Source organism: Lampetra fluviatilis, chromosome 36 (genome assembly GCF_964198595.1).
Source record: "Lampetra fluviatilis chromosome 36, kcLamFluv1.1, whole genome shotgun sequence".
NCBI classification, from domain to species: domain Eukaryota; kingdom Metazoa; phylum Chordata; class Hyperoartia; order Petromyzontiformes; family Petromyzontidae; genus Lampetra; species Lampetra fluviatilis.
The window spans coordinates 8,961,592-9,019,091 of record NC_136310.1 but is presented as its reverse complement, the minus strand read 5'-3'; the positions used below and the strand labels follow the sequence as shown (position 1 = coordinate 9,019,091).

Genomic DNA, 57,500 nt, shown 5'->3' with positions numbered 1-57,500 from the left:
CATCCGGCGAGGTACCAACCCATCGATTAAAGGGAGCGTCCTTCTCCATGAACACACACGTCACGTTCGCCAGCATTGATTCAAGCTAAGCACTGACTGGGCTGCTGATGACACACTGAACGATGACACCGTGCCCAACGCTTTACTTGTGTTGAACCAATGCTGCTGAACGGGTGCGCTCCTCGGAGGAAAGCTGCGTGGCCAATTGGATGCGTGAAATAAAATAAAAATTGTGTACCTGCAGAGACAGATATTGCCCGATTATATATTAGTTGTTACACGCTCTGTGAACCTCCTTAAAATGTACAGCTTCATATCCCTACAAACCCTATGCAGCTTTACATCCGTACATATTAATTTCAGATTCACATCCCTATAGATTCAATATAGCTTCACGTCCCTACAGATTTCACTGCAGATTCACATCCCTACAGATTTCACTGCAGACTCACGTCCCTACAGATTTCACTGCAGATTCACATCCCTACGAATTTCACTGCAGATTCACGTACCTACAGATTTCACTGCAAATTCATGTCCCTACAGATTTCACTGCAGATTCACATCCCTACAGATTTCACTGCAGATTCACGTCCCTACGAATTTCCCTGCAGATTCACATCCCTACAGATTTCACTGCAGATTCACATACCTACGAATTTCACTGCAGATTCACGTACCTACAGATTTCACTGCAGATTCACGTCCCTACAGATTTCACTGCAGATTCACATCTCTACAGATGCAATACATTGACGTCACAATGGGAATCTGTAGAATCACTCCAATATCGGATAATGATCGCTCTGGATTCAATAGATTCGATCTCGAGTCTACGATATATGCACCGGGTGCAAGCGAAGAATCGATCGTTGATTCGAACCGGCCTCGTTCTAGGAGACAATTAATCGAATTGAGAGGGAGGGTGAATCTCGTGACGTGTCTGGATTAGGGGAGGGGGGGGCAGAAATACGATTATTCATTTGATACAAAAATTCCCGACGCGATTCGCTATCGATTATAATAAATAAATAATACATAAATATACACATTAGTGGATACTCTGTACCGATTCGGTGCCCATACAAATCGTGTAAATGTGCAAACAGCTTCGCTTTGCTGCACTGCCGCGTCTCCCGATATCAAAAAGCACGGCCCAGTGCCGCCCCCCCCCCCCGCTCGTCCCCTGCACCCCCCCCCCGCCACCGCACAGGGAATGGCTTCTGGGGTTGGGGGGGGGGGGGTGCGCGCGTCGACGAGCGGTGGCGCAGCGGTTAGCGCCGCTGCGCTACGAACCCCGGCGCCGATTCCCGCTCATGGCCAACACGATTTTCTTAACCGTTCCTCGGCCTCCCCTAGGTCGACTCGACCTCAAATGAGCACGCGGTGCGGTGTGTAAACATCGCCACTGGGGAGACAAAGGCGGCCGGGCGTGGTGCTGGCCACCCACCCCCTCGTGGCCCGTGCCGGCCTTTGTAGGTGCTCGCAAACAGCACTTGCCCCAAACATCTGTTAAGGCTATACGGGGGGATCTTTGTCTTTGTGTGTGTGTGCGAGTGTGTGTTTGAGAGTGTGTGTGTGCACACTCAAAGACGAGGTGCACGCACCTAGCCTGGCACAAACGCCGTGGTTACGTCACAACGGCTGTTGTGCGGGTGTGTCAAGATCGGCCTCTGTGGAGGAGGAGGCTCGTGAAGGACGCTGCTACTGGTCAGTTGGAGGCAGTCGCCCTCCAACAACAACGGAGGGCAGAGGAGCAACGCTCACAACAACGAGCGGAGCGTCGGGCGGATAAAATACAGCGAGTTGGCACAGTAGGGTGCACGGCTGGTGCATCTGTCAGTCATCTCAGTCAGCCAACCCATGGCACCTGCTGGGTCTTTCCCGTGACCTCCCCATGTCAGCGAGCCTTCGACACTTCACGTGGCCTCAAAGTGAACCTAGCCTGGCACAGGCACCGTGGTGACGCCACCGTCACTTAATGGCGAATGGCGGCTGTTGGTATTGGTGGTGGGGAGCGGTGGTGCAGTGGTTGGCGCAGTGAGGGGGTCAATGCGAGTGGCTACTGCCTCCTCGACACAGCAGCGATCCGTGATGTTTCAAACTATGAACAGGAGTCGGAGGGATGTACGGGAGGGGGTTTGGGAGGTGGAGGGGAGGGGATGGAGGGGAGGGGGTTGGGGGTGGAGGGGAGGGGATGGAGGGGAGGGGGTTGGGGGGTGGAGGGGTGGATGTGATCGATATGTTTTAATTATTTTAAGGAAGATATCAGGATCATGGTCTCGAGTGCTAAGAGAGAGAGAGAGAGTGCGTTGTGTGTGTGTGTGAGTCTATTTGTGTGTCTCTTGGCAGAGTTCGATTCCCGCTCACGGCCAATACCGGTGACGGTTATCTGAGCCGGTCCTGGGCCTCCCCTAGGCCCACTCAGCCTCAAATGAGTACCTGGTGTGGTGTGTAGTAAACATCGCCACTAGGGAGACAAAGGCGGCCGGGCGTGGGGTTGGCCACACATCCGATCGTGTGCCGTGGTGGCCTTCATCTGTGGTCTCTAACAGCCCTCGCCCCGACGCGTCTACGTGTGTCTGTGTGTGTGTCGATGCGTATGTGGGTGTGTCGATGTGTATATGTGTGTCTAAGTGTATGTGTGTGTGTATGTGTCTAAGTGTATATGTGTGTGTCTATGTGTCTAATTGTATGTGTGTGTCTATGTGTCTAAGTGTATGTGTGTGTGTCGATGTATCTATGCGCATGCGTACGTGTCTATGTGTATATGTGTGTCTATATGTATGTGTGTGTGTCTATGTGTCTAAGTGTATGTGTGTGTGTCTATGTGTCTAAGTGTATGTGTGTGTGTCTATGTGTCTAAGTGTATGTGTGTGTGTCTATGTGTATATGCGTGTCTAAGTGTATATGTGTGTGTCTATGTGTCTAAGTGTATGTGTGTGTGTCTATGTATCTATGCGTATGTGTGTGTGTCTATGTGTATATGTGTGTCTAAGTGTATATGTGTGTCTATGTGTCTAAGTGTATGTGTGTGTCTATGTGTCTATGTGTATATGTGTGTGTCTATGTGTCTAATTGTATGTGTGTGTCTATGTGTATATGTATGTCTAAGTGTATGTGTGTCTATGTGTCTAAGTGTATGTGTGTGTCTAAGTGTATGTGTGTCTATGTGTCTATGTGTCTAAGTGTATATGTGTGTCTAAGTGTATGTGTGTGTCTAAGTGTATGTGTGTCTATGTGTCTATGTGTCTATGTGTATATGTGTGTGTCTATGTGTCTAATTGTATGTGTGTGTCTATGTGTATATGTGTGTCTAAGTGTATGTGTGTCTATATGTCTAAGTGTATGTCGGTGTCTAAGTGTATGTGTGTGTCTATGTGTCTATGTGTATATGTGTGTGTCTATGTGTCTAATTGTATGTGTGTGTCTATGTGTATGTGTGTGTCTAAGTGTATGTGTGTCTATGTGTCTAAGAGTATGTCGGTGTCTATGTGTATGTGTGTCGTGGTGACGTCACCGCCACTTAGTGGCGAATGGCGGTTGTTGTTGTGTGTCTATGTGTCTAAGTGTATGTGTGTGTCTTTCTGCGTCTATGTGTCTGTTTTCATGTTTGTGTCTATGTGTCTAAGTGTATGTGTGTGTGTCTATGTGTATGTGTGTGTCTATGTGTGTGTGTGTCTATGTGTGTGTCTGTGTATGTGTGTGTGTCTATGTGTATGTGTGTGTCTGTGTGTCTATGTGTATGTGTTCATGTTTGTGTCTATGTGTCTAAGTGTATGTGTGTGTGTCTATGTGTATGTGTGTTTCTATGTGTGTGTGTGTCTAAGTGTATGTGTGTGTCTAAGTGTATGTGTGTCTATGTGTCTATGTGTCTATGTGTATATGTGTGTGTCTATGTGTCTAATTGTATGTGTGTGTCTATGTGTATATGTGTGTCTAAGTGTATGTGTGTCTATATGTCTAAGTGTATGTCGGTGTCTAAGTGTATGTGTGTGTCTATGTGTCTATGTGTATATGTGTGTGTCTATGTGTCTAATTGTATGTGTGTGTCTATGTGTATGTGTGTGTCTAAGTGTATGTGTGTCTATGTGTCTAAGAGTATGTCGGTGTCTATGTGTATGTGTGTCGTGGTGACGTCACCGCCACTTAGTGGCGAATGGCGGTTGTTGTTGTGTGTCTATGTGTCTAAGTGTATGTGTGTGTCTTTCTGCGTCTATGTGTCTGTTTTCATGTTTGTGTCTATGTGTCTAAGTGTATGTGTGTGTGTCTATGTGTATGTGTGTGTCTGTGTGTCTATGTGTATGTGTTCATGTTTGTGTCTATGTGTCTAAGTGTATGTGTGTGTGTCTATGTGTATGTGTGTTTCTATGTGTGTGTGTGTCTAAGTGTATGTGTGTGTCTGTGTATGTGTGTGTGTCTATGTGTATGTGTGTATGTGTGTGTCTATGTGTATGTGTCTATGTGTCTACGTGTATGTGTGTGTCTGTGTGTATATGTGTATATGTCCATGTCGTCCGGCAAAAACACACCCCACCTGGGCTGGAGTGATTGAAAGGCATGGACCAGATCAGTTCTATCACAATGGTAGGAAGCTGCTAGACTTCTGTGCGGCCCATGGGCTTGCAATGACCAACACGCTTTTCCATCATCGGCGAATCCACACAATATCATGGATGCACGCCATCGACAAGACCCGCCTGCCATTCTTCCACGGCGGTGGTGGTCGTGCGTCTAGGACCCCATTCAAACCCACAAATGGGTGAGGTTCATGACTGCAGCTCATGCAGTTGTAATGGCCGGATTTAGTACGCTGTCCAGATCTCCCCGGCGACCCTGGTTAATAGCGGGGGTGTTCTGGCTTCCGAAGAGAATGCAACAGGCCCACTCCCACCGTCTAAAACATCCCACGTCGGTGAATGAGGAAGCTTACCAGAGCCGTGTGGCGCTGCAAGGAAGAGTGGTTTTCACGGGTTGCTGAGGATATGGAAACTGCCTCAGTAGCTCGTGATCACATGTCTCTATTTCAGTGCGGTCCTGCACGTATGCCGTATTCTCTGTCTCTGCTCACAATCATTCAGGACCTTCATAATGGTGGGAAGTCCCGGGTAATGCTGCACGGGCCGGGAGTCAGAGCCATTTCCTGTTCAACTTTTGGGTGCGACAGGGTTATCCTCTGGCTCCGACATGATTTACAATATTTTTAGACCAAGAATTTCGAGAAGCACCTTCCTTAGTACAAGGGGGATATGGAGCTGAGTGGACCGACGACTGGTAACAGCGGTGTCAATATCGGCCTCTATGGAGGAGGCTCGTGAAGGACGTGACTGGACAGTTGCATGCAGTCGCCCTCCAATAACAGCGGATGGCAGAGGAGCGGATACAATATAGAACGTTGTTTGGGTAGGGGGCACAGCTGGTGCATCTACCAGTCATCTCATTCAGTCGACCCATAGCACCTGGGTATGTCCCGTGACCTCCTGTCAGCGAGCCTTCGACACTTCACGTGACCTCGGAGTGCACCTAGCCTGGCACCGCCTCGCGGTGACGTTTCCACCACTTAATGGCAAACTCCGGCTGTTGTTATTGTTGTACGTGTGTGTGTGTCGGTGTGTGTGTCGGTGTGTGTGTGTGTGGAGCGGTGGTGTAGCGGTTAGTGCGCTGCGCTACGAAAACTCGGCGGCCCGAGTTCGATTCCCACTCTAACACCAGTGACGATTATCTGAACCGGTCCTGGGCCTCCTCCCCTAGGTTGACTTAGCCTCAAACAATTACCTGGTGCAGTGTGTAAACATCGCCACTGGGGAGACAAAGGCGGCCGGGCGTGGTGCAGGCCATCCACCCCCTCGCGTGCCATGCGGCCTTCATAGATGCTCGCAAACAGCACTTGCCCCAACAGTCTGTAAAGGCTATACGGGGGATTTTTGTATGTCTGTATGTGTCTGTGTGTGTCTGTGTGTCTGTGTGTGTGTGTGTGTGTGTCTGTATGTGTGTGTTTGTCTGTGTGTGTGTCTGTGTGTGTGTGTCTGTGTGTGTGTGTATGTATGTGTGTGTCTGAGTGTATGTGTGTGTCTGAGTGTATGTGTGTGTCTGTGTGTGTGTGTCTGTATGTGTGTGTCTGTGTGTGTGTCTGTATGTGTATGTCTGTGTGTGTGTGTCTGAGTGTGTGTGTCTGAGTGTGTGTGTCTGTGTCTGTGTGTGTGTCTGAGTGTGTGTGTTTGTGTGTATGTGTGTCTGTGTGTGTGTATGTGTTGATGCGACAGTGGATCGCGCACTGCGCTCCGGCCGACTCTAGGTTCCCCGACCGCGATTCACGCAATTTTCTTTTTGTTAAGCGAGCAATGTGAACTACTTCCGGACCATCCGCCGGGTGTCGATCGAGCCATGAATTCGTTGTGCGTGTAAACATCATCGCTGGGGAGACAAAGGCGGCCGGGCGTGTTCGCTGCCTTCGTCCCCTTTAATTTCTTCCCGTGTCACGTCTCTGGCCCCAGCCGTCTGCGCGGCTGTACGGGCACATCTTGGCGACTCCACGTGCGTGCGCGTGCCACGTGTCCACGTGGGTAGACATCGCTCCAGATGGGGCCGTCGCGGGGTCCACGATTTCGCACGGCGGTCAGGAGACGGCATCTCAGCACCGTGGCCCCTGGCTGTGCGCGCCTCCTCGCCGACTCGTTCACAGTAGGGGCCGGGGGTGGGGAGGAGAGGTGGCTGGAAGGGGTGGTGATGATGACCGCCCTAGGCCACGCCTGCCTTGCGTGCCGTCACCACACTTCGCTATCGCTCCCTGCAAGATTTTCGCGGCTCGCTGCGTGAAGTTCTCCGGGTTGAAGTCGTCCCCCCACCACCACCCCGGGCCACGCGCTCCGCGTCTGCCGTGTCCCTCACAGCCTCCTGGCAGCCTCCTGGCAGCACAGTGGTAATGTGGCCCTCCCACCCCTCGCTGGATCCGTGTGGGTGTGGGGGGGGGGGGCACGTGGCCTCCTTCACGGGCCCTTCCCCACAGTCCCCACAGTCGTCACCACTCTATGGCTTGGGTCTCCTGCTTTGTTGCAACGTCCACGTGTCCTCCAAACAGGGGGGGGGGGGCGTGGGGGTCATGGACCGCAACCCCCCCACGGTGCGTCGCCCTCTGGGGTCACCGGTCCGCACCTCCTCGCCCCGATGTTGCCCAACATCGACTTTCCCTGTCACGTGCGCCGCTCCCCGACGCGCGAGTTCCTTTCGCCGATCCGCTCGACGGAAAGTTCCCAGAGAAGTCCTCTCCGCGAATTGTCCACGTGCACGTCTCGTCAAGTGTCCGGCTCTCGGCCCATTGCTGACGCACCTCCCCCCCCCCCTCCCGCCTCCGGAGTGGAATTTTCCAGCGAAACCACCGAACAACCCCCACCTCAACCCCCCCCCCCGCTGAGCCACTGCCCTTCGATGTCCTTTCCGCGACCACCCCCCCCCCCCCCAACACGTCGTGACCACTCGCCGCCTCGTCGCGGCCACCGACACGCAGCCGGCCACGCCGTCGCTCGCCGCCCTCAGCCCGCGACGCACCGACGAGGTGGCGGCCTCGGTGACTTGGCAGGGGTGGCACCCTGCACCTGGCACCCTGCACCCTGCACCTGGCACCTGGTACCCTGCACCTGGCACCCTGCACCCTGCACCTGGCACCCTGCACCTGGTACCTGGCACCCTGCACCTGACACCCTGCACCTGGCACCTGGGCACGAGGAGACCGGCACAGAGAACGCTCGCAGGGAGCCGCCCCAGCTCTGTCGTCAGGGGACAGCATCGGAAGGTGACGTCACAAAGAAAAACTTGTGACGTCACTACCTCCTCTCGTCTGCGCTGCTCTGCGTGGCAATGGGTTCGACTGCCGCCACCATCAACGCACGACACGAGAAGAGGACGAGGCGTTACCAGGGGCAGCGGCTGAAACGCGGATTCAAACCCAGACTCTCAGTGGTGCCGGCTCACGGTCTCCAACATGGCCACGGATGTCCCAGCACCCTGACACCAGCAGTAGTGGAGAGTGGACCCCCCCCCCCCACATCGCCTCCCCATCCACTCCGCCCCCCATATCCACACCCCCCTCCTGCCATCCTATCTACACCCCCCCACCCCCCAGCCCCAGCCTCCCCACCCCCCTACCACCTCTATCGACCACCACCAGCGTCATCGCCACGATTCCGCCTGCCCACCCAGGACAGCTTTACTGAGGCTCAAGACTCGCGTTGTTGTGTCAGGAGGGGTCCTGCCACGTTTTCGCAGGAGTAGGTGGGCGATGTTGCTGCTGCTGCTGCCACTGCTGCTGCTGCTGCTGCCACTGTCACTGCTGCTGCTGCCACTGCTGCTGCTGCCGCTGCCACTGCTGCTGCTACTGCCGCTGCCACTGTCACTGCTGCTGCTGCTGCTGCCACTGCTGCTGCTGCTGCCGCTGCCACTACTGCTGCTGCTGCCGCTGCCACTGTCACTGCTGCTGCTGCTGCCACTGCTGCTGCTGCTGCTGCCGCTGCCACTGCTGCTGCTGCTGCTGCTGCCGCTGCCACTACTGCTGCTGCTGCTGCCACTGTCACTGCTGCTGCTGCCACTGCTGCTGCTGCCGCTGCCACTGCTGCTGCTGCCGCTGCCACTGTCACTGCTGCTGCTGCTGCCACTGCTGCTGCTGCTGCCGCTGCCACTACTGCTGCTGCTGCCGCTGCCACTTTCACTGCTGCTGCTGCTGCTGCCACTGCTGCTGCTGCTGCCGCTGCCGCTCCCACTGCTGCTGCTGCTGCTGCCACTGCTGCTGCTGCTGCCACTGCTGCTGCTGCTGCCGCTGCCACTGCTGCTGCTGCTGCCACTGTTGCTGCTGCTGCTGTCACTGCTGCTGCTGATGGACACGCCGTGTAACCGGCGATAGTGTTGCGTTACCGATGACAGTACAATATCACTCCGGCGATCACCCAATTCGATCGATCTCAGAGCCTTGAGCCAGCGTGGGAAATTCCACATTCCCATGACGGGCCCCCACAAAGGGGGGTCCTCACAGGGGACTCTGGGAGCCCGTGCGTGGGGGCTCAAGGGGACGTGGGAGTCTCTGGGAGGAGTGCAGGAGCGCTTTGAGGGTTAAGGTCTCGGGGGGGGGGGGGGGGGGGGGGTCCGTGGATCTCGCTGGGGTCTAGGGGGGGGGGGGGTCCGTGGATCTCGCTGGGGTCTAGGGGGAGGTCCGTGTATCTCGCTGGGGTCTCGGGGGTCCGTGGATCTCGCTGGGGTCTAGGGGGGGGTCCCGTACCCCACCCCGTGGCCCCTCACACGGCCGTCATTCTGCAGAGGGAGGCAGAGCGCGTGCTGGGGGAGCAGCTGGCGGTCGAGTTCCACCTACGGGAGGGGGGGGGGATAGGGAAGAGGTGGGGTAGGGAAGAGGGGGGGGGGGGCGAGAGGGGAGATGGGGGGGGGAGAAGTTGGAGAGGGGAGGAAGGGAGGGGAGATGGGGGAGGGGGTAGGGGAGAGAGGAGATGGGGGAGGGGGTAGGTGTGCGAGAGGGGAGATGGGGGACGAGAAGTTGGAGAGGGGAGGAAGGGAGGGGAGATGAGGGAGGGGGTAGGGGAGAGAGGAGATGGGGGAGGTGGTAGGGGGAAGGGGAGATGGGGGGGGGAGAAATTGGAGGGGAGGAAGAGAGGGGAGAGGAATTGGGGTAGGGATGGACAAGCGAAGGGGAGGGAGAGGCCAGACACGGAGGGGAGACGGGGGCGAGGGAGACGTGAGAGGCCGTGGAGGGGGGTAGAGGGGGGAGGGGTGGACGAAGACGTAAGGGGAGGACGCCAGGAGACGGCGGGGAGAGGGATCAGCAGCGCGTCATTAATCAATCACTGATTAGACGCGGCGCGGTATCCACGGATGGAACACGTGGCCCGGCTGTGCAATTCAGATTTTGCAAATATGCGCATTGCATCGCGCAGAGAGCAATTACTGATGAATTAATACATTAATGAGCAGAGCGTTCGGGTAATAATGATTATTCCCTCATTAACCCATCACCCACCAACCAAACACACCACCCACCTCAGAAAGCACAACGACCACCATGCCAACCACCACACCACTCCATCCACCGCTCCAACCACCGCTCCAACCACCGCTCCAACCACCGCTCCAACCACCGCTCCAACCACCGCTCCAACCACCACTGCAACCACCACACCAAACCATTCACCGCACCACACCAACCACACACCACACCAACCACCACACCACACCATTCACTACACCAACCACCACCCCAAACCATTCACCACACCACCCCATTCACCACACCACACCAACCACCACACCACACCAACCACCACACCACACCATTCACCACACCACACCAACCACACACCACACCAACCACCACACCACACCATTCACCACACCAACCACCACCCCAAACCATTCACCACACCACCCCATTCACCACACCACACCAACCACCAAACTATCCACCACTCCAACCACCACATCAACCACCACACCAACTACCGCACTATCCGCCAAAGACAAAATACAAAGATCCTCCGTATTTGCTTAATTGAGTGTTGTGGTTGAGCAGCACCACGGCCGACCGCCTTTGTCTCCCCAGTGGCGATGTTTACTACACATCGCACCAGGTACTCACTTGAGGCTGAGTCGACATAGGGGAGGACCAGGACCGGTTCAGACAATCGTCACCGGTGTTGGCCGTGAGCGGGAATCGAACTCGGGTGGCCGGGTTCGTAGCGCAGCGTAGCGCTAACCGCTCCACCACCGCTCCACGCACTCCCAGCGCACCATCCACTAAGTGGTGGTGACATCACCACGGCGCCTGTGCCAGGCCAGGTGCACTTTGAGGCCAGGTAAAGTGTCGAAGGCTCCCTGGCAGGCGGTCACGGGACAGACCCAGGTGCCATGGGTTGACTGCCTGAGATGATTGGAAGGTTGCACCCACTGTGCTCCCAGTTTAGATTATTTAGATAATTTTTCTACGATGAATTTGCAAGCGATGGGCCACTTTGTTGACCTATCATTTGTGACCAGGTCGCTTGGGACAAATAACTTAATACCTCAGTGGGCTTTATCTGGTAAGATAAAAACAATTGTTTAATTTTCTATCGTGGTTTGTTTACCTTTCCTATACTTTGCACTCCCATCGTGTTTTTTGTCTTGTTTATTGTTGTCACGTTCTGACACCGTGGCCTCTACTGGACGCCTTGAGGAAGGATTCCCCCAAGCCAGCCGTTCTGAGGGGTACACGGGCCCCTGGGGGGTACGCATTGGCAATATCCCCAGGTGTCTACGTCGTGAAGGTGATTTATAAATATGATTTATAAAAGGTGTCACATTATATCATACACAAGAGTCATTGGTGAATAATCATGTTGTACAAATCTGCCAATATAACATGACTACGATAAAATGTAAATCCATATGGTAACTGAGAAAGATATAAACGACGTTTCTAAATCCATTGATCGTAAGCAATGTGAGTTTAAAAAAGAGTAACCAGCGATAAGCGAAGAAATTAAATCACGAATGCAGAGCGCCCCGTTGATTTTTAATGTATTCACTTGCAATGAACAATTGGTTAAAATATATACGTGGTCACTACGGTGGCGTAGTAACTACATTATCAGTGGCGTAGTAACTACAATATCAGTGGCGTAGTAACTAAATTATCAGTGGCATAGTAACTACATTATCAGTGGCGTAGTAACTGTGTAGTAACTACATTATAAGTGGCGTAGTAACTAGATTATCAGTGGTGTAGTAACTGTGTAGTAACTACATTATCAGTGGTGTAGTAACTACATTATCAGTGGTGTAGTAACTACATTATCAGTGGCATAGTAACTACATTATCAGTGGCGTAGTGACTACATTATCAGTGGTGTAGTAACTACATTATCAGTGGTGTAGTAACTACATTATCAGTGGTGTAGTAACTACATTATCAGTGGCGTAGTAACTACATTATCAGTGGTGTAGTAACTACATTATCAGTGGAGTAGTAACTACATTACCAGTGGTGTAGTAACTACATTATCAGTGGTGTAGTAACTACATTATCAGTGGTGTAGTAACTACATTATCAGTGGTGTAGTAACTACATTATCAGTGGTGTAGTAACTACATTATCAGTGGAGTAGTAACTACATTATCAGTGGCGTAGTAACTACATTACCAGTGGAGTAGTAACTACATTACCAGTGGTGTAGTAACTACATTATCAGTGGTTTAGTGACTACATTATCAGTGGTGTAGTAACTACATTATCAGTGGTGTAGTAACTACATTATCAGTGGTGTAGTAACTACATTATCAGTGGTGTAGTGACTACATTATCAGTGGTGTAGTAACTACATTATCAGTGGTGTAGTAACTACATTATCAGTGGCATAGTAACTACATTACCAGTGGTGTAGTAACTACATTATCAGTGGTGTAGTGACTACATTATCAGTGGCATAGTAACTACAGTATCAGTGGTGTAGTAACTACATTATCAGTGGCATAGTAACTACATTATCAGTAGTGTAGTAACTACATTATCAGTGGCGTAGTGACTACATTATCAGTGGCATAGTAACTACAGTATCAGTGGCGTAGTAACTACATTATCAGTGACGTAGTAACTACATTATCAGTGGCATAGTAACTACATTATCAGTGGTGTAGTAACTACATTATCAGTGGCGTAGTAACTACATTTTCAGTGGCGTAGTAACTACATTTTCAGTGGCGTAGTAACTACATTATCAGTGGCGTAGTAACTACATTATCAGTGGCGTAGTAACTACATTTTCAGTGGTGTAGTAACTACATTATCAGTGGCGTAGTAACTACATTTTCAGTGGCGTAGTAACTACATTTTCAGTGGCGTAGTAACTACATTATCAGTGGCGTAGTAACTACATTATCAGTGGCGTAGTAACTACATTTTCAGTGGTGTAGTAACTACATTATCAGTGGCGTAGTAACTACATTTTCAGTGGCGTAGTAACTACATTTTCAGTGGCGTAGTAACTACATTTTCAGTGGCGTAGTAACTACATTATCAGTGGCGTAGTAACTACATTATCAGTGGCGTAGTAACTACATTATCAGTGGCGTAGTAACTACATTATCAGTGGCGTAGTAACTACATTTTCAGTGGCGTAGTAACTACATTATCAGTGGTGTAGTAACTACATTTTCAGTGGCGTAGTAACTACATTATCAGTGGCGTAGTAACTACATTTTCAGTGGCATAGTAACTACATTTTCAGTGGCGTAGTAACTACATTTTCAGTGGCGTAGTAACTACATTTTCAGTGGCATAGTAACTACATTTTCAGTGGCGTAGTAACTACATTATCAGTGGGGTAGTAACTACATTATCAGTGGCGTAGTAACTACATTTTCAGTGGCGTAGTAACTACATTATCAGTGGTGTAGTAGCTCCATTATCAGTGGCGTAGTAACTACATTATCAGTGGCGTAGTGACTACATTATCAGTGGTGTAGTAACTACATTAGCAGTGGTGTAGTAGCTCCATTATCAGTGGCGTAGTAACTACATTATCAGTGGCATAGTGACTACATTATCAGTGGCGTAGTAACTACATTATCAGTGGTGTAGTAGCTCCATTATCAGTGGCGTAGTAACTACATTATCAGTGGCGTAGTGACTACATTGCCAGTGGTGTAGTAACTACATTATCAGTGGCGTAGTAACTACATTATCAGTGGTGTAGTAACTACATTACCAGTGGTGTAGTAACTACATTACCAGTGGTGTAGTAACTATATTATCAGTGGAATAGTAACTACATTATCAGTGGCATAGTGACTACATTACCAGTGGTGAAGTAACTATATTATCAGTGTAGTAACTACATTATCAGTGGCCTAGTAGCTACATTATCAGTGGAATAGTAACTACATAATCAGTGGCGTAGTAACGACATTATCAGTGTAGTAACTACATTATCAGTGGCATAGTAACTATGTTATGAGTAGCATAGTAACGAAATTATCAGTGGCATCATAACTCCATTATCAGTGGCATGGTAACATCATTAGTGGTTTAATAGCTACATTATCAGTTGCGTGATAACGACATTATCAGTGGCGTGGTAACATTATCAGTGGCGTGATAACGACATTATCAGTGGCGTGGTAACATCATTAGTGGTGTAATAGCTACATTATCAGTGGCGTGATAACGACATTATCAGTGGCATCATAGCTACAAATGATCAGTGGCGTGGTAACATTATTAGTGGTGTAATAGCTACATTATCAGTGGCGTGATAACGACATTTTCAGTGGCGTGGTAACATCATTAGTGGTGTAATAGCTACATTATCAGTGGCGTGATAACGACATTATCAGTGGCGCCATAGCTACAAATGATCAGTGGCGTGGTAACATTATTAGTGGTGTAATAGCTACATTATCAGTGGCGTGATAACGACATTATCCGTGGCGTGGTAACATCATTAGTGGTGTAATAGCTACATTATCAGTGGCGTGATAACGACATTATCAGTGGCGTGGTAACATCATTAGTGGTGTAATAGCTACATTATCAGTGGCGTGATAACGACATTATCAGCTCAGGAGGTGCGGCAATCAGGTAGGGCTTCAATATTGTGATTTGTCTCGCACGGTCGCACCGAGAGGCTGTTACATATTGTGGCCTCCTCTTGCCTCGTACAGTAATCGCATCATCGCTACGCTGACGGCCTTGGATATTTAACGCTGTTAGACGCCGTTAAATGTCCGATACGGCACGCTCCGTTTTAAACAACTGTTTTAAAAAAGAAACATGTCATGGTGGTTGTCGAGGGGGGCACCCGACTCGTAGCTTGTGCCACCTGGGGGGGGGGGGGGGGGCAAGGCGGTTGGGAACCACTGCAATCTTCTTGGTTCTTTCGGTAAAGTCACGTAGAATGGAAATAATAAAATAATAAAAACAAAACATAATACAATAATTCTCACGACGTTTCGGCCACAACGCAAGCAGCCGTCCTCAGGTGGAGAACAGGTCTGTCGAGAAGACAGAGTCTGAATGACTCTGTCTTCTCGACAGAGTCATTCGTGACATTACCGAAAGAACCAATAAAGATGAATCCCTGCAGTCACGAAAGCTTTAAATCGAAATTTAACCACTGCAGTGTAAGCGATGGCGGAGACATCTGTGTCGCACCCCCGCGACCACCCCCGGCCCCCTGCGTCGCACCCTGATCATCTCCGCCCGGCATTCTGTTCGCCGCAGATGGCGCCACGATCGTTCCGCTCGCGAGGCTAATTGCCCTCGAGGTTACGGACGTGGCGGTTTATCGGCGTCAAAAAGCGCGCGAACAAATCAATGCGGGCAGCCAGGCGGCGCGTGGGCAATTGAGCCACGCGGCGCAGACACGCGGTCCCACGTGGCACGGTCACGTGCCCACGTGGCGCGGTCACGTGGTCTCATGGCGCAGTCACATGCCCACGTGGCGCGGTCACGCGGTCTCACGACGCAGTCACGTGATGCTTCCCGGTTCGCTTTGCGAGCCGTGCATGGCGGGAGGTGAGTCCGCTGTGCCCCCCCCCCCTCCCGCTCCTACACGTGGTCCTTATGGGTGTCATCAAGTTGGGTTGATTGACACAAGGCGGTGATGGTGGTGATGGTAATGATGGTAATAATGGTGGTCATAGTGAGCATGGTGATTGATGATGATGGTGCTAATAGTGGCGGCAGTGAGGATGGTGATGATGATGATGGTGAGGATGGTGATCATCGGTAACGATATTGATGATGATGATGGTGAGGATGGTGGTGAGGATGGTGATGATTGATAATGATGGTAATACAAATGCTGCTGATCATGATGGCGATGATGATGATCATGATGTTGGCAATCTCCCCAGGATCTGTGACAGGAGACACGCGCGCGCACGCACGAGGTGCCGCTCTGTGATTGGGTGGTTCACAGTCCCAGGTTGGGGTGGGGGGTGGGGGGTCACGGACACGGAGTGGACGCTCCATCACTCGGCACTGACATCACGGCACGACCCCGAGGTCGCTTCGCTAGCGCATCAAGAGAATATTAGCACCCCAAAACAGTCGCCTAAATGTTCAGACCACATCCCTCCCGCCCCACTCCTCCCCACCCCCCCTCCCCACGCCACCCCTCTCCTCCCCCCTCCGCCAATACATTGACCCACTCACAAAAGGTCTCGAGCCATGCCGCTCAGTTGATAAGAACACCAAACACGACTACCCCCTCCGCCTATCTAGACCGTCTCCGTTCGCTACCGAGACCGGGCCACGACTGCAGCAGGATGCCCGGCTCCTCGCCACCTGCTAGTGCTCCGCTGGTCCCCTGCTGGTCCCCTGCTGGTCCCCTGCTGGTGCCCCTGTTGGTCCCCCGCTGGTCCCCTGCTGGTCCCCTGCTGGTGCCCCTGTTGGTCCCCCGCTGGTCCCCTGCTGGTCCCCTGCTGGTGCCCCTGTTGGTCCCCTGCTGGTCCCCTGCTGGTCCGCCTACTGCCGCCCTGATGGTCGTCTGCTGGTCCCCCTGCTAGTGCTCTGCTGACGCTGCGCCCGTGTCGTGCCCTGAGACTCCTGCTGCTGCTGCTGCGCGCAGTCCGGTGGTGGTGGTGCTGGTGGTGCGGAGGGCGATCCCGGCCCTCACCACGGCCACCCATCGCGATGTCTCTTTCTAGAGCGAGGGGTCGGCAAAAACCTGCGGAGCTGCGTGCAGTGGCGACCTCTGTAAGGAACCGCTTCGTGACCGTTATTTATGAGGGGACCGCCACCGTCTCGTATTCACCCACACGGTGCGCATTGGCGCGGCTCGTGAAATATCGTGGGGGTTTTATTTTTGTTGACCGAATTCAAGAAAAAAATGTCTCTCCTCGTTATTTTGATTGTCGATCACCCCCCCCCCCACCCCGGTCTAGAGCAGTGGTTCTCAACTGGGAGGTATGCGGGTCCCTGTGGGCTACGTAGGCCCCTGGGGGTACGTGGACCCCTGGAGGTACACAGGCCCCTGGGGGGCACGCGGACCCCTGGAGGTACGCATGGGCCATATCCCAGGGGGGTCTACCTGAGGTGATTTACAAATCTGTCAAATTATATCATGCTCCAGAGTCATTGGTGAATAATCATGTTGTATGAATCTGCCAATATAGTGTAACTGCGCTAAAATGTTAATCCATATGGCTAACCTAGAACGATATAAAAGACCTTTGTAAACTCATCGATCGTAAGCAATGTGGGTTAACGCCACGCGCGCGCAGAGCATCCCGATGACATTTGTAGTTTCATTCGCTCGCAGTTACCTAGCTGGAACCTCAGAAAATTGACAATTTGTTAAAATATCGACGTTCATTCATGCATTTTATTTAATCAGAACAAATGTTGGGTCAGGCAAGAGGGTTACTCGGTTGAAAGTAAATTCAAGAAAGGGGGGGAGTAGTGGTTCTTTACTGCAGCCTTGCACTCCTTTGGTGCTCAATCAATAACAAAATATGCAATTTCGATTTAAAGCTTTCGTGACTGCAGGGATTCATCTTCTTGGTTCTTTCGAAACGTCGTGAGAATTGTAATATTGTATTATGTTGTATTTTTATTATTTTATTATCTCCCTTCTACGTGACTTTACCGAAAGAACCGAGAAAAAAATGTGCAATGTTAATAGTTGGTGTACTTACGTGTCCGTGCTAAATTTGTCTTTTAGATGATTTACCTTCTGAAAAGAGAATCTGGCCACGTCTCACACCCCACCGGAAAGGGACATCTCGCATCTCCAGGGGCAGCATGCACCCCAGGTTAATAAGAAGAAGAGCCACTGTTCCAGAGCAGCGGCACCCAACCTTGTTGGCACCAGGGACTGGCTTCGTGGAAGACAATTTTTCACGGACCGGGGGGGGCGGGGGGGAGGGGGGTGGTCATCATTGGGTCTTTCCCTCCTTTTCAAAGAAGTTCTCCAGCGACGTTTGTCAGAACAAATGTTGGGTCAGGTAAGAGGGTTACTCGGTTGAAAGTCAATTCAACAAAGGGGGAGAGTAGTGGTTCTTTACTGCAGCTTTGCACTCCTTTGGTGCTCAATCGTTAACAAAATGTGCATCATTGGGTCTTTCCCCCTTTTCAAAGAAGTTCTCCAGCGACGTTTGTTTTTTACGCATTGTGGCTACTAGGGGTTAGCAGCTTGTGGGCTCACCAACACTGTGACTGAGACGAGTGCGCAGTGTGGGAACGAAGCGCGGACGGAAGTGGTGAATTATACAACAATGGGGGCGGGTTCCACGCACGGACTCACCGCCCTCACCTCCTGCTGCTGTGCGACCCGGTTCCTAACAGGCCACGGACCGGTACCGGTCCACGGCCCGGGGGTTGGTGACCCCTGTTCTGGAGGGTGGTGGTATGTTCAGCGAACACCTCCTGGCGATGCTTGGAATGTAAGCGACCGGCGGAGGCCTCGCACTACCGGCGAGATGTCTCGTCGGTAGTCTCGTTGATGAGACGTCTCGTCGGGGAGACGTCTCGTCGGCGAGACGTCGGAGAGAGGACTGGCGGAGACACGGCGCAGCCTGATGCATTCAAAGGCTGCGACGTCGCTCTTGAAACCATGCCGGTGGCGCCGCTGCAGCTCTCTTAACGAATATGGTGCATGCGCTTGCCCGACCACGGCTTTGCCAATTGGCCATATCGGGTGGGAGGAGGGGCTCACGACACACAGAATGCACGCGCGCACGCGATTTCGTGACGTCAATGGGAGTACATCACCAACTCTACCAACACCACCAAATCCATCAACACCACCAAATCCATCAACACCACTAAATCCATCAACACCACTAAATCCATCAACACCACCAACTCCATCAACACCACTAAATCCACCAACACCACCAACTCCATCAACACCACCAACTCATCCTAATCCACCAACACCACCAACTTCACGAACTCCACCAACACCACCAAATCCATCAACACAACCAACTTCACAAACTCCACCAACACCACCAACTCCACCAACACCACTAAATCCACCAACACCACCAACACCACCAAATCCATCAACACAACCAACTTCACGAACTACACCAACACCACTAAATCTACCAACACCACCAAATCCATCAACACAACCAACTTCACGAACTACACCATCACCACTAAATCCACCAACGCCACCAACACCACCAAATCCATCAACACAACCAACTTCACGAACTACACCATCACCACTAAATCTATCAACACCACCAAATCCATCAACACAACCAACTTCACGAACTACACCATCACCACTAAATCTATCAACACCACCAAATCCATCAACACAACCAACTTCACGAACTACACCAACACCACTAAATCTACCAACACCACCAAATCCATCAACACAACCAACTTCACAAACTCCCCCCCCCCCGCACCCCTCCCCCACTACCCCCCACCCCCACCCCTCCCCCCCGACCCACCTCTGCAGGCCACAGTCGCCGCCTCTGTAGGAGAAACGCGACGATGCGGAGCTGCAGGCGCGTGGGCTGGGCACGGGGGGCAGCGGAGTGGCCGGGCTGGGCCCCCGGCCCCCGGGTCCCCTCCCGGGCGACGTCTGCCGGCTCCTGCTCCTGCCCCGACGCAGAGCGGGGGGCCCCTGCGGTCCGGTGGGGGCCACCTGCTGCTGCTGCTGCTGCTGCGTTGGCTGTGGTTCAGGTGGGGGGCTCACGGCTGGACTGGAGCCCCCCGCTTGGGCGTCGGCCCCCCTATGCACCAACACCTCGCACTCGGTGAGGAAGCCCGCGGTGCGTGCAGGGGGTGCCGAGAGCACCCCGTTGCTGCCCATTCGGAGGGCAGGGACGTCTTTGGGCGAGTGGTGCTCCTGGTAGCGCTGCTGCTGCTGCTGATAATGATGCTGCTGCTGATACTGCTGCTGCTGCTGTTCAAGCAGTCGTTGCTGGTGAAGCTTCTGCTGCTGCTGCTGATGCTGCTGCTGGCGCTGACGATGATGATGCTGGTTGTGCTGTAAGTGTAACGCCTCCCTCGCGGGGGAGTTCCACTCGTGAGAGTGGAGTCCCCGCTCCGACGCCGGCGAGCAGGGGGTCACCTCGGGCGCTTGCGATCCCGAGGTGCGCGGCTCGGAGAAGCCCCTCGACAGAGGCCGAACCCGGCTCGCTTCCCCGGCCCTCAGCCTGCCGCCCCCCCGCCGCCGCGTACCACGACTTTGGGGGTGGCGGCGGTGGCGGCAGCGCCTGCGGGAAGGGCTGGGGTCCCGGCGGGGTGTAGAGCACCCCGAAGGGCTGGCTCGGGGAGCCGCGGGGTCTCGGCAGGTTCACGTAGTCGGAGGAAGAGGAGCGACGCGTGGACACGACCACGGGGGACGGGGAGGACGAGGAGGAGAGCAGAGCGATGCTGTGCTGATGCTGCTGCTGCTGATGCTGCTGTTGTTGTTGCTGCTGTTGTTGCTGCTGCTGAAGCTGCTGCTGTTGCTGCTGGAGTTGTTGAAGTTGCTGCTGCTGCTGAAGTTGCTGCTGCTGTTGAAGTTGCTGCTGCTGCTGCTGAAGTTGCTGCTGCTGCTGATGATGATGTTGCTGCATGTGGAGAGGTGGAGTGCCTAACCCAGGCGGGTGTAATCTCGCATCTGACACCGCCATGAATTCATTCATCGGCGAATGCCGCTGCTGCTGTTGCTGCTGTTGCTGCTGCTGCTGCATCATCATCATCAGTTGCTGCTGCTGATGCTGCTGCTGCATCTGCTGCTGCATGTGCTGCTGCTGCATGTGCTGCTGCTGCTGCTGCAACTGTTGAAACTGCTGCTGCTGCTGCACGGGGGAGCAGTGCAGGCACATCAGCTGATTGAGGTGCAGCGCCGCAGCGGTGCCAGGCGACGGACACTCGCCCGCGGCCAGCGCAGCGGCGCTCAGCAGCAGCGAGTGCGGAGAGTGGGGGGACAGCGAGGGCCCCCCACTCTGCATCCCCGCCGCGGAGCCCCCGCCGGAGCCCCCCAGCGGCGTTGGCACCGGGGTTGCGTTCGGGGTCAGGCCGTAGAGGGAGAAGCGTGGCGGGCCCGGCGGGGTCAGGTTCAGGTCGAGGGCCAGGGGTCGCCGCGGGGTCATGAGGGGCAGCGACAGGGAAGGGGGCAGGGGCAGCGAGAGCGGGGGCAGGGCGTGGGGGCAGAGGCCCCTGCCGCTGTCGCAGGACGGGGAGCCCGAGGAGACGCGGGGCGCGCACGGGTCGAGGAGGTCCAGGTCGAGGTCGGGGTCGAGGTCGAGGTCGTAGCCGCACGGGTGGGGGTGGGGGCGCCCCCCCGCGAAGCCCGGACCACGTGGGGCCAGCGTCCGGCGGCGCCGCCGGATTCGGACCCAGCTGGCACGGGGGGGGGGGGGGGGAGAAGACGGAGAATGGGGCCCCCCGCGAAGACAAAGCGGGACTGTCACGGGGGGTGGGGGGGGGGGCAGCGCCCTTGATTGCGAGCACCACGAGGGGGTGTTCCATTTAAAATGGAATCGCCCAAGGGGTGGGTTGAGATGTCAGGCACTGGTGTTGAGCCGTGGCCAGGAATCGAACTCCTCAACAAAGACAAAGATCCACCACCCCCCCCCCCCAGCCTGAACAAAATGTTGGGGCAAGTGCTGTTAGCGAACAGGACCTGTGACTCCACACCACCTGGTACACGATCATATACACCCATCCACCCACCTACCCACCCATCCACTCACCCACTCTCTTACCCATCCGCTCACCCACCCACTCACTCACCCACCCACCAACACACCCACTCACTCACCCACTCACTTGTTCATTCATCCACCCACCTACTCACCCACCAACTCCCCCAATCACCCACCCATTCACTCACTCACCCATCCACGCGGCCACTCACCCACCCACCCGACCACTCGCCACAATGCAGACCACCTCAATTCTCACTCGTCTCCTTTCCCTCGCACTGCCCCACTCTGGAATCCTCCCCACCCCCATCATCATCGCCTCTCCCCTCCCAACCGATCCCCCTCCCCAGGTCTCACACCAAGCAGCCTCGCTCAACTCTCTCCGATCCGTTGGATATTCGGCGGCGCTGTTTGTTGCTGGTCGCTTTGCGTGCTAGGCCTTATGCTTTGGCAGCTGCGTGCTAGGAGGGCACGGGGACGCGGGTTCGGAGCGCTGTAACAGGATCAAATGAATCCGCGGCAGAATGAGTGATGAATTTCGATTTAAAGCTTTCGTGACTGCAGGGATTCATCTTCTTGGTTCTTTCGGTAAAGTCACGTAGAAGGGAAGTAATAAAATAATAAAATAAAACATAATAAAATTCTCACGACGTTTCGGCCACAACGCAAGCAGCCGTCCTCAGGTGTCTCCCCGACAGACCTGGTCTTCACCTGAGGACGGCTGCTTGCGTTGTGGCCGAAACGTCGTGAGAATTATTTTATTATGTTTTATTTTTATTATTTTATTACTTCCCTTCTACGTGACTTTACCGAAAGAACCAAGAAAATGAGTGATGGATTATGTTAATGGTGAAGGAAGCCAATCAGCGTCAAGGAGAGGTCTAATATGGGCTTTTTTAGATCCACAAATCGTGTAATTAGATCGAGAAATCACGGTGCTATCCACAAATCGTTGGCTTCGATTCAAAAATTATGTGATAGGAATCACTTTAACGATTTGTAAATTTGTATTTAAAATATACTCATGCTCGATCCATGCTCGATCCATGCTCGAACACATTGGCATATGCATTCAAAATATAATTTATCGGTCGATTCCCGTGTAATTGAGCACTGAACTGTTCAAAACACGTCGATTCCCGTTCCAGTATTCCTTATAGGGGCAAAGCCGCGCCAAATGACTCCATATATGGGCCTAAATCATTCACATAATTTATCATTCATTCTGTCGTGGATTAATTTTATCCTGTTAAAGCGCGACTGCACGGGTGGTCAGCAGCCGGGGTCCTACAGGCGCGCCGCATGCACCGTGGATGTGATTAATAACGAATAACACATTATTATTTTTATAGCAACTGGACCTTTTTTTTCCAGTATCAAAGTATGAAAAATAAGACTAGCTTTTACCATTTCTGGCAATAAAACAGGGGGTGTTAAGACGGCCAAACACCAAAAATACACAGCTATTGCAAGGCAAGCCTGCAACACATTCCTGCGGAGGGAGCTGGTAGGAACGTTGGGTTGCTCGGTCAATGGCCAGGGTCAACGGCGGCGTGGTGTATTCCGCAAATATGGCCGACTGTGAGGGCGGGCACAAGCCGGCGTGAGTAGGTTAAACGTTGAGTTTTATAAGGGCATCACGGGGTGACCGGCCCCTCCCCACCCAGCCCCACCCCTCCTACCCCCCACCCAGCCCCACTCTCCCCACCCAGCCCCTCCCCACCCTCCCCACCCAGCCCCTCCCCACCCTCCCCACCCAGCCCCTCCCCACCCTCCCCACCCAGCCCCACCATCCCCACCCAACCCCTCCCCACCCGCCCATCCCCACCCAGCCCCACCCTCCCCACCCAGCCCCTCCCTGCACGACGGACGGACACAATAATCCCCTGTGGGCTGGTGTAACCAGGAGGTTCCTACCGGTATAAACCACACACGTGTCTTTGGCTAGACATGCAAACGAACACCCTCTGATCATAATAATGATGCGTGCGTTGAATGGCCTACAATTTTGAAAGTGGCACAAAGGTTCCGTAGATATTACATCTGAAGAACAAGAATAGGTTTCACCCTTTCTGGCAATAAAACAGGAGGCGTTCAGATGTTTCAAACACCAAATAGAAACCTTTTGCAAGGAATTGCGTAACAGCATTAACCACACGTGCTTTAAAAAATGCTATCTCTGCTGCAGGCAGTTCCAAAGGCAATGCATACATTAGTATCGGAGCATGTTTAGTTTGCATGTTTACCACAAGAAAGGGTAAAAACGCATTCTTATGTTTCATATGTAATCAACAATTATGGGCATATCTACGGGACTTTTTTTGCCAGTTTCAAAATTACGAGAGAAAAAAAAAATCTAAGAATATGCTTGACCCTTTTCGGCAATAAAAATGAAAGTATCGGACCATTTGGTGTTCATCTTTCGGCGTTGTGTCTCTGGTCTGACACTGGTGCAGAGGACTTGGCCATTAGATGAGTTTGCTGGCTCTGTGTTGTAGGCCAATCAATGCACGCATTATTATTACACTGGTCAAAAAACAAATTCTGGCCTGGACTTTTGCAAGCTGTTTTAGATTAATTTCAGGGTGCTGATTGCAAATCTGATCTCAGATTTGCTCTATCACATCTCATTTCATGCTATCGGCATACCCCATTTTACCCGAAATTAACTCTGTCACTTATGATTGCAAGTTTTTGCGAGTCAGTGACTGCTTTAGTGTTAATATATGGTGCTGTATTTTTAGGATAGTGTGTTTATAATATCATTTTATGTAGATATCCACATTAATTTTATATTTTTCTTCTGCATTTTTTTTTTGAAAATGCAATATTTGATATCTCAAAAACCTGATGTGATAGACAAAAACCAGATTTGGAATCAGCACCCCAAAATTACCTTAAAACCGTTGGAATAGCTTATGCCAGAAAAAGTGTGTTGACCAGTGTTATTATCAGAGCGTGTTCGTTTGCATGTACAGCCACAGACGCGTGCATGGTTAATGCAGGCTTGCCTTGCAATAGCTGTGTATTTTTGGTGTTTGGACGTCTTAACACCCCCTATTTTATTGCCAGAAACGGTAAAGCCTACTCTGATCTATATTTAATAATGATTAGAATGTTAATAATTTAATAATTCCCGTAACAACTTTACTTATTTATCCAGGAGATTCATGCCGAGTCGTCAGGACTCTTGATCAGAACTCCGCTGCTGCTGCTGCTGCCACATCGTGTGTTTAGTTATTAAAGATGTTTACAGCCGATGAATGACGAGTGGTCGTGTTTATTATTCACGTGGGAGGAGGGGGGGGGGGAGACCGGAGCACCCGGAGACAACCCACGCATTGCGAGAGGGGGCAACGCTCTATCCCCCCACCCCCCCCACTCGTACAGATGGAATGAAGAGATGTCGATTAGTCGACACGGCTCCTCCTCGACATCCACCCACCACGGGAAGGGAGTTCCAGGCCATCTGTGTGTGATCCATCAACCCCCACCCCCCACTACTGCCCACACACAGCGCTGGGTTCCTACAACGGGCAGTCACGTGCAGCGTGGCCACCACCACAACCACCACCACAACGATCATCACCACAACCACCACCACAACCACCACCACAACCACCACCACAACAACCACCACCATAATCACCACCACAATCACCACCACCACAACAACCACCACCACAACCACCACCATCACAACCACCACCACAACCACCACCATCACCACCACAACCACCACCACAACCACCACAATCACCACCACAGCAGCAGCACCTACGAAGGCCGGCACTGTGGCACGTGACGGGGGTGGGCGTGGCCAGCACCACGCCGGGCCGCCTTTGTCTCCCCGAGTAGCGGTGCTTTACAACTCGCACCCAGGGCACTCGTTTGTGCCTGGGTCGACCTGCGGGGCCGTGAGCCGTGCGTTCGCCTGGGAGTGACGAGATGACAGCGGGTGGGTGGGTGGGACAGCCGATTGCCTGGGGGCGACACGGCCCACACACGGGCCTCTAAGCCGTGCGATCCAACCACCCCCCCCCCCCAGCCACCACCACCACCACGGGGGAGCTGCACATCAAAGGCGCAAGCTTCTGCGTGGCACCGCCACTTGGCACCACCGATGTTGGCGCGGTGAGACCCCCTCGTGGGGTGCCCCCCCCCCAGCCGCCCCCCCCCCCTCATCCCCGCACCCCATCCAAGCGGAGGCCGTGGCTGTCCCCCTGCCCAGACCGGCGACACGAGGAATTCAATTCCGTCACCGGCCCCCCGCTCCGTCCTCCGTCCAATGCTTTCACCCCCACCCTACCCCACCACGTGTCTCCGTAGCCCGGCGTCTGCGCCCCCCCCCCCCTGCCCGTGGAGCCCCCCGGGGCAGTTGCACCGCCTGCGCACTCGCCAGATTCCGCGTCCAATTCCTTCCCCCCCCCCCCACGACTCTCTCCTTCGCCGACCGCGCTCCTCGCTCGACGGATTGACCCCGAACTTCACCCCCGTCTCGACACCCGCCACGCTGACTACCCCTCCCCCCAACCCCTCCCCCCTACCCCTCCCCCCAACCCCTCCCCCCAACCCCTCCCCCCAACCCCTCCCCCTAACACCTCCCCCTAACCCCCCCCCCAACCCCTACCCCTCCCCCCAACCCCTCCCCCCAACCCCTCCCCCTAACACCTCCCCCTAACCCCTCCCCCCAACCCCTCCCCCCAACCCCTCCCCCCAACCCCTTCCCCCCAACACCTCCCCCCCAACCCCTCCCCCCAACACCTCCCCCCAACCCCTCCCCCCAACCCCTTCCCCCCAACACCTCCCCCCCAACCCCTCCCCCCAACCCCTCCCCCCAACCCCTCCCCCCAACTCCTCCCCCCAACTCCTCCCCCCAACCCCTCCCCCCAACACCTCCCCCCAACCCCTCCCCCCAACCCCTTCCCCCCAACACCTCCCCCCCAACCCCTCCCCCCAACCCCTCCCCCCAACCCCTCCCCCCAACCCCTCCCCCCAACACCTCCCCCCAACTCCTCCCCCCAACTCCTCCCCCCAACCCCTACCCCTCTCCCCAACCCCTCCCCCCAACCCCTCCCCCTAACACCTCCCCCTAACCCCTCCCCCCAACCCCTCCCCCCAACCCCTCCCCCCTACCCCCTCCCCCCAACCCCTCCCCCTAACACCTCCCCCTAACCCCTCCCCCCAACCCCTCCCCCCTACCCCTCCCCCCAACCCCTCCCCCCAACCCCTCCCCCTAACACCTCCCCCTAACCCCTCCCCCCAACCCCTCCCCCCAACCCCTCCCCCCAACCCCTCCCCTCAACCCCTCCCCCTAACACCTCCCCCTAACCCCTCCCCCCAACCCCTCCCCCCTACCCCTCCCCCCAACCCCTCCCCCCAACCCCTCCCCCTAACACCTCCCCCTAACCCCTCCCCCCAACCCCTTCCCCCCAACACCTCCCCCCCAACCCCTCACCCCCTCCCCCCAACCCCACCCCCTAAACACACTCCCCCTAACCCCACCCCCCAACCCCTTCCCCCCAACACCTCCCCCCCAACCCCACCCCCCAACCCCCCACCCCCACCCCACCCCCCAACCCCTCCCCCCCACCCCCCCACCCCCCAACCACCCCCCCACCCCACCCCCCACCCCCCCCCACCCCCCCCCCCACCACCCCCCCCCAACCCCCCCCCCACCCACCCCCCAACCCCTACCACTCCCCAACCCCACCCCCAACCCACCCCCTAACCCACCCACCCCCCCCCCACCCTCCCCCAACCCCACCCCCCTACCCCTCCCCCCAACCCCCCCCAACACCTCCCCCTACCCCCTCCCCCACACCCACCCCCTACCCCCCCCCAACCCCCCCCCCACCCCACCCCCCCCAACCCCACCCCCCACACCCCCCAACCCCCCCCCACCCCACCCCCAACCCCCCCCACCCCAACCCCACCCCCACACCCCCCCCACCCCCACCCCCCACCACCCCCACCCCAACCCCCCCCACCACCCCCACCCCCCCCCCCACCCCACCCCCCCACCCCCCCCCCAACCCCCCCCCACCACCCCACCCCCCCAACCCCCCCCCCAACCCCCCCCCCACCCCCACCCCCCACCACCCCCACCCACCCCCCAACCCCCCCCACCCCCCCCCCCCACCCCCCCCCCCCACCCCCCACCCCACCCCCCAACCCCCCCCCCAACCCCACCCCCCAACACCCCCCCCACACCCCCCCCCACCCACCCCCCAACCCCCCCCCACCCCCCCAACCCCTCCCCCCCAACCCCCCCCCCCCCCAACCCCACCCCCACCCCCCACCCCCCCAACCCACCCCCCCAACCCCCCCCCCACCCCCCCCCACCCCCCCCCCAACCACCCCCCCAACCCACCCCCACCCACCCCAACCCCTCCCCCCAACCCCTCCCCCAACCACCTCCCCCAAACCCACCCCACCCCCCCCCAACCCACCCCCCAACCCCTCCCCCAACCCCTCCCCCAACACCTCCCCCACCCCCACCCCCAACCCTCCCCCCTACCCCTCCCCCCAACCCCTCCCCCCAACCCCTCCCCCTAACACCTCCCCCTAACCCCCTCCCCCCCAACCCCTTCCCCCCAACACCTCCCCCCCAACCCCTCCCCCCAACCCCTCCCCCCAACCCCTCCCCCCAACCCCTCCCCCCAACCCCTCCCCCCAACCCCTCCCCCCAACCCTCCCCCCAACCCCTCCCCCAACCCCACCCCCAACCCCTCCCCCAACACCTCCCCCCAACTCCTCCCCCCAACTCCTCCCCCCAACCCCTACCCCTCTCCCCAACCCCCTCCCCCCAACCCCTCCCCTAACACCACCCCCTAACCCCTCCCCCCAACCCCTCCCCCCAACCCCTCCCCCCTACCCCTCCCCCCAACCCCTCCCCCTAACACCTCCCCCTAACCCTCCCCCCAACCCCTCCCCCCCTACCCCTCCCCCCAACCCCTCCCCCCAACCCCTCCCCCTAACACCTCCCCCTAACCCCTCCCCCCAACCCCTCCCCCCAACCCCTCCCCCCAACCCCTCCCCTCAACCCCTCCCCCTAACACCTCCCCCTAACCCCTCCCCCCAACCCCTCCCCCCAACCCCTCCCCCCTACCCCTCCCCCCAACCCCTCCCCCCAACCCCTCCCCCTAACACCTCCCCCTAACCCCTCCCCCCAACCCCTCCCCCCTACCCCTCCCCCCAACCCCTCCCCCCAACCCCTCCCCCTAACACCTCCCCCTAACCCCTCCCCCCAACCCCTCCCCCCTACCCCTCCCCCCAACCCCTCCCCCCTACCCCTCCCCCCAACCCCTCCCCCCAACCCCTCCCCCTAACACCTCCCCCTAACCCCTCCCCCCAACCCCTCCCCCCAACCCCTCCCCCCAACCCCTCCCCTCAACCCCTCCCCCTAACACCTCCCCCTAACCCCTCCCCCCAACCCCTCCCCCCAACCCCTCCCCCCTACCCCTCCCCCCAACCCCTCCCCCCAACCCCTCCCCCTAACACCTCCCCCTAACCCCTCCCCCCAACCCCTCCCCCCTACCCCTCCCCCCAACCCCTCCCCCCCAACCCCCCCCCCCCGCCCCAGTTGCGGGTGACCGAAAATCCCACGATCTCCGACTCCACTACGGGTCTCGGCTTTCAAACGCACGCACGCACAGACCCGCGCGCGCTCAGCGAGTGAATAACAATCATCATCATCAGCAGCAGCAGCAACATCATTGGCATCATCATCAGCAGCAGCAGCAACAGTATCATCATCGTCGGCAACATCGCAGGCAGTGGCTAAAGTCTGGATTCGAACGGAGCCTCTCAGCGTCACCAGCTCAGGCGCGACCACTCCGTGTGAGGTGGAGGGAGGACGCGGGGCCTCCACCCCGTCCCCCCACTCGGCGTGCCGGGTGATTCGGGAGCGGTTGGCGAGCGGTTCGGGAGCGGGTTGGGAGCGGTTTGAGAGCGGTCAAGGAGCGGTTTGGGAGCGGTGGAGGGCGGTTTGGGAGCGGTTTGGGAGCGGTTCGGGAGCGGTTTGGGAGCGGTTTGGGAGCGGTTCGGGAGCGGTTTGGGAGCGGTTCGGGAGCGGTTTGGGAGCGGTGGAGGGCGGTTTGGGAGCGGGTTGAGATCGGGTTGGGAGCGCTCGAGGAGCGGTTTGTAATCTTTTTTGGAGCGGTTTGGGTGCGGAGGGAGTTGAGGGAGATGAGTCGCGGGTCAAGGAACCTTCGAGGAAGGGGGCTTGAGGGAGAACACGAGAGCTGGAGACGCGTGAAGAAATAAAGTCTCCCAACAAAGACCTCTAACGAATAAGGACTCCGAATTCTTGGTGTCACTACGCGTGCACACATACGGGACATACAGACGGAGGCAGGAGGCAGAATCGCAGCAGCTTCTGACGAGCCTCCGGGTGGCAGTGAGGAAAGAGCCCAGTTCGTGAGCGCCTCCGAGGTTCTGACGCGATGTTCGTGGACCCTCCTCCACCCGACGCAGACAATCGCTTGCACGAAGTCGTCTCGTCATTAGAGGCCGACCGAAATTCGGTTTCGGTTTCGGGGGCCGAAAGTTGGCAAATGGCTTCTTTCGGCATAGTTTTGGTTTCGGCCGAAAGTAAGAAAAAATACTTTTGGTTTCGGCCGAAAGTAAATTTTTAACTTTCGGTCTGGTTTCGTTTTCAGCGGAAACCAGAAATTCAGTTTCGATCGGCCTCTACTCGTCATGGACAAACGGTGGCCACATGCATTTGCCGCCTCCAGCAGCAGCAGGAGCAGCAGCAGCAGCAGCAGGGCACCAACTTAGTTGGTGATGTTGCAGAGAGCGATCTGACAGCGTCTTAGAAACGGGTAGTCCGACGTTTCGCTCTCACGGCCATCACCAGTGTTGCGCGTGCCCTCCTGGCACTCGAGCATCGGGTCGTCTGTTTCTGCGCCTCTACGGGGATTCCAGGTCGTCTCCTATTTACAGCCCTGTGTGGGAATTCCATGTTATTATGGCGGGGGCCGAGTCTGTCCTGAGCTGGGGAGGGAGAGGCAGGGTGGCTCACAGTGCCTGCACCCGAGGTTCGATTACAGCTCTCAGCAGCAGCAGCAACAACAACAAACATCAAAGTCGCATTATTTTTTGCCATGCCCAGTACCTGTGTTCAGCTCTGAGCTGGTAAAGTAAATTCCACATTCAAATTGCGGGGGCAAGAGCAGGCTGAGTCAACCAGCCCCAACCAGGATGTGAACTTGGGACCTGTGATTGCGAGCCGGTCGCTACACCGCAGAGCAGCCGCTTGCCCCTTGCCCCTCCCCCTTGGCCTTTGCCCCTTGCCCTCTTGCCCCTTGCCCCACCTCCTTGGCCTTTGCCCTTTGCCCCTTGCCCCTCCTCCTTTGCCCTCTTGCCTCTTGCCCCACCCTCTTGGCCCTTGCCCTTTGCCCCTTGCCCCCTTACCCCACCCCCTTGGCCTTTGCCCTTTGCCCTCTTGCCTCTTGCCTCTTGCCCCACTCTCTTGGCCCTTGCTCTTTGCCCCTTGCCCCTCCCTCTTGGCCCTTTGCCCCCTTGCCCCTTGCCCCACCCCCTTGGCCCTTGCCCTTTGCCCTCTTGCCACCTTGCCCCACCCACTTGGCCCTTGCCCCTTGCCCCATGCCCCACCCCCTTGGCCCTTGCCCCTTGCCCCCTTGCCCCACCCACTTAGCCCTTGCCCTGTGCCCCCTGCCCCGAGGTGGTTCTCTCTCTCACCGGATACGCAGAGCCAGGGAGGCGACGAGTGCGATGCTGAGAACGACAGCGACGAGGGCGATGCTCTGCCGCGATGTGAGGCCTGTGGATTACAACAACCATCATCATCATGATCATCACCAGTACCACCACCATCATCACCACCATCATTATCACCACCACCACCACCACCATCATCACCAGTAAAACCATCATCATCACCACCACCATCATCATCACCACCACTATCATAACCAACATCATCATCACCAGTACCACCATCATCACCACCATTATCATCACCACCACCATCATCATCACCAGTACCACCATCATCACAACCACCACTATCATCACCAACATCATCATCACCAGTACCACCATCATCACCACCACCACCACCACCACTATCATCACCAACATCATCACCACCATCATCACCAGCACCATCAATATCATCATCATCATCATCACCACCACCATCATCATCATTATCATCATCACCACCACCACCACCACCATCATCATCACCACCACCATCATCATCATCATCACCAGTACCACCATCATCATCGCCAGTACCACCATTATCATCACCACCACCACTAGCATCAACAACATTATCATCATCACCACCATTATCATCATCATCACCACCATCATCACCAGTACCACCATCATCATCACCACCATTATCACTACTACCACCATCACCATCATTATCATCATCACCACCATTATCATCATCACCACCACCACTATCATCACCAACATCACCAACATCATCACCACCACCATTATCATCATCATCACCACCATCATCACCAGTACCACCATCATCATCACCACCATTATCACTACTACCACCATCACCATCATTATCATCATCACCACCATTATCATCATCACCACCACCACTATCATCACCAACATCACCAACATCATCACCACCACCATTATCACCATCATCACCACCAACCACCATTATGATGTTGATGGTGGGTGATGGTGACGATGATGGTTGTGATGATGATGGTTGTGATGATGATGGTTGTGATGATGATGGTTGTGATGATGATGGTTGTGATGATGATCGCTGTGATGATGGTTGTGATGATGATGGTTGTGATGATGATGGTTGTGATGATGATGGTTGTGATGATGATGGTTGTGATGATGATGGTTGTGATGATGATGGTTGTGATGATGATGGTTGTGATGATGATGGCTGTGATGATGATGGTTGTGATGATGATGGTTGTGATGATGATGGTTGTGATGATGATGGTTGTGATGATGAAGGTTGTGATGATGATGGTTGTGATGATGATGGTTGTGATGATGATGGTTGTGATGATGATGGTTGTGATGATGATGGTTGTGATGATGATGGTTGTGATGATGATGGTTGTGATGATGATGGTTGTGATGATGATGGTTGTGATGATGATGGTTGTGATGATGATGGTTGTGATGATAATGGTTGTGATGATGATGGTTGTGATGATGATGGTTGTGATGATGATGGTTGTGATGATGATGGTTGTGATGATGATGGTTGTGATGATGATGATTAAACATCCACGCCACGGTGCTCACGACACACGGGGGCCTGCCCGATCCAGAACGCGAACTCGGGCTGCAGCTCATGGCACTGCCAAAACCTCGACCCCCTCCCCACATCCTTCGGATCTCAAACCCCTGCAACCCGAAGTTGCCTGCAAGGCTCTTCTCGTGCCATTTTACTTGGCGGTGGCAGCAAGCAGAAGGCAGCAGCAGCGACGGCGAGGGAGGACTTTTCATCCGGCTGATTGTAATCTCCAGGATGTGTTTTACAGGCACCGTCGATTTGCGGTTGGATTGCCTCAAGCTTTTGTGAGCTCCGAGAAACTGAGAGAGGACGGGGGAGGGGATTCGAGCTCGAAAACCGAACGCGCTCGCAAACGCCCCCCCCCCACCAACCCTACCCCCCACCTACCCACACCCCACCCAGCCACCCGACCAGCCACCGACCCCCTCACCGCTCTTAACGTGGCAGCGGAATTGCCGCCACTCGAATCAACGCCAAGAACAGCAGCATCGCCGGCATCGTCATCATCATCACCATAATCGGCAATACACCCTCCATATAATGCTGATAATGTACATGCATCATCAGCATTAGAATGTATTAGCATCATCACCCGTGCCTGTGAAGCCATCCACAATGTGTTCATCCACCAGATGACCTTCAAACCACGTGATGACCTTCCACCACGTGATGAACTTCAACCACGTGATGAACTTCAACCACGTGATGAACTTCAACCGCGTGATGAACTTCTACCACGTGATGAACTTCAACCACGTGATGAACTTCAACCACGTGATGAACTTCAACCACGTGATGAGCATCAACCACGTGATGAATTTCAACCACGTGATGAACTTCAACCACGTGATGAGCATCAACCACGTGATGAATTTCAACCACGTGATGAACTTCAACCACGTGATGAACTTCAACCGCGTGATGAACTTCAACCACGTGATGAACTTCAACCACGTGATGAACTTCAACCGCGTGATGAACTTCAACCACGTGATGAACTTCAACCACGTGATGAGCATCAACCACGTGATGAATTTCGACCACGTGATGAACTTCAACCACGTGATGAGCATCAACCACGTGATGAGCTTCAACCACGTGATGAACTTCAACCATGGGAGGAGCGTCGACCACGTGATGAACTTCAACCACGTGATGAGCATCAACCACGGGATGAACTTCAACCACGTGATGAACTTCCACCACGTGATGAGCTTCCACCACGTGATGAACTTCAACCACGTGATGAACTTCAACCACGTGATGAACTTCAACCACGTGATGAACTTCAACCACGTGATGAACTTCAACCACGTGATGAGCTTCAACCACGTGATGAACTTCAACCACGTGATGAACTTCAACCATGGGAGGAGCGTCGACCACGTGATGAACTTCAACCACGTGATGAGCATCAACCACGTGATGAACTTCAACCACGTGATGAGCATCAACCACGTGATGAGCTTCAACCACGTGATGAGCTTCAACCACGTGATGAACTTCAACCACGTGATGAACTTCAACCACGTGATGAACTTCAACCACGTGATGAACTTCAACCACGTGATGAACTTCAACCACGTGATGAACTTCAACCACGTGATGAGCTTCAACCACGTGATGAGCTTCAACCACGTGATGAACTTCAACCACGTGATGAACTTCAACCACGTGATGAACTTCAACCACGTGATGAACTTCAACCACGTGATGAACTTCAACCACGTGATGAACTTCAACCACGTGATGAACTTCCACCACGTGATGAACTTCAACCACGTGATGAACTTCAACCACGTGATGAACTTCAACCACGTGATGAACTTCAACCACGTGATGAACTTCAACCACGTGATGAACTTCCACCACGTGATGAACTTCAACCACGTGATGAACTTCAACCACGTGATGAACTTCAACCACGTGATGAACTTCAACCACGTGATGAACTTCCACCACGTGATGAACTTCCACCACGTGATGAACTTCCACCACGTGATGAACTTCAACCACGTGATGAACTTCAACCACGTCATGAGCATCAACCACGTGATGAACTTCCACCACGTGATGAACTTCAACCACGTGATGAACTTCAACCACGTGATGAACTTCAACCACGTGATGAACTTCCACCACGTGATGAACTTCAACCACGTGATGAACTTCAACCACGTGATGAACTTCAACCACGTGATGAGCTTCCACCACGTGATGAACTTCCACCACGTGATGAACTTCCACCACGTGATGAACTTCCACCACGTGATGAACTTCAACCACGTGATGAACTTCCACCACGTGATGAACTTCAACCACGTCATGAGCATCAACCACGTGATGAACTTCCACCACGTGATGAACTTCAACCACGTGATGAGCTTCAACCACGTGATGACCTTCAACCACGTGATGAACTTCAACCACGTGATGAGCTTCAACCACGTGATGACCTTCAACCACGTGATGAACTTCAACCACGTGATGAACTTCAACCACGTGATGAGCTTCAACCACGTGATGACCTTCAACCACGTGATGAACTTCAACCACGTGATGAGCTTCAACCACGTGATGAACTTCAACCACGTGATGAGCATCAACCACGTGATGAACTTCAACCACGTGATGAACTTCAACCACGTGATGAGCTTCAACCACGTGATGAACTTCAACCACGTGATGAACTTCAACCACGTGATGAACTTCAACCACGTGATGAACTTCCACCACGTGATGAGCTTCCACCACGTGATGAACTTCAACCACGTGATGAACTTCAACCACGTGATGAACTTCCACCACGTGATGAGCTTCCACCACGTGATGAACTTCAACCACGTGATGAACTTCAACCACGTGATGAACTTCAACCATGGGAGGAGCGTCGACCACGTGATGAACTTCAACCACGTGATGAGCATCAACCACGTGATGAGCTTCAACCACGTGATGAACTTCAACCATGGGAGGAGCGTCGACCACGTGATGAACTTCAACCACGTGATGAGCATCAACCACGGGATGAACTTCAACCACGTGATGAACTTCCACCACGTGATGAGCTTCCACCACGTGATGAACTTCAACCACGTGATGAACTTCAACCACGTGATGAACTTCAACCACGTGATGAACTTCAACCACGTGATGAACTTCCACCACGTGATGAACTTCAACCACGTGATGAACTTCAACCACGTGATGAACTTCAACCACGTGATGAGCTTCCACCACGTGATGAACTTCCACCACGTGATGAACTTCCACCACGTGATGAACTTCCACCACGTGATGAACTTCAACCACGTGATGAACTTCCACCACGTGATGAACTTCAACCACGTCATGAGCATCAACCACGTGATGAACTTCCACCACGTGATGAACTTCAACCACGTGATGAGCTTCAACCACGTGATGACCTTCAACCACGTGATGAACTTCAACCACGTGATGAGCTTCAACCACGTGATGACCTTCAACCACGTGATGAACTTCAACCACGTGATGAACTTCAACCACGTGATGAGCTTCAACCACGTGATGACCTTCAACCACGTGATGAACTTCAACCACGTGATGAGCTTCAACCACGTGATGAACTTCAACCACGTGATGAGCATCAACCACGTGATGAACTTCAACCACGTGATGAACTTCAACCACGTGATGAGCTTCAACCACGTGATGAACTTCAACCACGTGATGAACTTCAACCACGTGATGAACTTCAACCACGTGATGAACTTCCACCACGTGATGAGCTTCCACCACGTGATGAACTTCAACCACGTGATGAACTTCAACCACGTGATGAACTTCCACCACGTGATGAGCTTCCACCACGTGATGAACTTCAACCACGTGATGAACTTCAACCACGTGATGAACTTCAACCATGGGAGGAGCGTCGACCACGTGATGAACTTCAACCACGTGATGAGCATCAACCACGTGATGAGCTTCAACCACGTGATGAACTTCAACCATGGGAGGAGCGTCGACCACGTGATGAACTTCAACCACGTGATGAGCATCAACCACGGGATGAACTTCAACCACGTGATGAACTTCCACCACGTGATGAGCTTCCACCACGTGATGAACTTCAACCACGTGATGAACTTCAACCACGTGATGAACTTCAACCACGTGATGAACTTCAACCACGTGATGACCTTCAACCATGGGAGGAGCGTCGACCACGTGATGAACTTCAACCACGTGATGACCTTCAACCATGGGAGGAGCGTCGACCACGTGATGAACTTCAACCACGTGATGAGCATCAACCACGTGATGAGCTTCAACCACGTGATGAACTTCAACCATGGGAGGAGCGTCGACCACGTGATGAACTTCAACCACGTGATGAGCATCAACCACGGGATGAACTTCAACCACGTGATGAGCTTCCACCACGTGATGAACTTCAACCACGTGATGAACTTCAACCACGTGATGAACTTCAACCACGTGATGAACTTCAACCACGTGATGACCTTCAACCACGGGATGAACTTCAACCACGTGATGAACTTCCACCACGTGATGAGCTTCCACCACGTGATGAGCTTCCACCACGTGATGAACTTCAACCACGGGATGAACTTCAACCACGTAATGAACTTCCACCACGTGATGAGCTTCCACCACGTGATGAACTTCAACCACGTGATGAACTTCAACCACGTGATGAACTTCAACCACGTGATGAACTTCAACCATGGGAGGAGCGTCGACCACTTCCGTGTCGCTCTCGGGCGGAATGCTCACCACTGTAACGCTCGCCACCATGACGCTCGCCACCACTACGCCCGCCATGGCTACACTCTCTACCACGATGCTCTCTAATGCGATGCTCTCCAATGCTACACTCGCCAACACTCCGGTCACTACCAAGACACTCACTACTGCGACGTTCGCTACCATGACGCTCGCTGCCACGGCGCTCTCCAACGCGAAGCTTGCCACCGCAACGCTCTCTATCGCGATGCTTCACACCGTATTGCTCTCTACCGTGACTATCGCCACAACCACGCTCTCCATTGCGACGCTCTTTACTGCGACATTTGCCACGGCGACGTTTTCCACCACGACACTCGCCACCGCCACGCTCTCTACCGCGACACTGCTGCGCTCGCTATCACTGTGACGACGCTCTCCACTGTGACGCTGTCCCCTGCCACGCTCGCTACTGGGGTGCTCGCCGTCGCGATGCTCTCCATCGCCATGCTCTCCACTGTGATGCTCGCCACTACAACGCTCGCGACTGCGATGTTCACCACCGCAATGCTTTCTACCGCGACGCTCTCTACCGCGACGCATTCCACCACGACACTCTCCAATGCGACGCTTCCCACCATGATGCTCTGCAAAGCGATGCTCGCCACCGCAACACTCTCCACTGCAACACTTTCTACCGCGAAGCTTGCCACCGCATCGCCCTCAACGGTGACCATCGCCACAGCGACGCTCTCCATTGTGATGCTCTCCATCGCAACGCTCTCCACGACGATGCTCTCCATCGCAACGCTCTCCACCATGACTCTCACCACTGCGACGCTCACTACCGCAACACTCTCCACTGCGACACTCTCTACCGCGAAGCTTGCCACCGCACCACCCTCAACGGTGACCATCTCCACCATGACGCTCTCCATTGTGACGCTCTCTACTGTGACGTTTTGCCCAGGACGCTCTCTACGGCGACACTCATTGCCACAACGCTCGCCGCCATGATGCTCACTACCGCGACGCTCTCCACCACGACACTCGCCACCGCAACTCTCTCCGCCTCCACGCACGCTACCACGACGCTCACCAGCGCGACGTTCACCACCGCAATGCTCTTTACCACCACGATCTCCACCACGACGCTCACCACTGCGGCGCCCACTCCCGCAATGCTCGGCACTGCGGCACTCTCTACCGCAAAGTCTTCCACCACGAACGCTTGCCACCGCCAAGCTCTCTGCCATGATGCTCTCCTCGCCGATGCTCGCTTCCGTGACACTCGCCACGGCAACGCTCTCTACAGCGATGACGCTCTGCACTGTGACACTGTCCCCCACCATGCTAGCCACCGTGATGCTTGTCACCGTGACTCTCTCTAATGCGACGCTCTCCAACGCGACGCTCAACACTGCAATGCTCGCCACCACAGCGCTCGCCACGGCGACACTCACCGCGGCGATGCTCTCCACCACCACCACAATACTCGCCACCGCGACGCTGTCCTTCGCTATGCTCGCCACCGCAATGCTCTCTACAGCCACGCTGCCTACTGAGACGCTCACCACGGCGACGATCACCAACACGACGCTCTCTACCGCGACTCTCTCCAAACTGACGCTAGCTACATCGACGTTCGCTACGTAATGGTCAGAACTGCGACACTCTCTACCGCGACACTGGACACAGCAACGCTCTCCTCTACGACGCTCACCAACGCGATGCTTTCGACCGCGACACTCACCGCTATGATGCTCTCCACGCCGACGCTAGCTACCGTGACGCTCGCTACCAATACGCTCGCCACCGCAATGATTGCCAGTGCAACGCCCTCCACCATGGCGCTCTCCACCGTGACGCTGTCCCCCGCCATGCTCTCCACCGTGACGCTCTTCAATGCGAAACTTGCTACCGCGACACTCTCTACCACGACGCCCGCTACCGTAAGATTGTAAGTAACGTATAATGTACCCGTGTGTAGTGTACCCTGTGTCGTGTATAGTGTACTACTCGAGTTCTGCTCCCTCCGTGCTACGATCTGCTGTTGAAATGCAGACCTCTACCCACCCGTGTTCGTCACTTATTGCAATGCCTCGCACATGGTTGTGCTGCAGATCTGCTCCGTTCTTCTTCCGCCCTATCTCTACATGATCACAGAAGAGCGCCTTCATCGCCACACTGCTGCTGATGTCAATTATCGATCAAAACACTGCACCAGGGATCCTAAAATTTGCATTGATCAACACACTCTTCATAGACAACAAGAGGGCTCTGATCCATGATCTGATCAATGTTTGTGGACTCGACATATCGACCATTCCAGAAACTTGGCTCGCGACCCGTATGCTACGTGGCACGTTGTGAAAGGTCTGCTGCACTCCAGCCACCCATTAACTAATCAATTAAAATCTGTGCCCAGTACTTGTGACGTTCTTCATCAATAGAATAGTGACAATAAAGACGAAGGGTTTTCACCTGAAGGCAATGCATTCTCCCCGTCTGCCATCAGAGTTTGATCAACTGGCAGAGGTGTCGATGTTCATCGCACGGCTGCCAAATATGACAGTGGTGCACCACGACATCCACATGTCTCAAATCGTGCTCGGACGTTGCTTGCGCCGCTGATTGTCCACCTGGCAAATATTTAGTTGAGCGAGGGCTCTTTCCCAGATCGGTTAAAAATGGCGCGGGTAACACCGGTCCTGAAAAGAGTTGCCTTGATCCGTAGTGACTCCGTAAACTATCTACCCAATCTCAAACCCGTGTTTGATTTCAAAGGTCATCGAGCACCTTTTTCACATCGTTGCGATGAGCAGATTCAACCTTTTGGAGTCGGCGTCCTAAAGTCCCACAGCACTGAGACGGCTCTACGAAAGATCACTGCTGACCTCTACAAGATCACTGATGACCTCTACAAGATCACGGATGACCTCTACAAGATCACTGATGACCTCTACAAGATCACGGATGACCTCTACAAGATCACGGATGACCTCTACAAGATCACTGATGACCTCTACAAGATCACTGATGACCTCTACAAGACCACGGATGACCTCTACAAGATCACTGGTGACCTCTACAAGATCACGGATGACCTCTACAAGACCACTGATGACCTCTACAAGATCACGGATGACCTCTACAAGATCACGGATGACCTCTACAAGATCACGGATGACCTCTACAAGATCACTGATGACCTCTACAAGATCACGGATGACCTCTACCAGATCACTAATGACCTCTACAAGATCACTGGTGACCTCTACAAGATCACGGATGACCTCTACAAGATCACGGATGACCTCTACAAGATCACGGATGACCTCTACAAGATCACTGATGACCTCTACAAGATCACGGATGACCTCTACAAGATCATGGATGACCTCTACAAGATCACGGATGACCTCTACAAGATCACTGGTGACCTCTACAAGATCACAGATGACCTCTACAAGATCACAGATGACCTCTACAAGATCACGGATGACTTCTACAAGATCACGGATGACCTCTACAAGATCACGGATGACCTCTACAAGATCACGGATGACCTCTACAAGATCACGGATGACCTCTACAAGATCACAGATGACCTCTACAAGATCACAGATGACTTCTACAAGATCACGGATGACCTCTACAAGATCACTGATGACCTCTACAAGATCACGGATGACTTCTACAAGATCACGGATGACCTCTACAAGATCACAGATGACCTCTACAAGATCACGGATGACTTCTACAAGATCACGGATGACCTCTACAAGATCACAGATGACCTCTACAAGATCACGGATGACCTCTACAAGATCACGGATGACCTCTACAAGATCACAGATGACCTCTACAAGATCACAGATGACCTCTACAAGATCACAGATGACCTCTACAAGATCACAGATGACTTCTACAAGATCACGGATGACCTCTACAAGATCACTGATGACCTCTACAAGATCACGGATGACCTCTACAAGATCACGGATGACCTCTACACGATCACGGATGACCTCTACAAGATCACGGATGACTGGTGTGCCGCAATATTGGTAGTCCTCGATCTCTCAGCCGCCTTCGACACCATCGACCATGAGATACCCATCGGGTGGCTAAGGTAAAAGTTCGGTGTATCAGGTATGGCACTGGGGTCAATTGAGTCGTACCTACGTGGTCCATCACAGTTCGTCAAGCTGAGTGACGGACAGTCATTGTCTGTGCCGTGCCTAGTCAGCGTACCATAGGCGTCCATTCTCGGGCCCTTCCTATTTTCAACAAACGTCTCTCCGATGGCCGATGTCATCTCATCGCATGAATCAAGTTGCATTAATATGCTGATGATACACAATTGTACACCGCAGTGAAGTCAAAGTTAGATACGGAGAGCCTCATAACCTCGGAGATTGCACGCGAGTGGTGCACGTGTGGTTTGCACCAAACGAAACGCTGCTTAACCCAGAACAATTCTGAGGTTCTGCTGGTTGGCACTCGGGCTCAGGCGAGACAAACTGTTGGAGAATCGGGCGTAGCAGTCGCAGACTCCAGGATTCAGATGTCTACTCATCTATAGAGCCCTGGCACCATACTCCAACAGAATTTGTCATTTGATCACCACGTACAAAAGTCGCGCAATTTTCATGTCAGTGCTCTACGACACATTCGACCACCATTGAGTCGTGACATAGCCAACACGATGGCATGTAGGATAGTATCGATGAGTCTCGATGATTGCAACTCATTACTATACGGGACATTTGGCAAAAATGTTAGCAAGCTGCAGCCTGTCCAAAATTATCTGGCATGTGTCGTGACGGGTACTGCAAAATCCGACCGTGTCTGTCCAGTGCTCTCAGAGCTGCATTGGCTTGCAGTGGCCGAAAAAATCATTGTAAGGTCGCACTCACTACACACAAAGTGCTTGCCACAAATTAACCACAATTCCTTGCTGATCTCATTAAGGACCATAAACCATCACGCAAATTCCGGTTATCATCGCCGTGGTTTTTGGATAGTCATCCATGTCAATTGCCACTGATGTTGGCTGTGATCAATGCACTTCTGCGGCCGCTCTTCCTTCTGATATTAGCAAGGCACTGGATTTATGCACGTTGAAATCATATATATTGACGAACTAATTTCTCTAGAGCAGCTTTTAGTGCTCAGTTTGTTGTCCTTACCCCGCACACCTCCTATGATCACTGTGGGCTACGTACGGTGCGGAAGAAGTTCAACATACATACCGACTCACCCACCCACCCACCCGCTCGCTCGCTCGCTCGTACGACCACCGTCCCTGCCGCCACCCACCTCCCCCCTCCATGTACCCGGCGCCCGCCCGGCTCGGCTGCTCCACGCGCCTCGTTCCGGCCCCGGGCTCCTGGGTCCCCTTCACGGCGCCCGACGGGGTCGCGGACGACGACGACGACGACGACGACGATGCCGCGATCGTCCACGCAGGCGACAGTGTCGGCGACGAGGCGGACGACGAGGTGGACGACGAGGAGGTGGGCGAGTAAGGCGCCGTGGTGTAGAGAGAGCGGACCCTGTCCTCCGTCGCCCAGCCCGAAGTGGGACTCAGAGTCGGGACCATCGGCAGTCTCCGCCAGGTTTCCTGCGTCGGCTGGAGCCGCCACCGGGGCCCCGGGTACGGAGCGTGACGCGTCACCTCCTCATCGGGCAGCGTTGGCCCCCACACGATGGACCAGTTGAAGCCGCTAAAGTTCGCACCCCGATCCTCGGAATACGAGCCGGCGTCGGCGTCTGGGGGGTCGTGGGGAGCATAGGGGCCCGGTTGAGGGGGGCCTTCTTCCGCACCCCAGCGTTTGGGGGGCTGCCACGGCGCCAGGGTGCTGGACGGCCGAGCTGGAAGCCACGAGAAGGGGGCCTGACGCCTAGCGCGCCTCCCGCGGTGATTGTGGAGACCGTGGTGGTGACGGTGGTGGTGGTGGTGGTGGAGACGATGGTGGTGATGGTGGTGGCGATGATGGCGATGATGGCGATGATGGTGGTGGTGGGTTTGGTTGGGGTAGTTAGTCATTGAGTTGGAAGCATTTTGGTGGTGGTGGGGCTGATGATGATTCTGATGACGATGGTGGTGGTGGTGGTAATGATGATGATAAAGTGTTGCATTTTGGTATTTTGTATAAAAACTGTTATTTAGGTGGTAATGGTGGTGCTGAAATCTGCTTTGATTGCAATGCTGATAATGATTACAGTGATTATGATAATGTTGCTGATGGCGACGATGGTGATGATGATGATGATGACTACACCGACAACGATGACGATGTTGCTGCTGCTGACGATGGTGAAGAGGAGAAGGAGACCCAATTACTGATCCGGCCTTCTCTCCATCTCCCACGCCCGCTCCCACTGCGTCTGCGCGTATCTTCTCTCTCGATCCGCATTCAGAGCCACGTTCCATTGCAGCTGCGGGTTGGATCCCCGGTGCGGGTCGCTCCTCGCCTCCGGAGGAGCGGCACTCCGAGCGTGGGGCCCCCAGGGCACAGAGGAGGGCGAGGAGGAGGAGGAAGAGGAGGGACTGGGCCCAAGAATGAGCCCTCGACCGCCACCGGGTACCCATCTGTAAAGTACACGAATTATCAGATTTATCAACAATTGCATCATCATCATCATCATCCGGATTGCCTTCATAACTCACATCATCAACGTCGAGTGAAAACTCGGGTACGGGACCCTGGGGTAGCCGACCAGGCATCATTCAACACCTTCAAGTTTCATTTATTAGGTTTTGCCCTGTGAGCCATTCGGCTCTTGAATCGGGTGCAACCGCAACAAAAAAAAACTAAAACATGAACAAGAAAACATCTTAAAGTGACTAAGTGCAAACATAAAATCCAAGAAAAGACAGAAAAATATTGCAGAAAAAGCACCGTACACCAACACTGTGTGCAAAAATCCCAGTGGGATGCAAGTCAAACAACAACAACCACAAGACAACTTAGATTAAGGCCATCAGTCTAACTCTGTACTACAACAAACAAACATGGCCAAACCGAAAAACTTCTCAAAAATCACCAAAATAAAGCCATAAAAGCAATGAAACAGTGATCATAGGAACTGTGATCGAATTTTCACAATAAACGACGTCAACAACATGTCCTACCAAACTCTGCAGCCACAGCTGGCTGCATGAGTCACTCCACAACAGCAGGAGCATCAGTAGGAGTGTCAACATTTTTCAATGCACCTTTAAGATCAGCACACCTGACAGCAGATGCATTCAATGGAGTTGCATTCAACATGCAACCCATGCGATTGACCGCGCAGAAAGCCCACTGTGGTAGTCTCCGCTCCTTCAACAGAGGAGGAGGAACAGCGACACGACACGAACTCTCTCTCTCTCTGCTGATGCCCTCTCGTCGTGGCAGCAGCAGTGGCAGCAGCAGTGGCAGCACCTCCACGTGGATATTTAGCTCCTGAACGTACTGCTGCCATTCGCAATAATTGAGTACTCTGTGGGCAATGTTAGTCTATGGGCAATGTTAGTCTATGGGCAATGTTACTCTATGTTAGTCTATGGGCAATGTTAGTCTATGGGCAATGTTAGTCTATGGGCAATGTTACTCTATGTTAGTCTATGGGCAATGTTAGTCTATGTTAGTCTATGGGCAATGTTAGTCTATGTTAGTCTATGGGCAATGTTAGTCTATGTTAGTCTATGGGCAATGTTAGTCTATGTTAGTCTATGGGCAATGTTAGTTTATATTAGTCTATGGGCAATGTTAGTCTATGGGCAATGTTAGTCTATGTTAGTCTATGGGCAATGTTAGTCTATGTTAGTCTATGGGCAATGTTAGTCTATGGGCAATGTTAGTCTATGTTAGTCTATGGGCAATGTTGCTCTATGTTAGTCTATGGGCAATGTTACTCTATGTTAGTCTATGGGCAATGTTAGTCTATGGGCAATGTTAGCCTATGGGCAATGTTAGTCTATGCTAGCCTATGGGCAATGTTAGTCTATGGGCAATGTTAGTCTATGTTAGTCTATGGGCAATGTTAGTCTATGGCAGTCTATTGGCAATGTAAATCTAAGGGCAATGTTAAGTCTATGGCAGTCTTTTGGCAATGTAAATCTACGGGCAATGTTAGTCTATGGCAGTCTATGGGCAATGTTAGTCTATGGCAGTCTTTTGGCAATGTAAATCTAAGGGCAATGTTAAGTCTATGGCAGTCTATTGGCAATGTAAATCTACGGGCAATGTTAGTCTATGGCAGTCTATTGGCAATGTAAATCTAAGGGCAATGTTAAGTCTATGGCAGTCTATTGGCAATGTAAATCTACGGGCAATGTTAAGTCTATGGCAGTCTATTGGCAATGTAAATCTAAGGGCAATGTTAAGTCTATGGCAGTCTATTGGCAATGTAAATCTACGGGCAATGTTAGTCTATGGCAGTCTATTGGCAATGTAAATCTAAGGGCAATGTTAAGTCTATGGCAGTCTATTGGCAATGTAAATCTACGGGCAATGTTAGCCTATGGCAGTCTATTGGCAATGTAGATCTAAGGGCAATGTTAAGTCTATGGCAGTCTATTGGCAATGTAAATCTACGGGCAATGTTAGTCTATGGCAGTCTATTGGCAATGTAAATCTAAGGGCAATGTTAGTCTATGGCAGTCTATTGGCAATGTAAATCTAAGGGCAATGTTAAGTCTATGGCAGTCTATTGGCAATGTAAATCTAAGGGCAATGTTAGTCTATGGCAGTCTATTGGCAATGTAAATCTAAGGGCAATGTTAAGTCTATGGCAGTCTATTGGCAATGTAAATCTACGGGCAATGTTAGTCAATGTTAAGTCTATGGACCATATCGTAAACCCATTGTGGTCTGCGCTCCTTCAATGGAGGAGGAGGAGGGAGAGCGACACGACACGAACTCTGTCTGTGCTGCAGCCCTCTCGTCGTTGCCAGCAGCAGCAGCAGCATCAGACCTCGACATTGGCACCCAGCTCCTGCACGTATCGCCATCCGCAAGAAGATAGAGACCCACAGACATAGATGCAGATACGTAGTGACCCACAGAGACACATAGAGACCCATAGAGACTCAACGAGCACCATGGAGATTAGTTCAAGACAAGCCAGTGTCGTGCCATTGTGCAAATGCAACCCAAAGCTACGGGACCCGCACCGTAAACCCACTGTGCGTTTGCGCCTCTTCGACGGAGGAGGAGGAGGAAGAGTGACACGAACTCTCTCTCTCTCTCGTCGTCGAGAGTAAACCCCCAGCGTTGGCATCCGGCTCCTGAACCTCACCGCTGCTGCCATCGTGCGCGGGAGTGGAATGGTGAAACCACGTGACTCTGAGTGTAACATGTGATAGTAGCAGGAGGCTTTCTCGACCATTATTATACATAATACAGTTTTTTTGGGGGGGGGAGGTGGGTTAAATCGCATGATTGTAAATGTGTCGTAAAAACCCGCCACCACCCGACACAGCCAATCGGTAAAGTTTGTGACGGTAGCAAAACGAGCCACTTCGTTGCTAGTTCAGCACACACACACACACACAACGGATCACGACACAACATTTGCAGCCACCAGCAGCAGCAGCAGCGTCAGGCGACGGCCGGAGTTGTCTCTTCGTCCACACTCGATGATTCGGGCGAAGCTAAACGGAACGTTGTGTTTTACGTTTCTGATGATTGTTTTTTTACCCTTCTACCTGGCAACAAAACTGACACGTTTTTTTTACAAGGAGTCATGTTTGCATAGACCACAATACCTGGAGTCATAATGCAAACAAAAAACATAATTTTGATAATGTATGCACTGTCCTTGAAGTTGATTGGTCCACACCCGAGACAGCTTTCCTTAGAGCCGAGTCTCACATGGTGTTGGACCAGATGACGCCAAAAGGCGCACAACTCAAAGACAACGCACCATCAGAGTATGAGAGCTCGGGGTAAGCATCTACACCATTGGAACCTCCTTTGCCAGTCGAAACATATGATAATTGGTTTTTACCCTTTTATCTGGCAACTAAACTGACACCTTTTTTACGTTTCTGTTCCACACCACCAAGTTGACCTCCGAGTCTGTGCGGGGGTTTGACGGGGGGGGGGGGACGCTGGCAATGTGGCGACTTCCCCCTCGCCCACTCCCGTGTGACCTCGCAACCAATCAGCGGGCCTCTGGGCGCGATGACGTCACAATCAACTCCTTCTCCGCGTGTGATTGGTTGTGGCCACCCCCTCCGCCGTTAACCAGCAGCGCCGCCATATTTCCCGACCGCGTCTGGGTCTGACATCTCGGTTCCCGTGGTAACGTTATTGTTTTTTGTTATTGTTTATCTACGTTAACATTCCGCTTTTGTTTCACCGAGGAAAGCCTCAACTCAGTATCTCGAGACACTTTATTCGGGAGAGTCCGAGCCCTGTTGCTGTTGTTGGGGGCCGTCTATAAATGACGTCACGCGATTTTGGACGATTTTTGACCCCCCCCCGCCTCGTCACACGGCGTCACGAAAAGTCCGACCCCCCCCCCTCAAATATGACGTCACAAAGCTCTGCACCCCGCCCCCCTCCAAAAATAAAACATGCTTCAAATCGCTTTAAACTATTGTCATTGTAGTGCGTATTTAATGTGGCGCTGCACTCTGATGTTGTAGGAGAAAACATTTATTAAAAAGTCTATTTAATTAAGTAGAACGTGTTGTCTATATTTATTTAAAGTTGCGCATTTTGATGTGACGTCACATTTCTCAAACTCCCCCCCCCCTCAAGATTTGAAGCTTTCGTGACTGCAAGGATTCATACTCACGTAAGTAAAAAATTTATAATATAAAAAATAATTTATTTGATTCGATTTTTTTACCTACGTGACTTTACCGAAAAAACCAAAGAGTACCCCCCCCAACCTCGTCACACATCGTTACAAGTGTCTGACCCCCCCCCCCCAGGTGCGTGACGTCATTTATGGTGTGGGTGTGGTTTTGGCCGATGCAGTTCCACTGTGAGTGGGGTTCGCTACGACGGAGCGGTGGTGTAGCGGTCAGCGCGCCGTGCTTTGAACCCGGCGACCCGAGTTCGATTCCCGCTCACGGCCAACACCCAGTGACGACTATCTGAACCGGTCATGGGCCTCCCCCAGGTCGACTCAGCCTCAAATGAGTACCTGGTGTGGTGTGTAAACATTGCCACTGGGGAGACAAAGGTGGTGTGTGTTTGTCCACCCATCCCGTCGTGCTCGCTAACAGCACTTGCCCCAACAGTCCTTCAAGGCTATACGGGGGATCTCTGTTTAAATATATCCGTCCCGAGTCACCAGGCCGAGGAGCGGTGGCGCAGCGGTTGTCGTCCATCACTCACAGCGCATCGACACCCGGCCGCGCTCAGGTTTGAGTCTCGGTCACGGTCAACATCAGTGGCGAGTGACGTACGAATCGCTGTCCCCCCCCCCCCCCGTAGCTGCTCCCACCCCCTGTCGCCTGTCTTATTAAAGGGGTGGGGGGGTGGAGGAGGGGAGGGGGAGGGGTTGGGGGAGGGGTGGGGGAGGGGTTGGGGGAGGGGTGGGGGAGGGGTGGGGGAGGGGTGGCGGAGGGGAGGGGGGTGCAATGAGCCGCGGCGCTCCCCCTCCGCTCGTTCCTCGCTTTGCGGGGTAATCCGGGCGCCGCGGGCGGAGACAAAACGTGAGCCGGGTCGGGTGGGGGGGGGAGGAGGGGGAGGATGAGCAGGAGAATAGGGAGAAAGACGAGGAGGAGGAGGAGGAAGGGGGGGGGGGAGAGGACGATGAGGAGGAGGAGGAGGAGGAAGGGGGGGGGGAGAGGACGATGAGGAGGAGGAGGAGGAGGAAGGGAGGAAGACGAGGGGTAGGAGGGGAGGAGGAGGCGGGAGGTAAAATGATATCATGGGGAAATTAGGGGAGGAGGAGAAGGGATTTGGGGAGGTGTGTGCTGTGTGGAAGCAGAGGGCAGCAGAGGTGGGTGGGGTGAGAGGGGAATATGATTATGGACCCTGTGGGTGTGACGGTGAGGGATATTGTCGATGACGAGTCGGCCTGCGGCTCTCTCGGCGCTCTTGGGAGGTGTGGGACCGCGTGCCAAAGATGGCCACTGCAGCTGCATGGGCCACAATCCTGGACATCAGCCCTTACCCCTCGGCGAGGAGGGAGGGAGGGGGGGACGATGCCAGTGATGATTAAATTCCCGCTTGCAACTTTCATCAGCGAGCTGAGACCAGGCCACTGTGGATTCGAATGGGGGTCCTGGATGAACGCCCACCACCGGAGTGGAAGAACGGCGGGCGCATTGAACAGATGACAAGCACTAATAGGGTTTTTCCGCTTTTTTCTGGCAACAAAAACTGACACATTTTGCAAGGAATCATGCTTACATTAACCACAATACTTGCAGTCAAATGCAAACAAAAAACAATACTCTGATAATGTATGCTTAGGTTTTTTTTCGGTAAAGTCACACGTAGGTAAAAAACTAAAATTAATAAAAGTAAAATACAAATAAAATAAAAATCACGACGTTTCGGAGGCAACACAAGCTTCCGTCTTCAGGTGGAACCGTCACAGCACGATTGCTGTATCAAGTAAATTATACGCTTGCTGTATCAAGTAAATTATACGCTTGCTGTATCAAGTAAATGATACAGCAATCGTGCTGTGACGGTTCCACCTGAAGACGGAAGCTTGTGTTGCCTCCGAAGCGTCGTGATTTTTATTTAATTTTACTTTTATTAATTTAATTTTTTTACCTACGTGACTTCACCGAAAAAAACCTAAGAATACAGCGACACATTCTTTGTTTCTTTCGATAATGTTACGTCGATAGAAAAGTTAAATAAAATTTCAAATAAAATTGAAAATAAAAGCAAAAACCCCACGACGTCCCGATCGCCACACAAGCGGTCTCCATCAGGCGGGGAGAAAAGAGGGGGGCACAGCCTCCAAATGCCACTGCTTCTAAGGGCTTCCAAAGTTACGAGCCAGCGATCACTTTCGCGCGAACGCCTCAAGTGTGCACCTAGCCTGGCACGCAGCATCGCGCGCAACGCAATCCCACCGCCCTTTCCCAGACCACTAGCTCATGAGAAACTGCACAGGGGGTCCGTGGCGTCGTTGGGAGCCAGCGAATCGCAGGGTTCGGTATGGTGGCAGCGAAGACGCACCTCGCGGGCATTGCCCAATCGGCTGCTTCCAGCCCACGTCCCTGGTTCTGCTGATATCGTGGTGGTTGCGGTGGTTGTGGTGGTGGTGGTGGTTGTGGTGGTGGTGGTGATGGGGTTTGTCGTCATTTACAGATTTGAAATGTTGCTGTTGTGTGAACGCGTGTGCGTGTGTGTGAGAGAGAGAGAGCGAGATGGAGACACGCTGAGAGAAGGATGGTGTTTGCAGGAGTGAGCGAGTGTTTACGCTCGACAATGGCACAGAGCCGACAGGCGGAGAGCGAGAGAGGGAGAGGCGGGGGAGGGAAGCAGAGAGAGGGGGGGGGAGAGACGTGGGTGTGAGGAGAGAGAGAGTACAAATAGAGGGAGAGGCAGGGGAGGGAAACAGAGAGAGGGGGGGGGGAGACGTGGGTGTGATGAGAGAGAGAGTACAAATAGAGGGAGAGGCGGGGGGAGAGACACAGAGAGAGAAAGAGGAGAGACAGAGGCGGGGGAGATACAAAAAAGAGAGATAGGAGAGAAAGTACAGAAGAGCGGGAGAGAGCGGCAGGGGGAGAGAAACAGAGAGAGGGGGGTGAGGATAGAGCAGATGACGTGTTCATTATCGTACCGTTCACATCCCATCAATTACAGCTCACGAGTTCCGGATAATCGGTAGTAGTAGTAGTAATAATAATGATGATTTATTGTTGAATATGTTTCATTATTTATTAAACAATAAACAACCATCATTCTCACTTCTCCAGCGCCTCGCGCCGCGGGCGGTGGGGATATGACACCGCGCAGAGTACGGGACGCGGCCATCGACCCTACCACCCCCACCCTCCACCCCCCCACCAACACCTCCACCCCCACCCTCCACTCTCCACCCCCACCCCCACCCACCACCATCACCCCCCACCCTCCATCCACCACCATCACCCCCCACCCTCCACCCACCACCATTACCCCCACCCTCCACCCTCCACCCCCCACCCTCCACCCCCAACCAACACCCCCACCCACCACCCTCCACCCACCACCCTCCACCCCCACCCCCACCCACCACCCAGCCTGTAGCCTGTAGTTTGTAGTCTGTAGCCTGTAGCCTGTAGTCTGTAGTCTGTAGCCTGTAGTCTGTAGTCTGTAGCCTGTAGTCTGTAGCCTGTAGTCTGTAGTCTGTAGCCTGTAGTCTGTAGTCTGTAGCCTGTAGTCTGTAGCCTGTAGCCTGTAGTCTGTAGTCTGTAGCCTGTAGTCTGTAGCCTGTAGCCTGTAGTCTGTAGTCTGTAGTCTGTAGCCTGTAGTCTGTAGCCTGTAGCCTGTAGTCTGTAGTCTGTAGACTGTAGTCTGTAGCCTGTAGTCTGTAGTCTGTAGCCTGTAGTCTGTAGCTTGTAGTCTGTAGTCTGTAGCCTGTAGTTTGTAGCCTGTAGCCTGTAGTCTGTAGTCTGTAGCCTGTAGTCTGTAGTCTGTAGTCTGTAGCCTGTAGTCTGTAGTCTGTAGCCTGTAGTCTGTAGCTTGTAGCCTGTAGTCTGTAGCTTGTAGTCTGTAGTCTGTAGCTTGTAGCCTGTAGTCTGTAGCCTGTAGTCTGTAGCTTGTAGTCTGTAGTCTGTAGCCTGTAGCCTGTAGTCTGTAGCCTGTAGTCTGTAGCTTGTAGTCTGTAGTCTGTAGTCTGTAGCTTGTAGTCTGTAGTCTGTAGTCTGTAGCTTGTAGTCTGTAGCTTGTAGTCTGTAGCTTGTAGTCTGTAGTCTGTAGCTTGTAGTCTGTAGTCTGTAGCTTGTAGTCTGTAGCTTGTAGTCTGTAGTCTGTAGCTTGTAGTCTGTAGTCTGTAGCTTGTAGCCTGTAGTCTGTAGCCTGTAGTCTGTAGCCTGTAGTCTGTAGCTTGTAGTCTGTAGTCTGTAGCCTGTAGTCTGTAGCCTGTAGCCTGTAGTCTGTAGCCTGTAGCCTGTAGTCTGTAGCTTGTAGCCTGTAGTCTGTAGCCTGTAGTCTGTAGTCTGTAGCCTGTAGTCTGTAGTCTGTAGCCTGTAGCCTGTAGTCTGTAGTCTGTAGCCTGTAGCCTGTAGCCTGTAGTCTGTAGTCTGTAGTCTGTAGCCTGTAGTCTGTAGCCTGTAGCCTGTAGCCTGTAGCCTGTAGCCTGTAGTCTGTAGCCTGTAGCCTGTAGCCTGTAGCCTGTAGTCTGTAGCCTGTAGTCTGTAGTCTGTAGTCTGTAGCCTGTAGTCTGTAGCCTGTAGTCTGTAGTCTGTAGTCTGTAGCCTGTAGTCTGTAGTCTGTAGCCTGTAGCCTGTAGTCTGTAGCCTGTAGTCTGTAGCCTGTAGCCTGTAGTCTGTAGTCTGTAGTCTGTAGCCTGTAGTCTGTAGCCGGTAGTCTGTAGTCTGTAGCCTGTAGCCTGTAGCCTGTAGTCTGTAGTCTGTAGCCTGTAGTCTGTAGTCTGTAGCCTGTAGCCTGTAGTCTGTAGTCTGTAGCCTGTAGTCTGTAGTCTGTAGCCTGTAGTCTGTAGCCTGTAGTCTGTAGCCTGCAGCCTGTAGTCTGTAGTCTGCAGCCTGTAGTCTGCGGCCCGGTTTACTGCGGGACAGCAGCAGGTGCAGTGTTGGGACAGCAGCAACGTTTTCAAAAGATCCGTTGCGCAGGTGCGTCTCGGTTCATGGGGCAGGTGCGTCTCAGTTCATGCGTCTTGGTGCATGGGGCAGGTTCGTCTCGGTTCATGCGTCTAGGTTCATGCGTCTTGGTTCATGCGTCTTGGTTCATGCGTCTTGGTTCATGTGTCTTGGTGCATGGGGCAGGTGCGTCTTGGTGCATGGGGCAGGTTCGTCTTGGTTCATGCGTCTAGGTTCATGCGTCTTGGTTCATGCGTCTTGGTTCATGCGTCTGGGTCCATGCGTCTTGGTGCATGGGGCAGGTGCGTCTCGGTTCATGCGTCTTGGTTCATGCGTCTGGGTGCATGGGGCAGGTGCGTCTTGGTGCATGGGGCAGGTTCGTCTTGGTTCATGCGTCTAGGTTCATACGTCTTGGTTCATGCGTCTTGGTTCATGCGTCTTGGTTCATGTGTCTTGGTGCATGGGGCAGGTGCGTCTCGGTTCATGGGGCAGGTGCATGGGGCATGTGCGTCTTGGTGCATGGCACGATTGGACCGAACGCATCTCACGTTGAACGTTCATCTAAACATTAGGAGCGGGCTGTCCAACAACAACAACAACAACCTCCGTCGGCCCCGTACCCGTACCCGTATCCGGCCGCACCAGGGTCGCAAACGGCTATCCGTACCCGTACCCGGCCGGGTACGGGTAGCCGGGTATCGGGTAGGGTACGGGTATCCTGAAGTCATCACGGCTGGCGTGCGGGCAGCACCACGTGACAATTGCCATTTTTCATTTGGCCGTGCCCGGTGGTTGTGGGTCTCAACGACAACAATTTCGGTCGCACCGATTACCGTGGCCTAACCCCTCCGCCCCCCCCCCCACCCGCCTTCCCACCCCCAAACAAAATGCGATCCGCAATCCGCAATCCGTGCGTGACAAACGGCCGCGCCTGCCGCGGCGTTTGGCCCGGGGCCTCCTCGCCTCCGATCGCTCCTCATCGCTCATCGCAGCAGCCGCGCCGCGCGTTTGACCCTCTTGGCCCGTAATTGGGGCCCCGTGGTTATGGGTCAACCCCACACCTCCCTCCTCCCCCCCTTAATCCTCATCATACCCTTGCTACCATCTCGACCCATCTCCCCCCCTCCTCCCCCCCGCCCCCACTGGAGTAGCGCTGCTAGCGGCCGATGCTGGAGACCCCTTTCGTGCGGCGGGGATTCCACGTTCTCATGACAGGGGCCAGGATATCTAACGGACGTACTCTCGTTGTGTTTTTTTATTTGCTGCTGCGCCAATCGGTGGAGTTCTTGACTTGAACTTTGGGTGATGATGATTGGAATGGAAGATGTAATGATGACGGTTATTATTATTATTTTCAAAATGATTGTTATAAATACTGATGATTGTGGTGGCGCGGGGGGGGGGGGAGCGGTGGTACAGCGGTTAGCGCGCTGCGCTACGAACCTGGCGACCCGAGTTCGTTTCCCGCTCACGGCCCACACCCGTTGACGATAATCTGAACCGGTCCTAGGTCGACTCAGCCTCAAATGAGTACCTGGCGCGGTGTGTAAACATCGTCACCGGGGAGACAAAGGCGGCCGAGCCTGGTGCTGGCCACCCACCTCTTCTGGTGTGCCGTGCCGGCATTCATAGGTGCTACTCGCTAACAGCACTTGCCCCTTTAGTCTGTTAAGGCTATACGGGGGATCTTTGTCTTTAGTGCTGGTGAATGATGATGATGACGATCACAAACTACCGTTAATGTCATTTCCGCGTGTTTACCCGGGAAGGCCTCACCGAATCTAAAAACTCTTTGTTCAGGAGGTCTCCTGCACAGTGATGTTCAGGGCATTACTCAGCATTATGGACATCTGTGCAAAAAGAGCTTTACAGCTCTTCGGATTCCTCCAGTGTAAATAGATATTCTGATTTTAGATGTGGTTATTGGCCAATGGCAAGTTGCACTGTGTGTGTGGGTTTAGCTACGGAGAGGAGCACATCGGAGGATCTGGAGGAATCTCACGGCCCGAGTCGGGGGAGAGAGATCTCGCAGAGAGGGAGACGCCCCAGACGGGGAGTCGAACCCAGGCTACATGGGTTTTTGTTTTTACGATCAGAGGAAACAAGAAGATGATCGGTGTAGTCGGCACTTTGCTTCGTTCATCGTTTAGTTTTTGTTTCAATGCTTTGCTTTATGTGCCCCTCCCCCCTTTTTAATTGAAAGATTTCACAAAAGATTTCACGCTCTGCTCTCCTCCTTCTTACCCCTTCACTCTCTCTACCCCCTCCTCTACCCCCCTCTCTTTACCCCCTCGCTCTACCCCCTCTCTCTACTACCTCTCTCTCTCTACCCCCCCCCTCTCTCTACCCCCCCTCTCTCTCTACCCCCTCTCTCTCTACCCCTCTCTCTACTACCTCTCTCTCTACCCCCTGTCTCTCTACCCCCTCTCTCTCTACCCCCTCTCTCTACCCCCTCTCTCTCTCTACCCCCCTCTCTCTCTACCCCCTCTCTCTCTCTACCCCCCTCTCTCTACCCCCTCTCTCTCTACCCCCTCTCTCTACCCCCTCTCTATCTACCCCCTCTCTCTAAGCCCCTCTCTCTCTCTACCCCCTCTCTCTCTACCCCCTCTCTCTCTACCCCCTCTCTCTACCCCCTCTCTATCTACCCCCTCTCTCTCTACCCCCTCTCTCTCTCTACCCCTCTCTCTTTACCACCTCTCTCTCTACCCCCTCTCTCTACCCCCTCTCTCTCTACCCCCTCTCTCTCTACCCCCTCTCTCTCTCTACTCCCTCTCTCTCTACCCCCTCTCTCTACCCCTCTCTCTCTACCCCCTCTCTCTCTACCCCCTCTCTCTACCCCCTCTCTATCTACCCCCTCTCTCTAAGCCCCTCTCTCTCTCTACCCCCCCCTCTCTCTACCCCTCTCTCTACCCCTCTCTCTCTACCCCCTCTCTCTACCCCCCTCTCTCTCTACCCCCTCTCTCTACCCCCCTCTCTCTCTACCCCCCTCTCTCTCTACCCCCCCCTCTCTCTACCCCCTCTCTCTACCCCCTCTCTCTCTCTACCCCCTCTCTCTCTACCCCCTCTCTCTCTCTACCCCCTCTCTCTCTACCCCCTCTCTCTACCCCCTCTCTCTCTACCCCCTCTCTCTACCCCCTCTCTCTCTACCCCCTCTCTCTACCCCCTCTCTCTCTACCCCCTCTCTCTCTACCCCCTCTCTATCTACCCCCTCTCTCTAAGCCCCTCTCTCTCTCTACCCCTCTCTCTCTACCCCCTCTCTCTACCCCCCTCTCTCTCTACCCCCTCTCTCTACCCCCCTCTCTCTCTACCCCCCTCTCTCTCTACCCCCTCTCTCTCTACCCCCTCTCTCTCTACCCCCTCTCTCTCTCTACCCCCTCTCTCTCTACCCCCTCTCTCTACCCCCCTCTCTCTCTACCCCCCCCCCTCTCTCTACCCCCTCTCTCTACCCCCTCTCTCTACCCCCTCTCTCTACCCCCCTCTCTATCCCCTCTCTCTACCCCCTCTCTCTACCCTCTCTCTCTCTACCCCCCCCCTCTCTCTACCCCCTCTCTCTACCCCCTCTCTCTACCCCCTCTCTCTACCCCCTCTCTCTCTCTCTACCCCCTCTCTCTACCCCTCTCTCTACCCCCTCTCTCTCTACCCCCTCTCTCTACCCCCCCCCTCTCTCTACCCCCTCTCTCTACCCCCTCTCTCTACCCCCTCTCTCTACCCCCTCTCTCTACCCCCTCTCTCTACCCCCCCCTCTCCCTACTCTATATCTCTGTTCCCCCTGTTTTCTATGTACATATTTGTAATATTTTTTTGACGTTGCCGCGCTGTGATGTTTGACGCTCGATTATAATTCCTGGCATTGCTGTTCATGATGATTGTGGATGATGATTGCGATCATGATGACGACGACGATTGTGATAACGATTGCGATGATCATGATTGTGACGATCATGATTGTGACGACGATGAGGATTGTGATGACGATTGCGATGATCACGATTGTGATGATCATGACTGTGACGGCGATGACGATGATTGTGACGACGACTGCGATGACGGTTGTGATAATCATGATTATGACGATGATTGTGACGATGACGGTGATGTCGATGAGTCGAACATCCCCCCCTCCCCCCT

The 57,500-nt window shown here is 53.7% G+C and overlaps 2 protein-coding genes across 2 annotated transcripts; both read right to left on the bottom strand.

Annotated features, from left to right (window-relative positions):
- Positions 1–9,186: 9,186 nt before the first annotated feature.
- On the bottom strand, positions 9,187–19,836 carry LOC144945167 (uncharacterized). Its single transcript, XM_078873453.1, has 2 exons — positions 19,450–19,836; positions 9,187–9,351 (listed from the first exon to the last, which is right to left on the bottom strand). Exons 1-2 carry the CDS (start codon positions 19,812–19,814, stop codon positions 9,282–9,284), a joined length of 435 nt encoding a protein of 144 aa, XP_078729579.1. The 5' UTR covers positions 19,815–19,836; the 3' UTR covers positions 9,187–9,281.
- Positions 19,837–20,155: 319 nt separating this feature from the next.
- On the bottom strand, positions 20,156–43,256 carry LOC144945131 (uncharacterized). Its single transcript, XM_078873417.1, has 4 exons — positions 42,974–43,256; positions 31,348–31,429; positions 20,850–21,334; positions 20,156–20,220 (listed from the first exon to the last, which is right to left on the bottom strand). Exons 1-4 carry the CDS (start codon positions 43,254–43,256, stop codon positions 20,156–20,158), a joined length of 915 nt encoding a protein of 304 aa, XP_078729543.1.
- Positions 43,257–57,500: the final 14,244 nt, after the last annotated feature.

Excerpts from the sequence above, each read along its gene's own strand:
- LOC144945131 (XM_078873417.1), bottom strand. The coding sequence starts at position 43,256 with ATGGTCCCGACTCTGAGTCCCACTTCGGGCTGGGCGACGGAGGACAGG. Across the intron at positions 31,430-42,973 it reads CGGGTACATGGAGGGGGGAG|GCCTCACATCGCGGCAGAGC; the intron begins GTGGGTGGCGGC and ends TGTAATCCACAG. Across the intron at positions 20,221-20,849 it reads GGGCGAGTGTCCGTCGCCTG|GCGCTGCCGCCACCGCCGCC; the intron begins GCACCGCTGCGG and ends CCCTTCCCGCAG.
- LOC144945167 (XM_078873453.1), bottom strand. The coding sequence starts at position 19,814 with ATGGGCAGCAACGGGGTGCTCTCGGCACCCCCTGCACGCACCGCGGGC. Across the intron at positions 9,352-19,449 it reads GGCGACTGTGGCCTGCAGAG|GTGGAACTCGACCGCCAGCT; the intron begins GTGGGTCGGGGG and ends CCCCTCCCGTAG.